Raw genomic sequence first — 72,089 nt, 5'->3', positions numbered from 1 at the left:
AGGAAACAGTATTCATTTACATTGTAAAGTAATCATTTTTAAACAGAGAGAAAGAGGTATATTCACCCACCTTTTGGGTGGGGGAATCATGTGTTTTTCACAGCAACAATGCACTTTCTACCAGTAGTTCTAGAATTTCCATTAGACAGAAAAACAAGTAACAAGGTTACCAACCACAGAGATGCAAGAAGAAGCCAATGAAGAGAAACAGATTTTTACAAATAGTACAGAGATAACAAAACACCAAGACTCATTGACAGCATTGTCAAAGCCTAAAATTATATGTAGTGGTACAGTAGCTGCTGTCTGATGTTTTAAAACACCACAGCACATGGATTTCTCACTGTATTTGTGGTTTCCTATTTCTCTAGAGAGCAACAGACTTAAACTGATCCTGCTGCTAGGTGATAAGAGGCAGTGTAAAACAATTATTGTCCCAAGCTATAGCATAAATTGGACCAGACGCTCCTCTATGCTCTTTGTTATCAGCCTGCTGGGAGCAAATATAGCAGTGTGGTATCAAGAGACATTAGTTCAAGTCGGGGCTTGGGTGACTGAGCAGGTGGGAGTTGTTTTACATGTCAGATGGAGGAAGCTTAATGCAATATTGAGTAGCAGTTACATAAACTCTGCTAGGGTGTTACTGCTCCTTTACACAGGGGCAAGCTGTAGAGGTTAGCAAGTTTGAAGTGGGGTTAGGAAAGTCAGGTAGTACACAGCCAGAAATTGCTTAATTGCATAAATTGCTCCTTAACTGCTGTTGGACTCAGGTTTTATCATCAAATTGTTGATAAAGAAGTAGCATCATAAGCACTGAAGTGCTTATGTTTGGTTTAAAGTGGAATTTAGGTGCCTATCTGTAGCCATGCAACCTTCAAAACACCCAGCCTGCTTCTTTACCTGTCTCTCCTTCCAGAGGAACACTGAGAACTGATTTGCACCAGGGTAGCAAGTTTCTCTCTTCTTCACTGTAAGAAGGCACTGAAGTATGAATGAGACACGGGATTTCCCATCCACAAAATTCCCAAGGTGATTTTGTTGTGAATCTCAGCTAGTAGCACACACTTCTCTATATATGATCCACAGAGATCTGGCATGGACACCCAGTCCATGGTGTATGGACACCTTGAGAGGTGGTATGGACACCACCACCTCTCAGCAAAATGCACTTACAACCTGGGGACTACACCTCAGGTGTCACCTCTGCTCAAAACCCTGACACTGGACTCTAGAAACAAGTTCTTTCTTCTTCCTTCCACACTTGACCCCTAGGAAGTTTTATTTACTTGAACTGTGCAGTAACTCAGGCTACCAGATGGGATGCCGAGGCCCTAAGTTAGAACTACCTGTGGTGGGGTGAGTGAGCAGACCATGCTTGGAGGAATGACTTGGATGAGGAGGTCGAGGAGGATGCCAAACCCCAGCTGCCTCCTTTCTGCTGAGTGCTGTGGGCTACCATGCACAATGTAGCTGGTGAGAATATTGATGGGTGTCCTCTGGTTTTAAAAAGGGACAATAACCAAGTATCTGAGGAAAGACAGAGTATGGGAAAAAACTAAAAAATAAACTGAAACTGTAGGTAAAAAAATGTTATTGCCTCTCAGTTACTGTTACACGGTTTCAGAAGGGAGTTTAACAGTGATATGGAAATGGGCACACCTGAGATGTTGAAAAAGCTTGAAGGACCCAAATGTGCTAATTTGAAGAGTGGGACAGATTATGCATTAAAGTAATTAGTATCTTGGAAGAACTAGCATGTGAAATGGAATCCAGAAGTAAAGATTTTGAACAAATTTTAAAGACTCACTATGTCAGATAGTGAGGAAAGGACATAAATAGAAAATACTGTGCCTATGATTAGGATGGAGCAATGCTACAACATTGCAGTTGGATCCACTGATCCTATCTCAGATCTATGCAAGGCTGGCATTTCTATTCAAGGAAATAGAATTGAAGATATTGAGAAATATTAAAAACAAGATCAAACACATCATATACTTTAGGAGGAGATTATGCCATACTTATGAGGTCCAAGTCTTTACCAACTGACTGTCTTGCTGACAAGGAAAGCACTGGATCCAACCCATATGGATGTCAAAGGAACACATCAGGGAAAATAAAAGCTAATGTAGCAAAGATGAAAATTAGTAGGAGAAAAGGAAAGGTGTCTAAGGAGCCAGCAGAAGAAGAGACACCAAAAAATTAACAAAAAACCAAGAGGGGATAGGATTGCTGTCACTGGGGGACAGAAAGCAGATATTTAACATAAAAAGTAGTGCTGGCACAAGAGCAAAGTAGTATAAACTGTCCTAACTAAATTCACATTGAAAACTTAATTTTTGAAACCTCAGAGAGAGGTCTTGAAACAGCCACCCAGTCAGTGTTATGGTAGATTTAAGCGTTTTAAGAGAGAACGTTGCAAATTAATTCAAGCTTGATAAACTATAGGCTGCAGGGCTGATTCTTATAAGAAGGACCTGGGCTCAAAGATCCAGAAGATCCTTTCCAATACCTGTAAATAAATTGGAATACAGGAGCTAGAAAACTCATGGACCACTGTTTTTACTGATTTTGCATGAGGTACTAATTTGTCATACCAAATAGCACTAAAGAACAAAGTGGCTTGTTCCTTTATCACCTGGTAGTCTGGAAGATGAGGTAAAGAAGAGAAGATGTCTGTGAGATTCACAGATGTCTGTGATACATAAGACTTTGCAAAAATGCCAAACCTTTTTCTGTTTGCATTGCTAATTTTTTGTGTGTATCTAACATGGTGTTTTATGTTGTTAAAGGAGTTGATCACAATAGTAAAAAATTGTGATAATCTAACAAAAATTGTTGCATCCTAATTACAAATTTTTACTGTATAACCAGAATCATGTATCATAGAAATAAGTCTGGGGATGGACTTAAAGAAGTAATTTAATCCATCCCCTGTGGGATGAACTATACCCTACAGCATTCCTAACAGATGTTTATACATTAACCTGTTTGTAGAAATCACCATAGATGGAACTGTGTGATCTCCCCTAGCTACAGCAATACTTCTCTTGCACTCACTGTTTAGAAAGGTTCAGCTAAGGTCTAGCCACAAACTTTGCAGTAATTAAAACTTTCTTTTGTTTAAAGTAACCATTTTGCTATTTTATCTGCCTTCAGCCTTTTCTTCTCTTGATCAAACAGCACCAGTTCTCTCAATTTTTTCCTCATAGGCTGGGTTTTTCTGACTTCTAATCCTTCCTTGTTGCTTTTCTCCATTTTAAATAAAAATGATCGAAAGCCATACTGAACTCTGAAAGCCAGTGCTGAGTAGGGCAAGACTACTTTCTGTATCTTGCTGACTTTTGTTTATAAGGCCTAATATGACATTGTTTACTCAGAAGTTCTTCCTGTTTTGAAAAAGGATCATTTCAAGAAGGTGAGAACACGTGTCTGCCAGGCACTTTTGGAAAAAAAAGAACAGAAACAAACTGATGTGAATGATCAAGAACTGGCTCTTAGTAGAAATGTTTTTAATAAGATGTGAATAAGGAAAAAAACCCACACACAATTAAAAGACGAGACTTTGAGTCTTAAAAGGAAACAGAAACAAAGCACAAACAAAAAGGACAGTTGCTTGCTAGAAGGTTTAAATCTAAGAATTTTAGAATTTTGCCAAGGGAGATTACATTGGTAGAAATGAACAAGTAAACATCAGTAGAAGTTTTAATTTCTTTCATTCTAAGTATGTTAGAAACTGGAGGAATCCTAGTAATAGTTAGAAGCTTATCTAATGCAAGGCAGAAATGTTATGTTGTGAGTATCATGGAAGATGATGGAACTGACTGGTATTTTGAAATATCTATGTGGTGCGTTTGATCTATTTCCTAGCTTTTTTGAGAGAGAGAGAGGTTTTTCTACATGTAGATTTGTTTGTCAGAAATACGTTTGTTGCTGTGCTGTCCTACATGTTTGCCTTTTAATAAGATATTTGTTATCTCTCCAGAATAAGGTGGATGGTACACTTTAGTTTATTTTTTAACTTATTTTATTTTAAAATTTATTTTTCTTATGCCCACAAAAGGACATAAATATTTTACAGGTCAGCCCCTTCTACAGATTTAGAGTGCTGGGAGTTGTGCTCAACAAATGTGTTTTAAAAGTGTTTCAGTCACTACTCCTGGCAGAAACCTCTTATTCACTTGTTATTCTCTATTTTTACCATAAAAATAAGATGACAGCACTATGTCTTCCTTCCCCCACTTCGCCAGGGTAGCGATCTAAAGAGTTCTTGCCTAAGAGCACATGCCAACAACTTAGTCTGCATTATGCAATCTGATTCAAAGGCACATCCTACTGCTTGCAGTATCTGTTCATTACAGACTCTTAAGCAGGATGTCTTTAAGGCAGGTGTTGCCACCACGGTCCAGGTACTGAGTGGGAGAGCATGAAAGGACTCTGCTCATAGAATTATCCCAGTTAATAAGGGTCAAGATGGGCTGCTTCCTGCAACCTGGTGTTCCTCCCTCCACTGCTATATAGGTTGTTATAAGGCAGATGGGAGAGTTTTCTGCTTTCCCAGACAGCAGATTTGTGTTGTGTGATTTGACACAACAAGCATTGCTGCTGCTGCTGCTGATGCTTAATACTCTCTGGAGGTGTGCCACAAACACAGGACCTCACTGTCACCTACACTTGTCAGCTCCACAAGGTCCACGAGCCTTCAGCTTTACGTTTGAAATGCTCTCTCAGGTAGGACTAAGCCAGGAATTAATGCTCACAGCACCACAGACTTTCTGGAGTTTAAAATGTTTATTGTGTGTACCAAAGCCACGGTAATGAGGCCTCATGAAATCCATAACTGATTTGTTAACCAAGTTTTGGGTTGTTTTTTTTTTTTTTTAAGTACTGATTTTTCCCTAAAGTACAAAGATTAAAAAGCTATATTAACAGCTAATTAGCAGGTAACAAGAAAAAAATTTCCCCCAAGCTACATTACAGTTACACTGGAGCTGTGCTCAGCCTGATTTAAGCATATAATTTAAGCATACATTTGAACACTCTGATTATCCAATCTGCATTTTTAAAGGCACCAGGTTATCTGAAGAAGATGGTAAACTGATCTGTGTACTGCAACTCTCCTACATTTGAATAGCTATTTTCAGACTAATTTCAGTGCCTACAAGTGGTACCACCACAACACTGCAAAAAGCGCTTCCCAAAGTAATATACACATTTTTCTTAAAAGTTGTCTCAAGTTATTTCTGTTGCCGAATTATGTGATTTTTATTGTTTCTCTTTTAAAGATGGTTAGAGCAATTTCTAGGAACTGGTACAAATCAACACAATAGAAGGGAACGTTTGCCCCGAGATATCCACGACAAAGTTCTTCATTTTAGTGAGGCTGCGATATGAAATACCTTACAAGAAATGTAGGTGTACTATTTGGAAGCCACCTCCTTTATTGCAATGTGTTGTGTTTGATGTTGTACAATATTTTATTGCATCAACAGTGTGTCCTCTTTTTTCAGCAGAAAATTACATGCTATACTACAACTTTTTTCCCCTCCCTTTTCTGACATTTCTATCTGATTCCATTCTGAAATTATACCAGGTTCTGGTTTTATATCACTACGATGCTTCAGAGTGACTGTATATATATATATAATTTTCCTTTACAACTCATCATGGTTCTAAAAGAAACAGAAAGCACTTGTAGTTATATTGCCCTGTTACATGGCCATATGTTTTATGTCATTCCTTTTTTTGAAGTTGCATTGTCAAAGCCACAAAGTACAAATTTACTTCTGCTTCAGCTATGGGAAATAAAGGCTCTGGATGGGAAATAAAGGCGGAACCGCAACATAAAATAAAAGGCTTATATGTTCTTAAACTGATAGTTGGATAGAATACATTAATTATTTATCAGAAATGAACAACCAAAAGGAAACCTGTTATTTAGGGTATCTTGACTCACTTTTAAAAAACTGTTTCTTACCTCCTCTTGTGCACCATGCTGTTATATTGTCCTTTATACAGGTACCTTATGTCTCAGATGTAGCAGCTTAACATGGTGTCTTGATTTCCATGTCTGGTTTTCTTCCATTGTGATTTCCCTTTTTTCAGAGCTATAAAAGCACAGATAGCTGTAACAGAAATAATGACCTAAATTTATTTCCTGGTTCTTTTGTTGTGTGTTATTTTAGGGGGGTTTATCTCCTATATATACTGAAGGATAGAAGCTAATTTAGATTTTAAAGTAATGATTTGCAACACCAAACTTAAGAGAACTAATCTTACTTGAAATACTCTACTTGAATATTTATTGTCTTTGGAATGTATAGGTGCTTTTGTAAGCTAATATATGCATTGCCTTTTTAGACGATCGTTATTTGGAACAAAAATGTGTTCATACTACTGTGGCAAGATTTCTGGATAGAAATATTACTCCAAAAAAGAAACTGAAAACTCTTTAAATCAAACCAAAGACTGTTTATGCTGCTGGGCACCAGGTATTTATGAGCAAGCTGATAAGTTGCTTAGTATAAAAAATACAATTTTTTATAATGGATGGATTAAATCTTCTCATATTCTGAGAGTGATGGTCTCATTAAAATTATTTTACTTAATAACAGTTCAATGCATGTACAAATTTCAGATGACTAACAACTGCATTTCAGTGGATAGGAAGTTGAAGTGGATGAGATCTCTATGATCCATTGAACATGAGGATTATTCACTATTCCATTGTGAAACTGCTATTTTTGTTGGGATGCTTCTTCAGAATGTAATTTCTGTGATCAGAACCTTGGTTTTGATTTTTACTTTAACTGCATCCTATTACCCAGTACCAGGACTGATTCTGATAAAGGCTAACTGAAACAAATAGGAGTTTTATGTGGAGAATTGCTGATGATAAAGCTTTAAACATATTTATGTAGTACATGAGGAAAAACCTCTCAAACTGGAGACCTCAATCTGATGGGAGTTTTTATGGTTCTATTTAAAAACTCTTTAAAAGCTATTTAAAACCCTGTCACTGAGTAAACTGCTGGTGAATCTGAACTGCCATTCTCATACCTTAGCCTGCTATATGGGGCTAATTTCTGCACACGTGTTACCACATCTTGGCCTAGATGGGCAGCTTGACTTAGCCCCAACCTTTCTGCTGCTGCCAACAACCCATACTTTTTCCCACACTTCTGGTCAACATGCAGCTGAGCGCAGAGCTTTCTTTGCAGCACTTCTGAGACATGAAACCTGTATATATGCAGCACAATATAATTTGAATTAGTGTTCAAGTCTCCTGCCCATCAGTAGAAGATGGCAGAGATACAATGGAAGTGAGACTTGATTGGTATGCACTATGGATTGCACAGTGCTTACTCCTGGCTGAGCATGTATCAAGGTATTACAGCAGTTTACTAGAAGTGTGCAATTTTAAAAACAAATGAAAGTTTTAATCTTATTAATAGTATCTGTATACATTACTGCAGAAATCAAAATGGACCCTCAGAAGTGTTGGTAAAGGAGTGAATTTTGAAGAAAAGGAAACCTCTGATATGAGAGGTAGGAAGAAGAGTGGATTTATTTTTTGTTTTTTTTTTTTACAAAACCTGCTAATTACAGTCCTTCAGCTGTCCATATGGATAGCAAGAGAAAACATTCTCTTGGAGACATTTTCCTTCTCATCTGTGGTCTTGTCAAATTACTGTTTAATGTTTGTACTGTAGGGCATTAGGACCTTGAGCTGATCTTCACTGAACACTGGCCTGTGAAAATAAGGTATCAAAAAAAGGGCTCAGGATCCTGAGGTTTAAATCCCAGTGAAATCAGGAATTTGGTAACAGTGGAGCAATGAAATCTGCGTTTTTTTCTATAGACCTGTGCCTTAAGTCTGGTGTTCCCAGTGGATTCTCTCATGTGCAATAAGGGTGAGGGAAACCTCATCTGTATTATCCCCTTTCATAAGGACACTACTGTCTTTATTTGCACCCCAAACATTTATTTTTCTGAAAAACTTGAGATTACAAATGTGTCTGCCTGAAACTTTCCAATTGGCTTAGAGGCCTGTGGCTGGCAACAAAGGCTGAAAAACACTTGCAGGCTATATACTCAACAACTCACCTCCTTCAGAAAAACTGCCATGAGGAGAGGACTACTAAAGATGGGAGATAAAGGCAACTTAGAAGCAAATTATTATGTCTTGTCTTTTGAATGAAGGCTTTTCCTTGTGAAAATGCAGGAAATACAATGCACGTGCATTGTCTGGTGCTTCAGGTGTGAAGTAGTGCTCCAGGCATAAATGCAGCTTTTAGTGTAAGTAGTTTACCACATTTTTTGTTAAGAGACTGGTGAAAGGATTGCCTATTGCTACCACCCCACTACTACAGGGAAGTGCCAAAGTGCAGTTGCAGAGTAACCTCCTGAGACTGCTCCCATCTCAACATACAAGATGGGTCACTACTGAATGGCACTGCACTTAAAATGCCAAAGGAGCTATACCCACCCTAGAATTCAAATATTGCTGCAATGTTGTTACCAACAGAAAGATTTTGCTGGAAAAAAAAATATATTAACATAGACACATAGTATAGTTGTATCCATTCTAGTTGTGCAAATGATCTAAATTCTCTTTAAAGACTAGACATACAATACCAAATATTTAGAGAGGTTCCTGGCTCAAAAATAAATACACATCAGTGCACAATGCATACAAGAGAATCAGTTAGCTGCCATTTATTGTGATTATGCAATTATATGATTTATTTCTTGTGCAAATCATTTGATTGAGCAAATTCAGGTGCATGCATGTAATGAAGCTTTGTGTTTAAAAAATTTGGCCTCCCGTCTATGCCCTTCTCCAGGGAATGCAATGGTATCTTTGGAACAGCCAGGCTGTTACTAAACAGTGGCAAAAATTTCTTCTGAAGCCTGTGCTTCCAAAACATTTTTTTTCCTTTGTGTGTAGTTTAATTTGCTTACAGGGATGCAAGGACAGAAAAAATGTTTATCATAAAATTAAGAAAAATGAAGGTGCTTCTGTAGCAGACTAATTAGATAGCTATCTAAAATAAATGTTTTGCTTAACGCCTGGTTTCTTCTTTAAATATATAAATACCAGCTAGTGTTTAAAAGTTTCTGTAGCCGTGAATGGCACTGCTGTCCCTCACTGCAAGCTACGTTTTTATTACTTCTTCCCAAGAAATTTATTTTGCTGACATGGGCCCTAATCCAGTGAAGTGTTAAAACATATGCTTAATTTTAAGCATGCGAGTAAAGCCAACAGAACTTTTCCTATGCCTAAATTTAAGCACAAATTCGCACTTGGTTTAGCTGGGGTTATAGTTTCTGGGTTATGTTCCTGAGGACTGTGTGTATTTTGCTGAAAGGGACACACTCTTGACAAAAGAACAGCCTTTCATGAGTTTTTAAAGTATTTTGTCATTTGTTAAAAGACCTTTAGAAGAAGAATGTACCAACAAGTAGACGCTAAACATTTTTTACATTAATGCATTCTTTTAACATTATGCAAATCCTAGCAAACTTCCCACAACTTCTTCTTCCACCTCTATGTGACATTGTGGTAGCTGAAAGCAGCTGAGGTATTAGCTGATGGCTTTTGTGAATGACCATCATGTTTTCTGTGTTAGTTTTCCTAGTTGTATTGAGCATTTTAACTTGACAACAGAATGACCTTTCTTAATTCTAGTGAGCTGATGAGTTAGAGGTTCAGTATTTTGTAACATTTTGCTCTATGATACCGAAACATTTTTTGACTATGGGTCCATACAAGTGACCTTTTCCCACAGAAAAGTAAAAGCTTGAGATGTGATGACAGAAACATAGCTCAGCTTGGAACTTGAAAGTCACACAGGTAGAACTTGGTGATTTTGACACAGTAGCTAGAGGGTAGCTGTTTACATAGTGAAATGTATTCCTGTAATTTTCATTCCTGCTGGCAGTCTCTGACAGACCCAGGACAGAGTGGACCTGGAATCTGAGCTGCCTTCTCCTTACAAGGGCTTGCATGGGATCCAGGAGGAAACAAACCATTACAGCATGTATATAAGCTTACATCACTGATTCACCTTCATTACACTGGTGAGTTTTCTACAGAAATGGAGATTCTGGTACTGCTCTTCACAAAAACCAACTGTTTCAAAAATATATCAGTATTAGAAAGCTCTGAGTTACTTTTTTTTTTTTTTCCTAATGTGGGGTGGCTTAAAGGCCTTGCATGTTTCATTAATACCATGCAAGCTGTCAAGCACTGCAGCAGAAGAGAAGAAAGAATGCAGAGAATCTGCACTGAGTGTTAATTTTACCTAGTAGCAGGCACAGAATATGTTCAGGGAGTTTTATTATTGGGTTAGGAGGTAAGGCAACAACAGCAATGGGGCAGAAGGCCAAAAGATGATGGAGAAATCTAATACCAGGAATCATTTAGGCTTAGAGAGCATTTTGGGTTATTTTAAAAAATATAGTAGTTACCTACCCCCAACCTTCTCCAAATTTAGGGGAATTTAAACACAATATAATTATTACACCTTGTGTGTTAAGTATATTGCAGTTTGCCCTTGCTCTCGTATTTACCAAGTGTGTAAAGGGATTTGGCTGAAGTCAGAGAGACAGTAGAGGTTAAAATCAATAGCTGGAAAATGAAAGAGCTGTAATGCATTCTGCAAGGGGTTTTATGATGAAAACATTCATGGCTGGTTTGAATCTGGAACAGGGAGGTCACTTGCTTGGACTTCAAGGTAGGTTTCCTGTCTCAAATCAGCAAGCTTTACGTGTCCAGAAAAACACTTAAGCCCATTCTTTGCCTCAGGTTTCAAAATGGTGTGAAGTCTAAGCAAGTATTTGAAGTTATCCTGAATAAAGATGGGCTTTAGCAAGAGGCTAAGTGTTTTGCTCAACCAACAACCTAAGGACATCCATTGACTATGTACCAGTATTACATAAATCTTAATAAAAGCCAAAATGTATTTTTATCATTACGTTCTACTGAGTTTCCTGCAAAGCAGAGGAAATAGATTTGGGAAGAAACATAACCAGAATTTTTTCTGAACAATATTGGAGCCTTAAATGGTCTTGGCTTTCTATAATTTCTGTCACTGGGTTATTAAAAATATTTTCATAAAAGAGGCAGTAGCACCAAATAATACTACTTGTCTCCCTAGTAGTTCTTGACTCAACCACATGTCATGTGAACATCTATGAGCTTTTATTCATACATTGTAAATTCTCTTCTTCAGAGCACTGAAAGATCTGTAAATTGTTGTTGCTATCAGTGATGCAATTTTTCTGACTTAGTCACAAGTTTTTTTCAGTATGGTGCTCTTTCCCACTTTTCAAACAGTTATTCAAAAAAACTTCAGAACTGCTTTTTCTAAGCTAAAATATGTACCTTTCTAAAATATGTAAACTTTCTTCTCGGGTGCTCATCATTAATATAAATTTATACTTTTTTTCAGCTATTGAAAAAAAAAATAGTCAAGTCTCAAAAAACAAGTAATTTCAGTTTGTCAGATTAACACAGAACCTACAATAATGCTCCACGTCTCACTATGCTTTTAAAATTGAAATGCCAGAGTAGGCTGTCTCACTCAATGGATTTCTCTTACTCAAAGGCCTTATCCAAATCTTGTAAGGCTGCTAGAACTCATGAACCACTAAGGCACTTCTTAATCATACCCTTATCTCAAATGTCATGTTTGCTCTCTACTCCTAAATAGACGAGCTGTTAGGAAGTAAAAAAGCTGGTGCTATCTTGAAGAAAGGAAGGGAGCAACCTGGAAAACCAGGGGAGTCTCAACAGTGATAGCAGAGCTGCTCGTGTGTTGTGGGTTGAAAAGAAAAACAGCAGAGCAGAACAGCTTCTCCTAACTGCACACATGTGCAGTCTAAGCAACCAGAGCTCACTGCAGTCTTTGAATAATTTGACTTGAAACCTGTTTCTTTACCAAAATATTTTCTTCTACTTGAATGACTATACTTGTTTGTTATTTTAGGGTTGTTCATAAATTCTCGGTTCCCAGAGCTGATGTTTCTGATTAAAGAAGAGTGGTTTGAGTTGAGTTTGTTTTTTAAATGAGACTTAGAATTATGCTGGTATTTAAAACAGACCAAAAAGATAGTAAACTAGAATACTGACACTACAGTTTCCAACACACTCCTCCAAATAAACATAAATAGCTGAACTACTCCCACTCAGGACACTAAAAGGGATTTTTTTAAGCTGTTACAGAGTATGAGCACTCATAGCAGGGTAGCAGAGACAAGAGCTAAGAACCTTCACTTTAACAAAGCTGTGCTGCATCATAGCTTTTGGCTCTGTGGTTGAACTTACTTCCAAATAAAGCAGTACCCACTTCTCTACACCAAGATGGTCAAATTATTGTATTATGGCACACAACTGATATGTTTTAGATAGAACAGGAAAAGTACAATGCACAAATCTTGTGAAATAAGGTGAATGTTTGTATTTCCTTGTCACCCGATTGATATAAATTCTAAATAATTGTTTTTATAGGAGAGGCTGTGGATGTGACCTCAGACTGAGAGCTTCCAAGAAATGATCTTTGACCAGTGAATGCTATCTCTGTTTTTGTCAACCTGAAGACCGACAGACCTTCTGTCTAGAAGAACGAAATTTCCAAGTGACTATTCAAGGGAAAACTGGTGGGTTTAGAACTGCCAACGTCACTTATTTCCACTGCAGAAAACTAATTTTAAATTCAATTTCAGAAATAATTATATCAGTTGTTGTGGATTGGTTTTAACTGGACTTGTTCTCTTTTCTAAAAAGCATTCTCAGGAAATTTCAGCATCAAAAGTATCAGTACCAAGCTGAGAAAATTAACTGTACTTTGCAGAAATGGTTTTCCTATACAATATGTTTAGAATAAATTCCCATTCCCATTTATAATTTCACTTTCTAGCAGCAGCAGGATATAAATGGTCTGATGAGGTTTTAAAAACATGAACTCTTGCCTTGTATGGCCAAAAAAATGGGTAATATTTAAAATCTGCAGAGAAAGAAGCAATGCTCTGGATCAAGGGGACTGCTGGGCAGGCAGCTCTTGTGCCTCACTGGTGACTGAAGCCCAGATTCCCACTGCAGTCAGGGTTACACCCAGATTTCAACATGTGGTATCTCCTCCTAGTTCTTGTTACAGACTAATAGGGAAAGAGTTCTCTTCTGAATCTCAGTACTTAGGAGCTATTTTCCTAAATACGCTGTTCTTCGATTGAGAAAGGTGTTAAAAATTATTGAAAAGTAGCCACTGTAGAGAACAGCAGTTTTAGCAAGGGGCTCAGACACAGATGCAATGTGGAGAGTCTGGGGGAGAGAGGAGAGGACTGTGCAGCTCACTGACGTGGTCGCAGTGCTTAAGCATTGCAGTAAGTACTGCTGATGGAGCAGTGAGAGATGGTCTCTCACTTTCCCGTGGCAAATCCCTGTTTTAGCAACTGTAGGCAAAAGGGTCAAATATTTAACTTGGGGTTTAACTTAGCAAAATAAACTCTGTTTCTAGTGCACAAAAAAGTAGTTATGTGACTACACCGTCCTATCTGAAAGGTCAGGTACAGCTTGGCAAAGTTTGGAAGAGTTGAACAGCAGTTCAGTACTTGAGCAAATGACTGGGCAGATCATGCATGGGTTGCAAGAGGAAAAGGTTTGATTAATGTACCTGAACATTACACTGGAATACCTCTGGTACAGCTCTCCGTGTGATCTGATCTTTCCATTGCATCTTCTTTCTAGATGCTCCGTTGCCCATTTTTGTAAAGGACTATATTCTTTTCTGGGTGGGTTTGAGGAAATACTGTTTTGCTTACAACAAAGAAAAAAAATTCAGCAGATTCTCAGCCATCTACAACCTGGACAGGCTGAGTAATAAACTTTGGACACGTGTTTCATGCACCATGCTGCTGCTGATGCACCAAAAACCAGCAGACTTCTCTGTTATAGCTTATGAAGACATCTGATTCCTACTAGAATACATCTACATACCTGTATTTCCACATTGCATGAGGGGGAAAAGCTTGGCTTCCTTTTTCTTTTTCTATTTTTTTTCATTTACTCCAATCATTACAACTAGACTTGCTGGTGTTGTGTTCCTTCTCTCCCTGCTTGCTGCAAGCAAAGTTAGTCCGTGCAGTTGCTTACCCTGGGATTCTCTCTGACAATTTTAACTAAGTGAAGCTGAAAGGTTTTTTGTTTGGGTGTTTTTTTTTTCACTTTTGAGTACTTCCATTTGGAAAACATATGAAGCTGAAAGGCTGTTTGTTTGGGTGGTTATTTTCACTTGTGAGTACTTCCATTTGGAAAACATATTTTCAATAATTTCTGAAAATATCCAATGTGGCAGTGGCAAAGTCACTTTTACTTTTTGTAACAGAGCACTTTGTGCAAATTGTCACAAATAATTTAATTCCTGCCTATCCAATATTAGGTTTTTATTAATTTTACTTTTTTCTTGCATTTTATTTCACAGTTGTCAGCTGGTCAGGCTGGCAGCTGATGTCTAGTGAAGCAATAATGGATCCCTCTCATCACACACACCACAAAGTCACTGCAGCTTTCAAAGTCTGAGATAATGATGGACTGGCAGCTCTTTAGCTCCTTTCATAGGCTGGAGCATGCTGGAAAGCACAGGTGCCTCTGGGAATTGAGGTGGAAGGAAAAAAAAATATCTCTACTGATTTCTGCCCAGTGCCACTGCTGTATGAGGAAATATGAAAGCTCTACAAAATCCTTTTCTCCAGCAACCTCCATTCTGTGTAGCAGGATTTCAGTCAGTTTTACTTCTGCTAGAGGGGATAAAGATTACTTTTTAACAATTTTGGTTTCTGACTGTGTTCTGCAGAGTGGGGTTACCCCAGAACAGATGCATAGGCAGTCCACTGTAAAACAGCACAGGAAGCACCTGCTCACTGCAGGGAGGAAGGAGGATCCAAGAAATGCAAGAAGAAAGGAAATACAGGAGAGTGAGAAAGAGCAGTGTATCACACTCCCAAACCCCAACTGATTTACTGGGTGATTTTACAAACTCATCTGTAAGATGTCTTTTCATTTAAGATGAAACTTCCTGATTTGCGGAAACATAAAGACCTACTAGTACATCCCACTAGAATCAGGGATGACTATCCTGTAGTTTGATCCCTATTTTCAAGTCAGCACTCCTGGGTCCTCCTGCCCCCAAGGCTGGCAAGGCTCCTCTCTTACGGATCATGGCCCCGCTGGCCCTGCAGCCTGGGTTGGGGATTTCTTCTGGGGGTGGCTGCCCAGCTGAGTGGTAAAGAGGGTTTCAGCAGCCAGCATACAGGTCCCTGCTCACCTGATGGCATGTTGGAAAAGAGAATGGGGCCGAGCCGCATCTGAGATGGATGGTGGAAATCACGTACTCCCAATAAAGCGTGAAGAAATTTATAGAAACAGTATTTCTGGCAGAAACTGCCCGGCAATCCCCTCTCAGAACAACTGTTTCCGATAGAGGGGTGTGTTGGTTTTGTTTTTTTTTTCGTTAATCGTGTTTCTCCCAGTTTCTGTTTCCCCAGCAGATGCTCCCGGGCCTGGCGGCTTCCCTTCCTCCCTCAGCTCTCTTAAACCCTGACTCGTTTCCCGCCGGCTTCCCCGTTCCCAGCCGGGCTGCCCACCTACCCACACTCCCTGACACCGCCTCCTTCCCCTGGCGCCGATGGAGCGGTGCTCGCAGCCGGCGGGGCACGGAGGGGCGAGTGGGGAGAAGCTCCGGGCGGTGGAGGGGAAGGGGCAGAAGGAGGGGGGGAAGGAGAGTCCCCAGGATGCGGCCATTACTCTACACGCTCCGTGCGGCGAGAAGGGGCGGGGGCAGGAGGGAGGGTGGGGGGGCGGATGCGGGACACGCGTCCCCACGCAGCGCCTAGACCACTGCCGGTACCCGCCCGAACCGAACCCCTGCCCGGCCCGGCCCCACCCCAGGGGCGGGGTCACCATGGATACCGCCCCTACCCCTCCCCTCCCCACCCCTCCCCTCCCAGCCCCTTGCTGTCCCCTGGCGCCCATTGGCGCGCGCCGCATCCCGTTAGCACTCGGGGCCCCGGTCTCGCGATGCTGGGCCGCCGCCGCCGCCGCCATATTGTGACACTATTTTGATTCGGAGCGTAGCGAGCGGGGGGAGGGGGGGGCCGGGGCCGGGCCGGGAGCGACGCGCAGCCGGAGCGGTTCCAGCTGAGGACGGGAGCGGCGCCGCAGGCACCCACCCAACCACCTACTTAGCCCCCTACCTAGTTACCTACCCACCTACCCAGCTCCGGCCTCCGCCGCTTCTCCCGCCCGCGGCGGCAGCACGGACCCCCCCCCTTCCCTTCCTCCTCCTCATCCTCCTCCTCCTCCTCTTCCCCCCCCCGGAGCGGAACGGCGGCGGCGGCGGGAGGCTGCGGAGCGGGCTGGGTCGGCGGGGTCCCCCCTGCCGGGCGGAGGCGGCGGCGGCGCTGGTGGTGGCGGTGGTAGTGGTGGCGGCTGCTGCCGTGGTGGGGCAGGCTGAGGAGGAGCCGGAGGAGGAGGAGGAGGAGGAGAAGAAGAAGAAGCAGCAGCAGGAGCAGCAGCAGCAGCAGGGTAAGGCTGACCCCGTCGAGGCGGGCCTGGTGGCACCTCCCCGGGCTGGTTTCCTGGCGGGGCTGGTCCCATCCCCGGGGGGCTGCAGGGAGAAGCGCTGGGGGCTGGCCCGGCCGGTAGGCCTGAGAGGGGCAGGGGCCCGCAGCGCTTCCGCAGCCCCTCTTCTCGCCCGGGGCTCTGCCAGGACTCGGGCAGGGGGAGGCCTGTGCGCCGGGGGAGAGCAGCCCCCGGCACCCCCCGTTCATCTCGGCGAGGTGGGAGTGGGAGTCAAAATCTCCCCGGTGGGGTGGAGAAGGGAGGGCAGGGACGGGACGGGAAGCCGCGGCGCAGCGGGGCGTCTGAAGAGAGAGATGGAAACTTTATTTTCCTTTGCGAGCCGCCGAAACTTTCCCCGCTCGGGGAGGGATCCGGCGGGCCCGCGTCTGGGGGGCGCGGGGCAGCGTGCGTGGCGGCGGCCCCGGCTCCGGCCTGCCCCGCGGCGGGGGGCTGCGCGGCCGGGGAGGGGCGGGAGCAGCCTGCCAGCGGGCTCGCCTTGCTGGCGGAGGGAGAGGGGGAGGGAAGGGGAGGCGGGGGGCTGGCCGGGCGCCCAGCAGGTGACAGGTGTGAGTGCGCCGGGCGAGACTCCGCCATTTGAAGATGAGTAACAGAATGTCAGAGGTGCGATTTTGTGGTGCCTAGTGTCTTTGTGGGGGCTGTCTGGGCTCTATTCCATATATAGTCTATTTGGGACGTTAGTTTCCATTATTCAAGTCGGTTTAATTGTCCAGTAGAAATTCTTGAAATGGTTCTGATAAGAGGGATTTTGAAGAGAGGAGATACGTACAGTTTCTTTTTCTCTTCTCTTTTTCTGCGTTGTCCCTCCGAGAGACCTGCCAGCTCTATGCGGAGGAGTATAGTACTTGGTCTCATTCATTGAAAGGCTTGTGTTAAGTCTGAATGCTCAGTCCTGTTAGATGTTAGGAAGGCCTTCAGGGCAGGGACCTTGTGCTGTTAGTGCTTTACCTAGTAGTTCAGCAGAGCCTGGTTTGTGCTGAAGACTTGTGGGTGTTATTAGTGATAGCAAGTATGCGCTTTAAGAAGGGAATTCAGCATAACTTCTTAATAAGGATTGTGTTTCAGTTGTGGCTTTTGATATAAACTGATACTTGATATAAACAGCTCTTTGATATAAACTGAAGAAAGCCACTTTTGAAGTTTAACTGTAGAATGCTCAAAATGGTGTTGCATATAATTTTCAGTACCCTGACTTCGGTAGATGTTCAAAAGATGTTAAATACAGAGTAATTTTCTTGGACTGTTCATCTTAACTAATGATTTTCCAGATAACCAGGAATTTGTATTTTACGTATACATTTCAGTTATGTGGGGGTTTTATCTGTATTTTTGCAATTGGATTTTGTCAAATATCAGAATTTTCTGAAATGTGCATTTCGCAAAAGGGAAGTTCCACTGACAAATCAGGAGACCAGTTTCATCAGCTTCAGTAAGTTCTGACCTTCAACTTAAACGCACATTTCAGTCACTTGTAGCTGTTACCTATATATTAAACTTTTGGATGTATATCTGTAGGTAGCACTTTGGCTTGTGCTGAAGCAGAATGGATGCTGAGCTTACATGATTTCTTTTGACAACTGAGAAAACCAGGGTGGTTCTTCTGATGTCGCTTCACAGTAAAGGGGAAGAGGAGGGGAAGGTTTTTGAGGAGGATATATTCAATTTCGGTCATCCTAATTTAATTTCTGATATGTTTGAAGTGTCATCCCATCATTACATGTAGGGGCAGTGCCATCTTGCTATGCAATGATGTCCTTGCTTACACCAGCTTTCAAAGACTTCATGTGGCCAGCAGGAGTACAGAACTGATTTTCCCCTTGTACTCAGCAGTGAGACCACACCTTGATTACTGTGTTCAGTTTTGGCCCACTCACTACAAGAAGGAGACTGAGGTGCTGAAGCACGTCCAGAGGGGCAGTGAGGCTGGTGGGGTAACTAAAGGACAAATTTTATGAGAAGTGGTTGTTTAGTTTGGGGAAGAAGAGGCTGAGGGGAGACATCATCAGTCTCTACAGATACCTGAAAAGTGTGTAGCAAGGTGCAGGTTGGTCTCTGCTCCCTAGTCACAAGTAATAGAACAAGAGGTAATGGCCTCGAGTTGTGTCAGAGGAGGTTTAGATTGGATATTAGGAAAAATTCCCTTACCAAATGGGCTGCCCAGCACTGGAATGGGCTGCCCTGAGAAGTGGTAGAATCACCATCCACGTGCATATTTAAAAGATGTCCAGGTGTGGTGCTTGCAGGCATGGTTCAGAGGTAGACTTGGAAGTGTGACCAGATGATCTGAAAGGCCTTTTCCAATCAAAATGTATCTATGACTCTGTAACTGTGAGATGTAAACCGTTTTCCTACTCAACATGAAGAGAAGTCAAAGGGTTCTTCCCTCTTCCTTTAAATTTGCTGGTATAAAAACGGAATTATTGAAAACTGTCATTCTTATTACAGTGTCCTGGTAGAATCTTCACTTTTCCAGCAGTGGCAGAATGGAAAAAGATAGTGGATTTTGTCACCATGGCATTGCTTTTAAGACTTGAGGTCCTGTGTTGTTCTTTAGTGGTCTTTGGCTGACTAGATAACTGGTATGGTTTTCAAGCCTTGTAGAATTCAACGTTATCTGTCAAAGAGATTATTCTCAGCAAGCCTTTTTAATTGCTAGGGAGATTAAAGAGCTTTTGGTAAACTATTTCTATGTCAGAATGTACTTTGATAGATTCTCTTCATCCTGTTGTAACCATTGCCTCCCTGCCATGTCCTCCATGGTTGCAAGCACTGGAAGAAATAAATTGGACAGATACATCCTCAAGTTTATGAAATTACTGTAAATTTAGGACTGAGGGACCAGGCTGATATTTTCTAACTGCTGCAAGTGGAATGCTGAATGATGTTGCTGTTGGTGCTTTTACAGGAAATAGAACAAAAATTCCAGTGATTCAGAACTGGATTTTTTAAAGCTATAGTCAAAACTCAAATATTTAAATGATTGAAATGGAAGTTCACTTTTTTCCCCACTAATGTATACAGTGATAAAAGTTGGGGTTTGTTTTTGTTTATTGGGTTTTTTTAAATCTTCATCTGCATAGTAGGTAATCTCAACTGGAAAGATATGCATCTTCTATTTCAAACATGAGAAATACTGGTGACTGTTTTAAATCATCCTGAACTCTGCTTAGCAAACTGATCTTGATTGGATTCTATGTCTTTAAATGCAACTATGAGAGCAAGAAAGTCAAATTCACAATTGGATAACATTTTTTATACATTTTAATTGTAATCAAAGGTTTCAGTGTAATAGTTGTCTCAGTTTCACCCTGTCACTGTTAATATTTTCCCAACAAAAGTTTTTGTAGACCTTTTTATCATAATTGGAGTAAAATTAGGAACTTATTTTTATTAAACTGATCAGCAAGCTCAGCACTCAGGTAAGAAGGCATTCCAAAAGGGATACATGTGTTTACCAAGTTCTTTGTAGTGTTGTGTTATGCTGCCTTTGGGTATTGATGTTTCTTATTTGGTAGCAATTGGATTCTAGTGAAACAATGTGATATAGCTTGATTTAAGTAAAGTTGAAAGATCTGTTCAATTTGTATATGGTACCCCGATATTCTGGGAACATCTATGTCTGTTGTTGAACCAGTGGTATCACTCAGGATGGTTTTTTCCATAGGTGCAGTTAAGGTGTAGTTAAATAGTTAATATTCTTAGAATGAGTTAGATTTTTTATTTTTAATGACAAGAAGTTACACTTAACTTGTGGTAATGTGCAAAATAAACTTTGTTAAATTTAGTATCTGGACATGTAATTTTACAGAAGAAAGATTTTTTTGTTTAAAATATTCATTATATTACAAAAATGCTGTGTATCATCAATTTTTGTGAGAATATGGAACATGTATAACTTTCTATTCTGGGCACAGAGAAAGATCAAATTTCACTGTCTTTAATGATGAATTTTTAAAAAACTTATTCAGATACTGGCTGTACTATGAGCAGAATTTACTTTTTCCATTATTTAAAAACCTATGTCTTGAAATGGATGTAAAATTTATGCTCCCTTTAGTGATTAGAAAAGCATTAATTTACAGAGCACAAATTTTACATCCATTCTGAAACTTTTTTTTTTAGAACAGACAGTGGTAGAATCAAACCATATATTTCTGCAGGTTGCATATATATGTTTTATAAAAATAAAAACCAGTCAAAACTGTGCACTTACTAGTCATGGTATTATTAGGCTTTCTAGAATTTACCAGAAATAGGACAAAGCCACAATATATGCTCGCTACGTTGAGGATTTTCTTAAGTTAGCCAAACATCCAAATATTAAGTGTCTAAAGCTTCTTCCAGATTAATTCAAAACTGGTGCTGTGTGCATGCTGGCTGGTTGGTCTGCTGGGGCTGCCAGTGGAGAAAGCAGAGTTCCACCTGCTTTCCCTGCATTGAAGGCATGAATTTGAGTTTCTTTTTTTCTACAAACTGTTAGATTTCTCAAAATTTGTGGAAGCTGTTTTATCTGCGTTCCGAGACTTCTACATCTTCTTTAAAATGCCCTTGAAAATGGTTGGAGGATGCAGATGCTTAGTAAAAGGACCAATGGAACATGTAAATGCAGTTTAAGACACCTTAGTTAATCAGACATACTAGGAAAGAAATTGTTTTCCCATTTGGGAGTTCAGAAATTACTGTTCTCACACAAGGTGTTAAGATGCATCTATTGTCTCTGTCTTTTCAAAAAAAAGAAATGCAGTTGCTGTTTCTTACATGTTTTTTAGTGTATAAACAATCTTGAATTTGCCTTTCTAAAGAGACAAATCTTAAGCACTTATGTTTTCTTTAACCCTGTATCACAACACGTTTGAGCTCATGAGCTGATTTCAGCAGAGAGATTAGCCAAGGGGCAAAGACATGGTATTCGTGTTTTAATAATATTTAACAAGCTTTGTTAATATTGATGGCTTCATTGAGCAAGATCATCTCTTTAGGAGGAATTTTTTTATGAATTTATCCGTTACCTGTATTGAGTAAAAGTGTGTGAAGTAAGTATTCTCTTCTCCAGTTAGTCGTTAGAGGACATGAGAGGTTAAGTATATTGTGGCTAGTGCTTGGCAGAGGTAAGATAATAGACATCTGGGATAGAGGTGGTATGTGACTGCTTGGAACACGGGCATGGCTGAGACAGAATGCAAACCCATGGGAAACTGGGTTTAGCTGGTTCTGCTGTTACTTATGGGACAGTGCCATTAAGAGGAAGATTAGCAGCAGCTGCCAGCTTTGGTTCACTGAACGGAAATAAAATTTCAATAGGTTTTTAGGATGATGGAACACTGCAAAAAAGAAGAAAAAAAGAAAGGGTAAGGGGCAAGATATGTTAGGTAGCTGAGCAGGCTGCTGGGACTGTGTTGTAACAGTGGCATACTTGACTGCAGTGATAGAAACCCTTAGGGTGAGATGTCTGTTAGATGTTTGATTATATTGTTGCTTCTTTGCATACAGAACCTCTTCTGTATATGTTTGATTTGATACAATTGCACTAATACCTAAACTAACACACTGCATGTAGCAGCATGGGATAAGAATGTGCACAGCTGAGGGAGGAGTTACTTAAGGTGCATTAAGGATTGTATTGTTCATAAAATACATTATGAAAAGCATTATTTTATTGTTACATCATATGTAGTTGGTTTCTTTAGATAACGTGACTCAAATATTTCTTTCATGCTAATAACGTGATTCAGTTATGCCTCTGTGGGCTGTCACATGAAGTGGTATTTTTAATGTACTCCCAGGTCTAATAAATTTATTGATGACAATAAGCCATGGTGCTATCAAGTATTTTTAATAAGCCTGAAATTATTTGCTTTTGATTACAGACTAGAGATTTTATGAAGTTCATTGAGTCTTAAAATAAGTGTTAATTTTTTTTTTTTTATTATGATAGTAGAAATGGTCAGGAATCACTGTCAGACATTAAATACTTTATAACAGCGAACTTATTTTTTGCTGCAGCAGATCTTTTCTACACGAGGAGTTGCTTTGCTTTTATCAGGTCTTAGGTGACTTGTGGAAAGATCAGACATAAATATGTTTAGAGAGTAATTCTTAGAGTGTCAAAGCTAGGACTTTAGAATGCATTGTTTGTGTGTAAAAAATAATAAAAGAAAAGCCAAAACCTCATTTGCTGATCATTCTGTTTTATCAGTATGTTCTTTGGATGACTTACTTTTCAGCAGGGTAAACTAACTGGAAAAAAAAAAGTAATTTTCAGAATCTTAACACCCCATGAGACATTAGTACTTGGTACTGATGTGGTGCCTTAGAAGCTCTGACTAATATGTGCATCCAGATAAATCATGCTTCCTTGAGGCTGTTTGGAACAGGGGGGAAGAGGATCAATTTCTGAATGCTGGAAATGCAGAAAAGTATTTTCCCATAAAAGTCCTAAGCCTGATTTCCCCAGGTGGAAAAAAATAATTAATTCTTTCACCTACATGAGGAGGCAGGTGAGGGACAAGGGGAACAATACACTTCAAAACAGTGAAGTTGTTGCTTTTAAACCCTTAAGAAAAGTCTCTACCTCCTAATTCCTCCCACGTGGAATTTATCTCCTCCAACCACAGTTTTACTGGCATCCTATCATATTTACAGGTGAGCTAGAAAAGAGGAGGTATTTTCATTGGTATCCTTCCTTCCCTCTCCCATTCCCACTTTTCCCTTGCCTAGGCAATATATGGTCTGTACTTTACAGCTGAAACTTTAGTCCCCTCTTGTTTTACTTGTCTGGCTTTTTTTTTTTTTTTTGTTCTGATCTTTCTTCCTGGAAACTTTGCTTCCTTCTTAATGATCAGATCACCACTTGTAATTTCTCACGCTGTTTGCTCTTCAGTGTATCAGGTGCTAAGTTTGCCCCTGCTCCATTTAGCCTTTCTTGAGAGAATGAGAGAAAAAGTAAGTGTCATGAGTTGTGTACTTGGATTTTGTTCAGTTCATTTGACTGGTTCAGACTGCTGCTTTCCATTTATTGGACAAACATTTGTTTTTTGAAAGGGAATGGCAGGCTAACAGTCTTGTAGAGCCTTCTAACCTAACAGGTTTAAGCCTGGAAAAAGGGAACCTCCAGAGGCTCAGCAAAAGTATGCTTAAAAGCATTTTAAGTTGATAAGGACAAAGCAGTATATTTCATGTTGGCTTATGAAGCTGCTTCAGTTAAAAATTTTGGTGTCTTGTTCCCATTTTAAAAAATACTGATCTTGTCTTTGTGTGTGTCTGGGTCAAACTGTATTTTAAACTGCCTCGCTGGAATAATTGCCAATGCTAGATTATTGTATTTTATTTATGTTTTGGTATTGGCTAGAGAGTTTGACTTGGATTAGGCCCGTTTGTGTAAGGCACTGTATAAATATTTATTAAGTCAGTCAGTTCTAGAGGAGTTCACAGTCCCATGAATAATAAAGTTTGTTTACCAAGATGCCTATATTGGATTAGACAAAGACATCTAGCAAAGTATTTGGGTTATCCTTTTCTTTATGCTTGTTAGTACTTCAGTCATTTTAAACTGTGCCAATCTCAAAAAAAAATGTAATTAAAGCTCTCTTTAATCACTGTATTTCATTTAGCTGTTTTGACACGTGGCTTTAAAGATTTCTCCGAATATTTCATGTAAGAACTGTGAAATTACTTAAGTTAGCCACTCACCAGTTTGCATTCATGGGTGGTTGCTTAGGCTGGAGGTAGATGTATCAGAGCTAGGAATTCTTTTGAAGCTTGTGATACTGGATCATATCTATGATGCTTACATTCAGAATTTCAATTTGAATGAGAACATTCTTTTATAAAGTAAGTTGAATACAAGGAGAAATTTGGCAAATTTTTAGGTGTGTGTTTCCAAGATAGGACTTAGCATGAATGTATGCGTAAAAGAGGTTGCTAAAGAATTAGTTTCTGCTCTTCTACAAGAAGCCCGTTTTGATATTTCTTTCACATGCCTAAAGGGCAATGCTTCTGGGATTCCTCTTCCACAGTATCTGGTGAAGGGAAATAAATAAATTGTAAGCAGCAGGAGACAACTGTCAGAGTGTGGAAATTTCTGTTCTCTCCAGCTTCTTGTTCCTAGCAGGTGATACGATAAGCAGTAAGGTTCACATAAAGTACCCATCATTTTTTCCCTCCTGCATGGGGTTGAAAACCCCTGTGGTTTCCAGACTTTAAGGAAAAAATCACTTCTCCTAGTAGTGCTTTCATACACAATCTGCAGAGGAAAAAAAATGAGTATGATAATCTCTCATCTTCAGTGTTCTAGTAGTGTAGGTCTTGTCAAAGCTGTGAATAGTACCAATGTGACTGGATCATTTTGGATGCAGGGAAGAGTCATCTTTCTGTAATGTAACTGTATGCATGGAGAGGTTGCTGGTGTAGTTGCAGTTATACATGCAAAATGGTTTCTAGAAGAGCTTCAGCCTTGACTTGGTTTAATAGTTTTGGTTTAGTAATACAAAATAGGCCTTTGCTGCCACAAAAGGAATGCTTTAACTCTTGTCAGTATTTCTATGTAAATGAAATACTTTTGGAGTAATATAAGAAAATGGTTCTGAGATAGCAGATTTAAAGAAAAAACATGGAAGAATGCAAGCATCTGTGAGTATCAGGAGCCAGTCTGATAGTGCACTGTGGCTGAACAGGGAAGGTTTTTTTCACTGACACAAGCAGCTGGTATCTGATACTTGTCCCATCTGTCCTGTGAGCCAGGTTAGTCAATATACGGGGGGTGAGAAAACTCAGCAGAAAAAGTTGCTTGCTTTGTAACTGTCTTAGGTGATCTCTTGGAGTGAAACTAACCCCTTGGTACTGAGGAGATGTTAGATCAGTACAGTAGTTTCCTATAACTTCACTCTGAGGGGGGTGTTTTGTACTTCAGCAGCGACAGTATGTGGATTTGCCATCCTTTCCCCTTAGTTCACTGATGTGGTTTGTAGTATAATCCCATAAATGGGTTTTTCTGCAAAACTGAGGTTTTAGAAAAAGTGGAAGAGAGAAGAGTTTATTTAAGCAGGTATCGTTGCTGAAGGAAGCCTCTCATGAAACTGTAGACCAAAGAGTCTATGATAGATTAGTAGGAATACAAGTTCAAGAATTCATCTCTGCCCACTGTGGCATTGCAGCTGTTTACAGGGTCGCTGAAGTGAAGCAAATTAAAAGCCAGCCCTTTAAAAAGTAGGACAGGAACTAGTTGAACAGACTTCACCACAGAACTCACATATGTGGATTCTGCCACTGTGTGGAACCTTCACCAGTGGAATATTTGAGTGAAAGATGGTAACAGTTATCTTTCTCCTGTTCCCTGGAGCTAATCAAGCAGTGTAAAAAGCTTTCATTTGGCATGTTTTAATTAGTGAGCTTTAAGTGATGGTGCCTGTAAGAATCCTGGCAATCTTCTCTTTGTCAGTAGGAGTGGCTAGTATTTTCTAAGGTGTTTAATCTTTAAATGTTACAGTCCAGTTTTACAGTGGCATAGGAAATTCAGGCCCTATTTAAACTGGTGGAAGTGCAGCTATTAGAGATAAGCATAACTGCAGTGAGGTATGTAAGGTACGGTAAGAGAGAAAGATGGAATAATTTTGAAAAGGGGTATAGCACTTGTTGATGCTTGAGGAAAGATGTGATTAAAATAGGGCAGCAAAACAGAAGTTTTGTAATGGTGTTGCTTCACCTGTATACTGCAGTGGAATATTATTTGGCTTGGCCTAGAGTTGGAGCCTTTTGTAAACTTTTTTGGTTATGAGAGAAAAGCGTTTGAAAAAGTGGTAAATCTATTCAGCCATGTTAATGAATATAAAGCTTCATTGAAAGATGAGTAAATTAAAATTATAGCATAGGTGTTTTCTTTCTCTAAATTGCAGATTTTTGATGGACTTTGGAACATCACAGTTGTTGCCTATCTGGCCTGCATGTTCAGATTCTAGGCTGGCAAATCCTAACAACTTTTTCAAGGTAAAGTCTAAGGTAAATGCCCATCTGTGTAAAAAATGTACAAACCACAAATGTTTAAGCCTTATCTAGGCACTCTGTTTGGTGCTTGTCAGACCACACCTGGAGTATTGTGTTCAGATTTAGTCCCCGCTCTACAAAAAGGATGTGGACAGGCTGGAGAGGATCCAGAGAAGAGCCATGAGGATGATCAGAGGACTACATCACTTGTCATGTGAGGAGAGGCAGAGAAAACTGGGTTTGTTCAGTCTTGAGAAGAAAAGGCTTGGGGGAAACCTTATTACAATCTTCAGTGCTTAAAGGAGGGCTACAAAGAAGATGGAGACTCCCTGTTTATAGAAGTCACATGGAGAAGACAGAGCAATGGGCACAAGTTGTTCCTGAGGGCATTCTGATTGAACACTATGAAAATTTTTCACTGAGGACAGTCAGACATTGGAATGGTCTCCCAGGGGAAGTGGTGGATTCTCCTGTTGGGAAGTTTTAAGTCTTGGCTCAACAGAGTGCTGAGACATCTCATATAAACAATAATATTAGAAGGGTTGGGCCAGGTGATCCTTGAGATCCCTTCACACCTGACATTCTATTATTCTATGATACCTGAAGTTTCATATTACTTCTTTCTTGTTTCCTGATTATTTTTATTATATTGGTGTTGCTGATTTTTTTTCTTGCAGATTTTAGTTTCAAGTAAATTCCCTGCAACAGAGAGACTCTTGAAGTCAAAGTAGCACCTAATGGTGTTTGAGCAGAGGCAGTGGAGCTCCAGGCTTCCTTCCTGTTGAAAATGGCCAAAGGAACAGGCCAAACTGTAGCTGGTTTTTTCAGTGTAGAGCCAATGGCAACTTCTCCTGTATGTTTTTTAATCTCCCCATCAATGAGTGAGTAAATTCTTGCCTGTGCAAATGAGATCTTGCAACCTGGCTCAATACAACATATTTCATACCGAAAAAAATACTTCAGCTTGAAAAATATCTAGAGCTATCCTAGCATGGGATCTTGTTAATCAAAAAACGGTTTTCACCCAGTTGGAAGTTTTTAGAAGTCTTGGAGCAAAACAGTATTTCAGCTTTGTCCGGTGACTTCAGGCTGCTGCCTGTTTGTGATAAGGGCAAGTCATCACCTTAGACTGTCACATTAACGAATGTTGCAGAATGCCTACAATGACTCCTCAGACTGTCAAAATTCACTGATTTCAGAAGCCGTTTCTAATTTCACATTTTACTGTTGCCATACAGGTTCATTGGCTTTTGTAACTTTATTTTCCCATTGTACATGTATGGACTAGGAATTTAGATTTAATTTAGGAGAAGTGTAGTAATGCCTGGTGTTTGTCTCTTGATCTTAAAAATTTATTGTCACTGCTTTTTCAGTCTTGCTGAAACTATAATGAGAATGGAACTAAGTAATTAGCAGGAATAATACTGACTTTCCTGTTCATTTATGGGGGGAAAGTGTGTTTTATCACAAAATTAAGGTACAAACGTTTTTTTCTTACCCTTGTTCCTGCCAGTTCCAGTGAAAAGTCCACATCAACATTTTTAAATTATGCCTGCCTGTAACCTGTCACTTAGGTTGCAGGACAAACATTAGAAAGTTGGAATGGGTGAAAAATTGAATCCTTCTGAAATAGGAAGCTAAGCATAAGAATTTCAAATGCTTTTGCCACTTTATCTGCATGATAATGTTCATATTATCTTTCAAAAGTTGGTCTACTTCTATTAACAGGCCTCTTATCTTTGTGCAAATGCAAGAAATGTATTGGTATGTCTGAGTTGTGAAGAGTTATCCAGACTAGCAAAGTTACTTTTCCTCCATGGAGTTGTTTAATATTTGCTTTTATAAAATAGAGTGTCAGCTCTGTCCTTAGTTTACTGAAAATAAATGTTATCAGGCTGTATGTGTGACTGGAAGATGAAAACTAAGGCTTGACAATTCTTACTTGTATGTGTTTTTTATATTTTCAGGATTTAATTACAAATGTAAAGACACAACGATTTTCTTAGTTTAAAGCCTACAGGGTGATACAATATCCAGAGGATGCAGAGGCAGGTCAAAATCTCACTGGGAATAATAAGTGTTTAATAAAGGTAGTAGGAAATTATCTCATTTTTAGAATGATTGGCAATTTAATAGAATTTGACAATTCAGCAATTGAGAACTTATTTTTTACTTTTGGCATTAATATACCAAATATTGGTAGTTTTAGAATTTAAGAGTTTTGCTAGTTCTCAAATACATGTATGCCAGTTTAGGAGAGAACACTTTTCTGTTTTTGCTGCTATATGATAGCATAATCTTAATTTCTAGATTTTTAAACAAGCTTATTTCTGCACTTCGCCTCTGCTCCTCTGTCCCTCAAGAGAGGGTCTTGAAATAGGGTGAAACAGATGGAATCTTAGTTGCAAATATTCTAATTTCTTTTCATGAGGATTTTAGCCTTCTGTCAATGTTGCTGCTGTCTCAGGAGTCTCTTTTATTCCCCCTTGGTGTCTCAAAGTGGAGGACTTTACAAGGTTGAAAGCTTTCTGCTTGCTTTGAGATCTGAGGCATCTCTTCTGTTCTTTCTCATCTTCCTTCTGTTACTTTCCTCACCTTTTTCAGAGCAGGTTATTTTTAATTTTTTCTTTCTAAGTATCTAGTTGTTTTGTTAGTCTGGTGGCAGGACTTTTGTAAGGAAATACATGTTTTATAATCAGTTCCTAGATAGGAAATTCTAGAAGATAAATATTGAAAATTAATTGGGAGATAGAGGAACAGCTGTTTAGACATGTCTCCTTGTGTATAAAATATGCTTCTTGAAGGAGAGCAACAGGAAGAGTAAGTTATGTTGGCACCATCGTGAGTATTTCTGTTTGACTCTTGCCTATCAGTGTCTGTTACTTCATCTTGGTGTATTAATGAAATTTTTCTTTATTTTTGCCTTGTTACTATCGAGTTCACAGAAAATATGTGGTAATTAGTGGCTTTCTCCCAAATATTGCAGTGGTGGTCTTGGTTTTGTCCTTATGTAGTTTTTAACTGAGAAGAAAAGGAAAACTTCTGGTTTCCATCACCACACTTCTTCCATTCTTTCTGCCTTTTCCCTGGCAGCTCAGCTCTTCTGTCAGTTGTTCTCTGTTAACCTAGGACCTTGTGCCAGTGTAGTTTCACAGGTAAAGATAACTGTGCTTAGATTTGAAGTCAACCTCTGTTAGCCTAAAACTGTGGCAGCGTAGCAGCAAGCCTTTTACTAATATTGACATCTAAGGGCCTCAATTCCCCATCTGGAGAAGAGGGTAAGCAGAAAAGGGGACTTATGTGGCCATTCTTTTCTTTGTGTCACTGTTGAATAGCTGAAGGTCTTTCATCCCTACCTCTTGGTAGGGATGGTGGTAGCTTCCCTCTTGGGTGGTGTCCTGTCAGTCATTCTGAAGCTTCTCTACCTGCTTTTACTTCAGGTGCTGTCTTTTGACACAGGTGTTTCCAAATAGCTGCTAACAACTCAAGGAAGTGGTTTGCTGTTATTAATCCTCTTTGTGTTGCTTCTGTAGAACTTGTATGTGTCTTCCTTCCTCTTGCCCTGCGGGCGTATATTGTTTTTTTGTAACAGCTGCCAGACAGGCTTGTGTGATTGGGCTAGATGTTTAACTTCCTGAACATTTATTCAAGTTTAATGTAAAAGGTGTTGTAAAATCAGAATAGTCTTTTCAGGTTGGGACAACCTTTCTTGTTTTTTTCCCCTTCCCTCCAAGATTGTCCTCAGGAAAAATTAAGGGTGTGATTTGTAAATCAGTGTAACTTGGCTGTGCTCCTCTGTTCACTCTGGTGCTCATCTGAATTAAAGCTAAACTAGCAAAAAATTACCACTTCTTCCCTCTCCCATATGAATTAAATAAATTGAGTTCTGTGAAGAGGGAGGAAATTGAAAAGGAAGTACTTGACTGGTCCAGAAGTAAAAATGTGTGTGCTGCAATCCCTGATGCTCCTTGACCAAGATAGAGTATCATGATGGTTGCTAGGAAATAAAATCTCAAAAGTTCATTAAATAAACAACTGTGGCTCTCAAGGCTAATCACCCAGGCTAAGTGAGAAGGGAGAAGTTACTGTGTAATTGCTCTGTTTATGATGACAGAGCAAGAGAGAATTTGGAACTCATGCTACTTACCTGCTGCTCAGTTAGCTGTCTGCATGCCCACTGGTCCAGTTGGTTCAGACCTTTCATTCTTTTCCCATCTATGTCTGTGTGAAATAGGATGTGGGACTTTCTCATCAATATCTAAGCCCTTGATAGCCGTCATGTGTTACTCTTTTTTACTAATCACTAGTGATAGGTAATACTGTCATACTTACTGCATAAGAGGGAAGTGTTTTGAAAATTATCAGTGTACTTTCAAGGAGTGGATGAATTTTTTCTCTTTTCTCATGAGCCTCCTTCTACCTGCCTGCCTCTAAGCTGATCAAATTGCTATGGAATAGGAGTCATCCATAAGAGATGTCAATGAGAGAGTTGGCTTGGAGAGGAAAGTACCCCAGCAAAGCTGGTCAGTGTTCAAGGATTATCTCCTCCAAGCCCAAGAGCAATGTGTCCCAACAAAGAGGTAGGTAGACAATAATGCCAGGAGGCCTGTAGGGATGAACAAGGAGCTTCTGGACACACTAAGATGTAAAAATAAAGTCTACAGAGGGTGGAAGCAAGGACAAATTTTGTAGGAGGAGTACAAAGATGTTGTCCAACCAGCCAGGAATCAGGTTAGGAAAGCGAAAGTTCAGATAAAATTAAGTCTGTCTGGGGACATCAAGGATAGCAAGAAAAGCTTCTACAGATGCATCAGTGATAAAAGGAAGACTAGGGAAAATGTGGGCCCTCTCCAGAAAGAAACAGGAGACCTGGTCATGTGGGATATGCAGAAGGCTGAGGTACTTACGGGTATTCTTTGCCTCAGTCCTTACCAGCCAGGGCTCTGGTCACACCACCTAAATTGCAGAAGGCAAAGGTAGGGATTGGGAGAAGGAAGATTATCCGCTGTAGGAAAAGAGTAACTTCAAGACTATCTAAAGAACCTGAAAGTGTTCAAGTCCAAGGGACCTGACAAGGTCCATCTGTGGCAACTGAGGGAACTTGTGGATGAAGTTGCAAAGCCACTGTTCATCCCATTTGAAAAGTCATGGCAGTCTGGTGAAGTTCCTACTGAGTGGAACAGGGGAGACATAACCCCCATTTTTAAAAAGTAAAAAAAAGGAAACCTGGGAACTACAGGCCATTCAGGTCACTACTTTGCCCTGCAACATCATGGAGCACATCCTCCAGAATGCTCTACTAAGACACATGGAAAATGAGGAGGTGTTTTGTGACAACCAGCATGGCTTCACCAAGGGCTGGTAAATTTGGTGACTTTTTACAATGGGGGTCTCAGCATTGTTCCAGAGAAGAGCAACTGATGTCATCTACCTGGACTTGGGCAAAGCATTTGACACTCTTGCGTGACATCCTGGTTTCTAAATTGCAAAGATACGGATTTGATGGATGGACCACTCAGTGGAATTGGCTGGCTGATTGCACTCAGAGTAGTGGTCAAAAGCTCCCTTTCCAAATGGAGACCAGTGGCAAGTGATATTCCTCAGGGTCGGTATTGGCACTGGTGTTGTTTAACATCTTTGTCAGCTATGTGGACAGTAGATTTGAATGGACTCTCAACGGGTTTCTGAAGACACCAAGCTGTGTGGTGTGACGTGCTGGAGGGGAGGCCATCCAGAAGGACCTTGACAGATTTGAGAGGTGGACCCATACCAACCTCATGAAGTTCAGTAAGGCTAAGTGCAAGGTCCAGCATCTAGGTAAGGGCAGTCCCAAGCACAAATACAGGTGAGGAGGAGAATGGATTGATAACAGCTCTGAGGAGAAAGACTTGGGGGTGATGGCTGATGAAAAGCTTAACATGAGCCAGCAATGTGCAGTTCAGAAAGCCAACTGCATCCTGGGCTGCAACAAGAGCAGTATAGCCAGCAGGTCAAGGGAGTTGATTTTCCCCCCTCTACAGCATTCTCATGAGCCCCCACCTAGAGTACTGTGTCCAGTTCTGGAGCCTCTGACACAGGAAGGACATGGAGCTACTGGAGTGAATCCAGAGGAGGGCCACAAAGATAATCAGAGGTCTGGAGCGCCTCTCCTGTGAAGACAGGCTGAGAGAGTTGGGATTGTTCAGCCTGGAGAAGAGAAGGCTCTGGAGAGACCTTAACAGCATCCTTCCAGTACCTGAAGGGGTCTACAGGAGAGCTGGGAAGGAACTTTTTACAAGGGCATGTAGTGAGAGGGCAAGGAGTTAACATGTAACTGAAAAAGGATAGATTTAGATTAGATGTTGGGAAAAAAATTCTTTACCATGTGGATTGTGAGATACCGGCACAGGTTGCCCAGGAAGGTTGTGGATGAACCCCACCTGAAAGTGTTCAAGGCCAGGTTGGATGGGTCTTTGAGAAACCTGGTCTAGTGGGAGGTGTCCCTGTCCATGGCAGGCGGTTGGAATTAGATGATTTTTAGTGTCCCTTCCATCCCAAACCATTCTATGATAATTCCTTAAGGCCTGTCCCACTAGAATAGATCCAGGTGTAATTAAAAAAACTTGTAAGTGTGGCAAAATAAATTAAGAAAAAAGTTTTCTTTGATTGTAAACCTAGCAAGGGAAGTTGTAATTTTTCTTTAATATTTGTAGTAATTTTCTCAGGATGGTATGGATAAAATGAAATACAGTAAGATACAAAACTGGAAATGTGTTCTGTTTGGTCTTCAGGCATATCTTTTAATCATATGTCTGGTTATTAGACTGTATCTTTAAGCTACTGCTCTCAAAAGATGACCTCTTTGAGTAAACACTTGCATGAAAATTTTCCCCAAATCCTTAACATGACAAAAAATATTTGCCCCCATTAGAATAAATCTGCTTCACTGAAGTAAGAAAAACTAATGATTGATAGCTTTAGGCAGTAATTTTCTACCTCAGAAACACTATATTTCAAAAAGAAATAATTTTCTCAGACTTCACTTTTTCAGTTTGATAAAGATTTAGACTGTGACATGTAATTTTGCATGATATAATTTCAGTGGTGTGTGAAATGTTTTAATATACTATTTTCTGGATTGAAGATGAGCATGAGCATTTTGGAGAGGTATTGTCTGTAATCAAACTGAAGCTTTTGAGCAAAAAGAAATACTGTATGTAAAGGTGTAAAGAGGAAGATGGGGACTACTTTAAAAAGCTGGAGAATGTAATTTTGGGCTGGAAAATTTTGAACAAACTGGGTTTTGATTAGGCTTAAATGATTCATTTAGTCTCTTTCATGGTTAGATTATCGACAGAGCAAAACAGTATAATGACTTCCTTCCAAGTTCTTCACTCAGATAAAATTGTGTGAATTTGTAGAAAAGCATGACTGCCAAATGTCTGTGTTGAGCTGACAACTGACTCCTTCTAGACTGGTTCTACCCTTCTGCCTTCAGGCAGACTCTGTGGACCTAGTGCCTTGTTTGCCTTAAAATTTTCTAAAACTTAATTAAGCCTCCAACGTTTAATTTGCTCTGCTAATGGGTATAACTGCTGCTTGTTTTGAATGAAACAAAGTGAAAGAAAAAGAAATTACACTGATAAGGGTTCCTTTCTTGCCTGAAGCCTTTCAGAAAAGCAAAGCTCATTTTTATGTAGTAGTGGCAAGTGGCTTTTTTTTTTAATGACTGTTTCTTCCTTTTAAAACTAGAGTTGCAAATACGTCTAGTCACCTTTGCACTAATGATGACTGTAATAGATGTAAAAATACATTTGTGACAGTTGTAAAATTTTCAAATACAAAATTTGGTATTCTGAAGCGTTTTCACAACTGAGTGATAAAATACAGATCTGCGCAGAAGTGCCACCATTTCATGTCTGATGCCAAGCTCAGAACTGTTACTTCTGTGAATAACAGCTACCTGTACAACTCAGTTACTTGATAGAATTTCTTCTTGCCTCATGATAGGGACAAGTTTCTTTTTTTTTTCATGTTGGGGTAGAACTGTTCTGTGGATGCGTTCATGGAATATCTAACAGGCTGTCTTGGTTTTAGTCTCTTTGCCTTAGTACACTTGCAGCTTCAATGGGTGTAGTTCAAATTTTAAGATTAGTGGAAAGGTGAATTGATGTTTTGGAGATTACTTCCCGTTCTCTTACCAAATTGATGGGTACTAGCCCTGTTGCTAAGGAAGGAGGGTTTTTTAAGTCTTTGGAGATGCATTGAAAACTTGTAATAAAACATTTATGGTATTTACTTCATATTAATTCAGTATGTGAGACTGTATGTGAATCACAAACTAGTGCAAGATCAAGAATTATAGAAAGTATCTTAAGTCAGATCAGGATTTATTTTTAAGGAATCAAGTGTCTTTAATTATGTGAAATGTTGGGATTGAGAAAACAACTTCTTATTATTTCTGTAAGCAATTTTGATGTGATTAGATGTGTGTTGATGGCAGAAGTATTCACTTTATTTATAACTAGCAGTATGCTATTTGGCTGTTAGTTTTAGGGTTCATCAGTTATTCTGCTTATTCCTATTATTGGAAATAACGGAGCACCAATCTCACAGTCCCTTCCTGTGAGCAAGGGAAATACATCCCTGGTCTGTACTCTGTCCCTACGTGTGGGCTTGTGTAGGCACTTCTTAGATTGCTCTTCTAGCCAGATTACTTTGCTGGAGGTTAATTCAGGCTCCCCCTCACCCACCAAAAAAGTACCTGCAGATAAAATAGCCTCTTTGAAGTGTCTGGTGAGCAGAGGAGTCGGGAGAAGTTACCGAGGCGGAGGGAGGAAGACGTCTTCCGGTAGATGGCAGCAGGAACCTGTGGAACTGGCTCGAACTGGGGGTGTGAGGGGACAGAGGAATGAGGATGGGTGTATGATAAACAGATGAAAGTTCACTTAAGATAACTTGCTAGCTTTTAATAAACGATGCAAAAGCATTCATGAGACATTCTAGTACTATCAGCTTGGAGAGTAAGGGAGTAAATGCATTTCCCACCCATTAACTTCTGATGTTTATCATCAGCTTTAAGGGACCTCAGGAGATCATTTAGCCCAGCCCCCCCTGCCAGAGCGGGGTTACCTACAGCAGGTCACACAGGAATGAATACAGGTGGGCTTTGAAAAGGTTAAGGGCAACAGGAGGGGCTTTTTCAAATACATAGATAAAACTAACACTGGAGGCATCATAGTCCCACTGCTGAATGAGGTGGGTGTCCTGGTGACAGAGGATACAAAGAAGGTGGAGTTGCTGAACACTGCCTCTGTGTATACATCTGCAGGATGTCCTCAGGAGCCCCAGACCCCTAAGGCCTGTGAGGAGATCAGGGTAAAGGATGAGTTTGCCTTGGATGATGAGGGCTGGGTTAAAGATCAGTTAAAGAGGCTGGACATCCATAAATCCATGGGTCCTGATGGAGTGCACCCATAGGTGCTGAGGGAACTGGTGGATGTCATTGCTAGGCTGCTCTCCATCATCTTTCATAAGTATTTGGTCTTGTTACTTTGCAGCACTGAAAATGTGCTTTATGTATAAAGTTACTGTGAACCAACATTGCTTTCATAGCTTACATTTTATTTCCCCTTCCTTTTCTGTTGTCCAGAATTTTTTTAGAGAACATATTCAAGAGTCTTGCCCCCATTTGCATGAAGGTCAGAAATCTTATACCAGGTTTTCAGCATGAACTAGTGAAAAAAACCAGTAAACTTCAGAATACGCTTGTTCCACACAAATAAGGAATGATGGGGGGAAAGTAGTGGGACAGTTTGCAACTTCCATTTTAAAAATAATTTCTAAGATAATTTCTTGTAGCCCTTGAGTAGTGTTTCCTGAAAAGTGGATGGAAGCTTCCTATGCTGTTTTGTTGTGGTTTTTTTAACACATTTGTGCAGTACCATTCTTTGAATGTGCACTACTTGAATAATGTATTTAATGAGTGAATGCCAAAACATTTAAAGTGCAGTTTCGAGTGCATTTCTCTCCATGTCAACACTAGCTCGTCTGTGCAGCCCTGACCTTAGCTTCTCATTCCTGCCTTGCTCCTCAGTTGCGCTAGTATAGCTACTTAGTCTTCCAGGTGGCTATGCAGCAAAGCAGGTTGTGGAATTTACCATCAGAAAAATATTATTTTTAACCTGGATCGATTCCCTGACCAGTCTCATTGCTCAGCTGCACAAACAATTGTGCCAGCAAAGCTGGGGGATGAGGACTGCTTAAGCTGGTACTGCAGTGGAAAAAAGTGTTGCGAAACTATAACCTATAGCTTAATCTGTGTGTTCTAGATGTTTTGCTGGTATACTTGCACTGTGCTGGCAAAATATTGCACACATAGATACAGCTTCCGTAACTACAGTTCATTTTGGTTGTGAAATGGAGAAAAGGATAGTTCTGGGTTTGGCTCCAGTACTTCTCTGTTGTCAAAATATAGAGTACATACAATATACAAGATATGTATATAAGTTATTTATATTGAAAGTTAATTTGAACTACTATGGGTCATTAGAAAATGGCATCGTAAAATGAAGACATTCTCTTGTTTATTTGTGCTGCCTACATGGAATACATATAATGCTGAGATAGTTGCTTCTATCTTTAACTATGTTAGTATTCCAGCAGATGATGAAGGACCATTAGCAGTCTTTATTTTTTGAAGGTGAGGGCAACAGGAAGTGTTAAATGAAATTCCCAGTTCTTGAGTAGATAGAAAAAGAAGCTAAAAGTTCTTAAGAGGAAGCTTGCGATTTCAGGGGATAAGATGGGATTTAAGAATTTTGTTTTGTTTTGTTTTGTTTTGCAGTTTGGGAAAGAAAACATCACAAATGTATTGGGTTTTTGTCTAGAAACTTGGGCTCTCCTATTACTTGTAAAATTTCCTGCATGCAGGCTATTAGAGTCTTTCAATTTCTTTCTGATCTGGTGGTTCTGTCATTTTACATATCAGTTCAGTGTTCTTGGTGTCGTGCTATAAATGGGGGGCAAAAGACAAGTATTTTCCCTTACAACGGTTAAAAAGTTTGTAATTTTTAGGCTTTGATTTTAAGTTTTTTAATTCTGACTATTGCTGCATGCAGTATAATTTTAAATGGTTGTTACATTTATTTGTATTCAGATACCATTCAGCTGCAGTGAACTTCTTCGAATCATATTTGACTAATAGTGTCTTTATAGGATTTTTTTAAAGAAATCTAGAGTATTTCATGTTTTCACTCTCTGAGTTGACAAATACCTAAGCTCACATGTGGCTATAAAACAGTTTCATTGATATCATTTGGTAATTAGTGTTTGGAATGCATTGTGCCCAATTCAACTTCCAAATAGCAGTCTGAAACAGGCTTTGAGAATAGGAACAATGAGAAGTCTTTGGTTGTGAACAAACCAGTATTCTAAATGCTTTTACCAAATGATGCTTACAATCATGTAATGTTAGTACCCAACAATTAGAAATTGTTTGAGAAATGTAAGGTAGTCTTACAGTATAAGTTGGTACTTTGCCTATTCCTTTAAGATTTTGCTATCCCTATGGCAACAACTGGAAAGAGCTTTTTCTAATTATGCAAAGTTTAAGATTTCATTAAAATGCCGGGGGGGTAGCAGAGGGGATGGGAAGCAGCTCCCAGACTGCTGCATTTTGTGGCTTGGAAAGGAAACACAAATCTGTTCTTTGTAGGCAGTTTTTTGCTGACTCTTGGTAGCTTTCCTAAGCACTGAAGAGACATTTTAATACGGGGGTATGCTTACTGGTGTGTGCAAGAGTGAAATCGCTAAAATGACTGATACTTGAAAAAATTATGCAGTGGATCAGAAGCTATAAAGAACAGCAATACAGAACTTCTAAAATTGGAAAAAGGCATATTTTCACCACAGTCATGGTTTCCCTTGCTTCTGAGTCTGTAAGAAATGTGTTTCTTACTTCCAGAGTTGTTTATAATAGAGATTCCTTGGTAGGACTTTTAAGTTTTAAGAACTGTCTTTTGTCTCTTTTATTATACAAATTGAGATTAAAACAGATTTTTTTAAGGCAAGTTACATCTATTGTAGATTGTAGAGTTGAAGGAATTTATTGTTGCATTAGTTTTTCTATGAAATAATGCAGGGGCTAGAATGTAAGTTAATGTGCTGTACACATAATTTAACTGTTAACCCAGGCTTAGGAGCATTTCACAATCTTCATTCTAAATCTGTATACCTGAAATGGCAGTGTTAATGGTAGATGTTGTTGCTCTGGATTATGCTGTGTTGATTTTTTTGTGGAGGATACAGGCCTGTTGTTGATGGTATTGGTATTGGCATTTAGTTTTGATTTGGTTGGAGCAATTAATCCTGTTAGGACTCACTGCTGGTAAAAAGGGATTGAGTTTACTGTACCTGAAATAAGCAAGCATGAATATTTCAGAATATGTTTTAACACTGCCTGTTTTAATAGGCTTTATTAGTTTGAAATTTTTTATGATAACCTGTGTTGCATTATAACAAATCTAGTGGATTCTGTGGAAGACTTGCTTTGTGTTTTGCTTGTTTTCTTGGATGCTGTCTGTGGCTAGCATCACTAAGCCTCTCATATAGGGACTGAAATTGATCATGCATTTTAAACCTATATAGCTCTCAATTATGTAAAAGGGCACAATATAGTCAAAATTTATGCTGCAGTGTTTTTAAAATTTGTCCACATGTGATCTAGTTACTGTTGCACACCAATCAACCAAGCTGCTGTGGCTCCCAATGAAATGGTTAAAATATCTTGTTCAGTGTCATTAATACTGTTTCATAATAATAGGAGATGACAGGCCTTACCATCTATCTGTAGGCTGGGCCAGATTCCAGGAATACCTGGATTTTATGATGTTTGATTCCCTCTGGCTCTGTCACCAGAACTGCTCCTTTTTAAAAAATGTGTGTATGTGTACCCTGACAGTGTCAGAATGAGAATGTGATATTGCCAGTGGCAAGTTACTGTGTTCTTTACAGCTTTAACATAAGTTTAAGGGTAAGGTCGAAAGACTTCTAAGCTCAAAGAAGGTGTAGTGTTTCAGTATTATCTAGGCTGCTGTCTTTGCTTTTGTTTGGAGGACTTCTCATAGAGTGACCAAAAGCAATTGTGTATCTGTATAGAGACTTGGCAGGCTTTCTGGAAGATGTGTAGGATTAAGAGGAAGCCACAGCATTTCAAAATACTTTTAATCGGTGTTTTTTCCACATAAGGAATTAACTATACCACTCATTTAAAATAACTAACCTTTCATTTGCAGCATGGTGGTAGCTTTTATTTCATGGAAAGTGTAGCAGTTTCCATTCCTTATTGGAAAGAAGTTGCTTTGTAGGGCAGTGGGGGGGAAATAAGTTTAAAAGTCTATCTGAAACCATTGGGTTTTGGTTTGGATTCGTAAGGTTTTCTTTATTTAGTTTCATAATGACTAATGCCAGTAACAACTCATACAAGCCCTTGTTGATATCTATATGCACTTTCAATTACAAGGTTTACTGTTCTCTTAGTCAGTAGATCCTGCATTTATCCACAAAGGCAGAGCAAGATCTGCCAGTTCTTATGACATGGGAAGATTGAGGCTTGAGAATTTTTTTCTGAACTTTAATACATGATATTGAAAAACATTTTCCACCATCTATACTGGCATCTAAAACTTTCCCTACTGTGAAAATATTGTTAGCAGTGGTTTTGAATTTTGGCATTAAGAAGTTTGACATTTCAAAATTTGAATTTCAAATATTTAAATGGGTTCTCTGTGATGTCTAGAGAGGAAATTTGTCTCAGCTAGAAAGAAATAAGCCTTACTCAAATGAAACTGAATTCCAATGAAAAGTAAATGTCTAGTTAGTGAAGGGGATGTGAAGGTCTCTGGAAAAAAGTGTGGGCTCATAAGCTACTTATTTTAAGGATCTGCATAGAGCCTAAAAGTAGCAGATAACTACTTGGCACAGAGGTTTGAATTTAATTCATACTCAGCATTGCAAAATGTTTTGAGGCTTATAATTTTTCCTAAGACTCCTCTTCATACCATATTCAGTCGTGTAACTTTAATTTTTTTCTGTGTTTTTCCCTACTTTAGTTTCTTAAGTAGGAAGCTGTCAATGCTTTCCTCCAATTGGGTGTTTTCATAAAATAATCAGAAGTACATGAAAATACTGAAAGCATTCCACACATATAAGTGAGAATAAATATTTTTGTTTAATATCTTGATCCCTGTGTCCAGATCACTGATGAAGTGCACTGCCACAAAATTTTGTAGGTGATACCAAACTGGGAGGCAGCATTGATCTGCCTGAGAAAAGGAAGGTTGTACAGGGGGACCTGGACAGGGTGGATTGATGGGCCAAGGCCAGTTGTATGAGGTTCAAAAAGGCCAAGGGATGGGTCATGCAACTCCATGCAATGCCACAGGCTAGGGGAAGAGTGGCTGGAAAGCTGCCCAGAGGAAAAGGACCTGGGGTGTTGATCAACAGCCAGCTGAATATGAGCCAGCAGCGTGTCCAGGTGGCCAAGAAGGCCAACAACATCTTGGCTTGTATCAGGAGTAGTGTGGCCAGCAAGAAGAGGAAAATGATTGTGTCCTTGTACTCGGCACTGGTGAGGCTGCACCTCAAATACTTGGTTCAGTTTTGTGCCCCTCACTACGAGAAGGACGTTGAGGTGCTGGAGCACGTATAAAGAAGATCAGTGAAGCTGGTGCACAAGTTGTACAAGGAGCAGCTGAGAGAACTGGGGTTGTTCAGTCTGGAAAAAAGGAGAATGAGGGGTGACTTTACTCCTCTCTGCAGCTGCCTTGAAGGAGGTTGTATTGAGGTAGATGATGATCTCCCAAGCTACAAGTAACAGAAGAAGAGGAAACAGCCTCAAGCTGTGCCACGTGGGGTTTAAATTGGATGTTAGGAAAAAAGGGTTGTCAGGCACTGGAACAGACTGCCCAGGAAAGTGATGGAGTCACCGTCCCTGGAGATTATTAGAAGATGTGTAGATGTGGTACTTAATGGACATTATTTAATGGTACGCTTGGCAGTGCTAGGTTGATGGTTGGGCTTGATGATCTTACAGGTCTTTTCCAACCATGATTGTGATTCTTTAATAATTATATTTCTTTTGATACCTATTTTTACTTCAGTTTAGAATACAACTGCTGATACGAAAACACTGAAAAATCTTCCAAGTTAATTAACCTTGCTTTTCAAAAAAGTGTATTCCAGACAGCAGCTATGAATGTTAATGGGCTTCAGAGCACTTGCCAATATATCACTATTATCAAAATACAGACAAAAGGGCTTTTGTGACTGAGGATAAGATAGAGTATTACTAGCATGTTGTAGGATGTGATTATTCTTTCTTTTCACCACTTGTGAGGATGCATTTAACTGACTGTCTTGAGCCTGCCATTGCAAGAAATGCTGACAAAATTGAGTGAGTTCGGCAGGAAACAACTTAAGATCGTGAGTGGTATATGTAGAGGGCCTGAGGAGACTCCCTTCCTTAATGTGGGGAGCAAAGCTACAAGAAATAAGTCATAGGCTGCACAAAGGGAAATCTCAAGCAGGCCTATGGAGGAAGTTGTTCTTGATGGGGTTAACAGGTGCTGGAGGAGGTTTTCCAGAAACCTAGTGGAATCTGCCTTTGAGGATTTTCAGATTTTGACTGGTAAAGAAAGGCCCTGTGCACCTGGTTTAAACCTGAAGTTAGTCCTGCTTTGAAATAGGTGTTTGGATCTGTTGACCTCTCCGGATGTCCCAACATACGTTTCTCAGTGATTCCATGAAAATGTAGCTGATGTAATTGCAAACTATTCCAGAGTTGTAGGTCCAAGTTTAGAAAACATTCCAGATCAATATTATTTTGTCAGGGATGCTGTTCAAGGTGGTTTGAGACACAGCAGTCTTAGGTTATATAATTTTGATCTGTTTGAGGCTGCTTAAAGTGAGAGTAGATCTTCTTTGAACATTATTCCTACATGTTTCTTAGAAATATTTTTGTGGGGTTTTTTGTGGTTCTTTTTTTTTTTAGGCAGTTGCTGCTCTGTACCAGTTGTAGAATTGCTTTCATATGCAATTCTAAGGGGGAATACTAGGAGTAGGATATACAGATGATGCATTCATACCAATGATTGAATTCTGACTGCAAAACTAATATAATACATGGCCCATAATTCACTGCTCAAATTCAGCTTTTTGGTCTAGCCAAACACTTAAAGGGATTGTAATCCAGATTCTTAATTACAGTTCTTGGAAAGCAGGTGTAATTTATGTCAGCCTCTCACTCTCAGTTTAGCAGTGAAATCTTTGAGTTTAGGATCATGCCATTCCAGACTTGTTCCTAGTATTTCCAGTGTGCCCTAGTATCTGCAGGGTGTGATAGAGATGAATGTAGCTTAAACTGGTTAAGCCTATGTAGTAGCTCATTGCTGCTGAAAAATAAAGAATAAAGAATAAAAAAAAAAAAAAAAATACCTAAAAGGTTAATCACTTGAATTTGACCCAGAGAAGAGGTCAGCAAATACCATGGCCACAGCAAAAATGATGTCAGAACTGCAATGTCTGGGAGCATGGTGGAGGGAAAAGGAAAGATACCTTGTCTTACTGTAGCTTTCGGTCTTCTCAGCCTTCACATTGTATTTTCATCCTAAATCTCTAAGCACTTCCCTGGTAAAGCAAGCAGCATGCAAGGTTGACTGTTAGTGCCTGACAAGTACCTTACAGTGTAGATCTCACTTCTCATAGGGGAAGATTAATTTAATCTTATCCTCACAGTGAGCAAAAATAGTGACAGTGGGCTTGTTGAGTGTTACTCATAAGCAGTATGGAAACTGAAGCTAAAAAAAAAAACCAGATCAGCTAACATGGTTCTTTACTTTCCTGGCTAAGGTAGCTCCTCTGGTTGTGTGCTTCAAGAGGCAGCTGACAGATGTAATAATGCAAATGCTGGAGCTTCATTTTTATCTGCAACAATGAATGGCCTTTGTTCTTTCTTTTAAAAGGTTAGGAGAGGTTTTGAGCATCTGTATTCAGAGAATTTTTTTCTACTTCTTCTCCAGAAGTGAAGTAGGTTACATTGTTAATTCTGAAATTACTTTGGAGAGCTGAAAATTAGTTGGCTGGCTAGCCACTTTTGATTTTTATTGAAGCCAGTAGATTTTAGCTACAGTATTTTGAAACAGTGTTTACTTGGAGATTAAGGAGGGAAGTATTAATGAAAGGCCTTAAATTATGAGTTCTAGTCAAACTTTAGACAACTGTTTTGCAATACTACATACAAATAAATGTTTTTTAAATCAACAGAGAACTGAGAAGTTATGAATCTTCAAGAAGAGCATGATTAATATTACATGTGGAGTCCCCAGTCTGAATGAGCACAATTCTTTTATCAAAACCTATTTTTTCCCATGCATACTGTTTTTGTCTGAAGTAATTCTTAGTTGGCAGTCTGAAGTATAAGAAGAGTTCTGCGTTTGAGATGTTATGATCCGTATCGTTACCATCCTGGACCAATTATTTAAGTTCATTGATTATTTTTAGATTATTTTAATTGATCTGATTGAAATATTTGATCTTGAATTATGCAAAAAGTGACCCATTTTGTATATTCATACAGAGCAGAGAAGTGAGAGCATTGTCTGAAAGGAATATGTGGAAGGTAAAGGGAATACTTGGATTCTTTGTGGTTCTTTGTAACAAGTTCATTCACTACTGGGTGAATGCAAAAGAAAGTGTAATTTGATCACTGAGACATGTTTTGTAGATCGGAGTTTTGGGGGGGAGAGCCTGTTCTGTCCATAGGGGAAAAGCTTAATGCCAAAATCTAAAAGCTTTCTTTTATATTGTATTTTCTATATATTCTCTATATTGTATTCTCTATTATATTCTCTATATATTCTCTATAATTATTTTGCTCTAGACTACTGAAATACAGTATGATTCTATAGGACACAGTCTTAAGTTGTGCCAGGGGAGGTTTAGGTTAGATATTAGAAAGAATTTCTTCACGGAGAGGGTGATCAGGCTATGGAATGGACTGCCCGGTGAGGTGGTAGATTCTCCGTCCCTGGAGACATTTAAAAAAAGACTGGATGTGGCACTCAGTGCCATGGTCTAGCAACTGCTCCGGTGGGTCAAGGGTTGGACTAGATGATCTCTGAGGTCCCTTCCAACCCGGCTAATTCTATGATTCTATAGATATATATCACATGTGACACTAAAAGTGTCTGTGTTTGATTTAGTTGTTGTAGTGTTTGATCAGTAAGTTTTCAGACTATACTTTTGTTGAAATTTGTCTAAATAGTTATTTTGAGAATATTTTTATAATGATTTTGCAAAACTCTTAACATATCATTAGTGAAACATTAAAATCTGATGTGATGCCTGTAACCTTTTCAACTGTTTGAATATTTTCTCAAGTCTGGTATATATGAAAAAGAGTTTTTTGTATTTCATTGTTTGATTCTTTCAGAGAAAGTCCAAAACTACTTCTAGTATCTCTGTGAATGGTATATTTTTCAAATTATTAGCTAGTCTTCCACACCTAGTTTATACTGCAGGTAAGATAGAAATCACTTGCTTGAAAGATCTTTAAGTGTTAAATTTGTGTTCCTTCCATTTAATTTGAGAATAAAGTACCAGTTTTTCTAGACATACTTTTTAAAAAACATTCCAAAAGCTTCTTTCCTTGGTACTAAGTAGTATTATTTTCCTCTATGGAAGAAGGCAAGCATTACCATTCTGTGAAATAGTTTTTTGTCTTCAGATCACAGCTCTGAGGATGATTTTATCTGGCATAGCTTCTACCAGCCTCAATTGCTCCAGTTGGCACAAGCATTTGATGGGCAGAGCGATGAACAAGGCTGGGAAACTTAATCAAGTTAAATATAGCCTAGGCCATAAAAATGAAATTATTAAATAGACTAAGATGTATTCTGAACAAGTAATCTATTTTTTTCATATAAATGATTGCTGAAGGGAGAGTGGGGAAGTGCCAGTTCAGGAACCTAATGGAAAGGAAAGAAGGATCTTGAGAGAACCTGGACCTCAAGACTGTTGTAGGTGCCTCTTGTCCTAACCATTATACCACTCCTGGTATAAATCTACATAAATTATCCATATGAATATTAGTGTTTCTTTAGGAAACTTGATATACCAGGAGTGATAATTCCACAGTGTAATCTTAATTGACTGGTTAATTAATGATACAAAGTTACAATTACAAGTCAAGCAGTTTAAAACTCATTTTGTAGCTTCATTGAGATGTGAGTGAAAGGATTTGGTCTACCATAATGAAGGCTTAAACTGTATGTGATTTCTGTGGCTTGAAAAAAAAATTTGTAGTGAGGACGATACATGGCCATTAGGAGGGAGCTGTGTGGTGTCATGGCTGTGCATGACAACTTAGGAGGAAGTAAAACAGCTTTTTTCTTCCTCTTCTAGTGGAGTGCATTAACAGTCCAAACACACAGCTATGGGTTGGTGATGATCCATTTTAATGGCCTGAGCAATGGCTTTCAGGTAAATAAGGTCACAAATTCCAGCACCAGAACGTCAAACATACATTTGGATGTGATGTATTATAACATATTTTTACATACAGATAACTCTTTAGACCGCATAGGAAAGAACACTGAAGAACATTAAATATGATGAATTTATTTTACTCTTGAATCATACATTTTGTAACTTGTAATACCTTAAAGACTTGCTCAAAATACTATTGCAGAAGCTAGCCTCGGTATCTGTTTGCTTTTCACTAAGCAGGTAACCTCTCCAGACCCAGTGGTACTGCTCAGGACTTTTTAATTCCAACACTTTTGAGTGGTGTTCTGTATAAGCCAGGCCTTCTCAAAGTGAATCTGTGAAATAGCACTAAAATGCTACATGAATGTGGCTTCAACAAGCTGAATGGTTGTGGGCTTTTTCTGTCCATGCTGTATACCAGTGCTGATTGCCACAGATAGCAGAGCCCTTCATATAAATTTTTGCAAAATGTTAGTATTCTTTGTATTCTTCTCTAAGTGCCTGCTTAGTATGTGGGGAATTGGAGATTTTGACCCCATGAACTGGAAAAATTCTTGTTGTTTCACCAGTTGGAATCTCTGCTATGCTTTAAAATGAGATCAGCAAAGAGACTCAGTTGGTAATACTGTTTGGAAGATAAGTTCAGAGATGTAGTGTTTTGTCTAATGAAATATAATAGAAAGATGATGAATAAGCTGGAGTATGATAAGAGAGAAACCATCTCTTTGGTTGCATTCCAGTGTGTTAAAAATCAGTGTCCAATTATATTCCTGGCATTACTGTGGAGTTATGATGTTAGGCAGGTCTTGAGGGGTGTGTGAGTGAATTGTCATAAGGCTTGGTTGTGATGTTACTAATCTTTTTCACTCTTCATAACTTTCCAGGGCTTGTCTTTTGGTTTGGTTGATTGATTTTTTTGTTTGTTTGGGGTTTTTTAGGGGTTATTTTTGTTTGCATTTTGTTTGTTCGTTTGTTGTTTTTTTCCCAAAAATAGTGCTATTTGATATGTATATGTGTCTAGAGTCTTTGTAGTAAAGTCACCATTAATACAGTCTTCTGTATGGTAGAGGTATCAACTGTTGAAGACAACACACCAATTTAAGAAACAGAATAATAATTAAAGCAAGATATATTTAAAGTAGGTACTATTTCTAGAGTTAACTGTCATTGTATGACTGAACCACCCGTAAATTTATGAGTAATACAGAGTATCACAACTAGATTTAATTTACTTTTGTTATTTTCTTTTTTAAAGTCTTTAGTTCAGTTACTGCATTGGTCTGAGTTTCTGTTAGAATATAATGAGCAGCATGTAACATGCTGTGAGGAAGGAATTCATAGGAGTTTTATTGCTCAGAGTAGCCTTAATTTAGCAGAAAATTATAATTTGAAAGACTTTAATTATTATTTTTACTGTTGCTCTTCTAACATACCTGTTGTTAGAAGGTCATTTAAAAATTTTAGTAATCAGAATTCCTTCAGCTTTAGACTTCTTGCATGCCCTGTGAAATGCTGTTGCATTTTCCATTATTGTATGGTTTGAGGAGATTTTGATACTGTGCCATGACAACTATTCAAAAGTGTCAGTATCAGCGTTGCCCTTGCTGCAGTAGGATCAGCCCTTGGAGCCATAGGATGGAGAGATCTCTGACCAGTTAGCAAACATTACAAAGAAAACAATCTTCTTTTAAGTCTAAGAGCAGAGATGGTAGTTTCCTCTAAATCTGTTTTCCAGACCAAGCTTTTTTTTATTTATTTTTTTCTCCAGCACCTTCTTATGGCAAGAGTTATCCCTCTCTCCTTTTTATTCCCCTTAGTTAGGATTATATTTCATCCTCAGTGAGAGGATTGAGCTTCTTGGCTTTTTTTCTTTGCTGGCTTGCCCTCTGCCCCATGCTGACTATGTCAGCATAGACCAGGTTTTGTTGGAGTAGGACTTAAGGCTGAAAAGCAAAAAATGGAGACTGACTTAATGAAATCACAGAAATTATCAGAAAAACTTCCTTACCAAATCAGGAAGTAGCCAATGCCTTACATGTTCCTAAATGAGAGAGATGCAAACAGATTTTTTATTTCATAGATTGGTGTTTTTCAGTCAAAGCTGCAGGAAAGCTTTGTCTTAATTTTTAAAAATATTGAGGTGAACTTATTTGTTTAAAAAAATCTGTTAATAACACAACGTGTGCTATAACAACATTTTAGGTCAATGTTACCAGCAAGCAGTTTCTTTCCTTTAAGAAGAAATGTAATGCATGGATTCAGAAAAAGAACACAGTATTTTAAAGTTTTCTTTTGTAAGTAAGCTTGGATTATAATGGCTTTAAGAAAAGCTAGTTCTCTGAGTCACCATTGCAGGATTTTATTTCTGCTGACAATTTCTGGAATAGAATTTTCAGTTTACTTCTGTAATGCTGTATTGCCCTTATTTTATGTCTGAGTCTCTTAATGAAGCCAAAATGTTGCTGCCAGCAGTTTTCCTTACCTCCTGTTGGTACCCTTTTCTTCTGCATTATATTACTGGCTGTCTTGGCTGTTCACTCTTGAATTTGTGCCTTTGATTTTCCACTGGTGTATATATAACTTTATTCTGGATGTCCTGCTGCTGGATTCAGAGTTCAGCAGCTGATGACAGTGCTGTTTTCGTTCCTTAGGGTTGCATCTGTCAAAATAACTTGGAACTCCTTTAGGCTTTCCTTTAGCAAAGCACATGCTGAGGCTTTTTCATAGTTCCATTGCAACATCAGGAACTGGGGGAAAAAAAAAACAACTTTTAATCTGTTTGTACTGTTGAGGCCACAGGAGGTCTCCTGTTCTTCCACTTTAGACTCCTTAAGGTTAATTTGAATTTATTAATAATTGTCAAAAATAGATTTGAGTAGTAGTTTTTTCTTTTATAAGTAATGATTGGAGTGAAACCTTAATATTCATATGACAGAAGTGCATTTTTCACATGCTGTAAGGTCAGTGAAGTCGTACCAGTTGCCTGTTGTACTTGAAACTGAAAGGGGAAAAAAGACTTTGAATGTGGTATATAGAATGCCTACAGTGTGTATATATATATTAATCTGTGAATTAAAATATTTTCATTTATTTTCTGCTATACCCACAGTAAATCTAGTCTCATTTGCCATATTGACACGATGCATATGTACAAAAATTTCTGAGTAACTTCAGTAAAGAGATAAAGTAGATGTCAATTCTAGCTCTTCTGCATCAACTACATGAATCTTCTTTTTGGTGCTAGGTCACCAAAAATTTAAACTACAGTAGTAAAGTAAAAATAAGCCATGTCCCAAGAATTGCACGCTACCAACAAATAATTGGAGTTTGCAGACATTCAGTGTCCATAAGTAACCTTTATGTCCCTAAGTAATTTTATGACATGAATATGCACAAAAGCTTCTTTGCAGAGCTTCTTTGAATCTTATAGTAGTAATCAGAATACTTTGCTGTTTCAGAGTAGTAATTGGAAATTGTGGTCATTGTGTGTTTTATCAAGACTATGGACACTGAAAAATGAGCTGAAATACACAATACTTCATTGAAAAGAAGAATTGGGGTGATGATACACAACTTTCTTCTGGTTTTAAGTATTCTAAATGATGTTTTTTTTAATCTTTAGCTGTGTTTGTCATCATAGGAGTGCATGCATGGGTTTTTTTCCCATGCAGTTTTTGCTGTAAGAGGTGTGAAGGTGGTGTTTTGCCAATCCGATTGATTAATTGGGCAAAAGGTGGAAAATTATTAAAAGTAAATACAGACCTTAAGTATGGTACAGGGAATTTGAGAATTTACTGTTTTATTAACATATAGTGTGTTGTGGTATGCGTTACGTTAATGAAGGTTAGAGAAATTGGAAAAAAATTAAGAACTCTTAGGATTATAGGGAGGTTGACTGTTTATTTAGCAATATGTTTATTGGACTATTCAAAATAGGAAGGGTGGAAAAGTGGAATTTGATACTGAGCTAAGACAAACCAGTTTCCTTCTTGTTAATATAATCCAGTTCTATATTTTTCAGGACTTTGTCATCTTACCAGCGTTGAATCTTAATTAGAGAAGCATTGCAGTACAGTTATCATTGATGAACAATGGAATTCCTGAATTGCTGCTTTATTTCCTGGCCTTTTTTCTCTGCTGAATAATGGTTTTCTTAATAGTTGGTAAAAAGAAAATGTAAGATCAGTGTTGTTTTGTCACTGTGCAGATTTGTCTGGTGTTCTGAACCACTGAAGAAATAACAGCTGGGTGTTTTTAGTGAGGCGTGGATTCAGTCATTCATTTCTTACGTTGTGCTGCTCCTGCCACGGAGCTGACTTTCTCAGAGTTAAAGTACGTAAGATTTCAGAGCAGTGCCACCACAGCTTGACAGTTTCTGAAGGCATGTGTTTTGACCAGTTGGGCACGGAATCTCCAGGCACTGTTAATGCAGGAGGAAGGCAGCTGCTAAAGGTGCTTCTAGTGGAAGATGTGAAGCCCCATTGTGTGCTCAAGGGCCTCCTGTCTGGTCTGGCTGTAGCTTGTGTGCTCTGCCTGGATCATCAGCTCGTCTTTTGTGTCTGCCGTAGAGAACAGCCATTTGCTCCAAAACTTTAGGGACTCCTACATTATTCGTTGCTTCCAAACCTTTATGAATTGCTCGCTTTAAACAGGTATAAATACAAACAGGCTATAGCATCATTTTTAACAGCATGTGTACATGCTGAATATGGTGCCAGCCAATGCATGGGAGGGGAAAGGAACTCAATTTAGTACTTGAAATTCTGTTTAAAGACTATTTCATTACTTCCTTTCTTTTAACTTTTTTTTTTTTTTTTTTTGCAATTTTCATCATTTATTTTAATCATTTTAGTGATAACATTTAACATAGCTTTTCTCTGTAATAGAGTAAAGCCTGATAGAAAATAATTTACCTCTTTTTGTTTTAGATGAGGTATTTACTTTGGCCAGGGTGATGTTTCTCAGTTATGTAAGCCGAAATTTACTGCTTCAGATGGCTCTTGAAAACTATGGTTTTTCAGATGCATAATAAAGGTGTTCTAAACAAAATATTTTGATCCTCACCTTGTCAAGTATTGCTGTTTCTGAGGTGTGTCTAAACTTCAGTCTAAAATATGATGGCAGCTTGTGGTCCATGTTCCCGTTGAAGTAGTGATCTTGTATAGTGATAGCAGCAGCCACAGGGTGCCTTATATAGCAGTTGTCTTCAGTATTTCTCTATGCCTTCGAGATGGCACTTTTGGTGTATGCAGGGTTAGTTGAGGTATCTTGTTTTCAACTATCATCATACTGTGACTGTTACTGTTCAAAGTGTGCTCACTACTTTCAACTTCTGTGGGACCCACAGAATCCTGTCTTGCCTGATGTTTTCCCAGATCTTCATACTGGTCACCTCTTTGCATATCAATTGTTGGATCTGAGTGGAACCAGACTTCCTAGCTCCCAAATAGTTGAGGTGCTCTGGCTCTGTTTAATAAAGTGCACAAAGAGAAGGGAAGCTGAACGTGCACAGAATATGCACGTGTATTCTAAACAGAATATGTGTTATAGAGAGAAATACCATGACCTGAGTGTCCAGTTCTAGCAATCTGGGCTGGTACTTGTCGTACATAAGTTTTGAAGTTGGGGTACTGTTTTAAATAGTGGAATAATGTGTTGTGTTGTTATAATGTACACTAACTAAAACCGTGGGTAGGGTTATGACCTGTGTTTTATAGGAACATCTCTGAAAAATTTTGATTCTTGCCTGTATTTTTAATTAAGTATGTATTGTAATTATATTGGAGAAAATGGTATTTATGTGTCCTGGAATATTCTTAGGAGTTCCAGTCTTCACTGTTTTATTAGCTAATAAGTTGTTTTATCCCACGTTTAGTGCATATAGATGGAGTCTTCAGTGTAATGTACACTTTGAGTTGGTTTAGTTCTCTGTCATCTTCTCCTTCTCCGTTGTCTTCTCCTGTTCCCTTTTTTTCGATGGTTGTGATATACTCTTCTTCATAACTTCATACTTTCCTTCAAAGGAGAAAAAGAATTAGCTGGAAAAACCTGAGTTGTTATGACTAGAAGTAATGATTCTGTGATCTCAGAATATTTCTTAAGTATGTTGAGTGAAAAGCAGGTCGACTATTGGTAATAAACCCTGAAACTTAGAAATTTCTGAATTTCTAGCCACAATATTCTGATAGTAAACAGTAACAGTGATGCTAAAGGTAACAGCTGAATGAACACTACCTTTCTATTTTTTATGTAGACTTTCATGTTTTAAATAAGTAAAAATGCAGTTATTGAAACCATTGATTTTAATACCTTTAATGCAAGTATTTTTATATTTTTGTTGTCAATTTAAAAACTAAGAAACTGATGAGATGTGTGTAAATGGACAATTTTGAAGGTTGACAGAGGTCTTGTATGGGAAAAAATAACAAAAAATTTCATAATTGGAAAAGGGGATTGTACTGTTTTCCTTTTAGTTGGTTTTTGTTACATCAGAAGTGTCTGCTTTCAGTGTCTTAAGGTTTTTCTTCCTCTTCCAGAAAATGCTGGGACAGAAGAGATGAGTACTCCCTTTACTAAGGCCTAAAACTGCCTGTTGAAAAACAATCCTGACCAGGCAATATACGAATGGCCCAAGGAAGCCAGCAAATTGATATTCAGGTTTTACATGACCTGCGACAGAAGTTTCCTGAGGTTCCTGAAGGTGTTGTATCCAGATGCATGTTACAGGTCAGTGTTCTGTTAATGACTGTACAATTAAGCACTAATGCTTATTTTAAGATTTATGTGTGGATGTCTCCTTTGAAAAAGGATTGTTTGGTTTTGAGAGAGACAAAAAATAAATGGCCAGTTTCTTAGTTACACAGCAGACTAAGTGTTCAATTGGCCTCTCCTTTTTGGTGCCTGTAAATCAGTGTTTGCATGGAGACTGCCACCTCACCAATCAGTATGCTCTTGCCTTTTGGCCATCTCAAGAGCCAGAACTAACTGTGACAAAAGGAGAAGTGCAAAGCCAACTTGCATCCAGCAGGGACCATTGAAGGCAGTGTGCCACAGATACGCATGTCAGCCCCACTGCTTTCCACCCCCAGCATGTAGAGACAGTGCTGGTGACAATGCACATATCCTGCAGCAAGAAACCTAGGAGTGTAGTGGGAGTACACCCGAGCTCTCTTTCTGAGTCAGTGTGAATCAGGCAGGACCAGGGGGTTGTAGCCTGACATCCACTGTGTTAGACAGGAGTGGGTGTCATGCACTGGTGTGCTTCTGCCTTGAGCTTCCCAGGGTTTTGGCTGCCAGATGAGCTCGATATATTTTAGTGTAGTTTTGGAATCAGTGCTGCTAATCCATGGATTTCTGCTTGGTTTGGAAGTAACAAAGCAGTTTAACTACTATTGTTGTTAAAGCTAAGGCTACAGACTGCCACATCATCCACTTCTGCCTCCAGCTGTTTTCTATAATGCTGCTGTCAGAATATTTATGTGCCCATATTTAGTTTCAACTTCTGACAACTTAATATGCTCATCCAGAGCCTGGCATATGGACACCTGAATGCCTACAGATAACAAATGCTGATAAACTTAGTTAATGGTGTCACTTGAACTTGTTTGTTTTGCATTTTCCAATAAAGCAAAAACATCCATACTGATTGGATTTGTTTCATTGTCTAAAATACTAAACTTTTGAGTACTCTGGATAATAAGAGAGTTGTCTAAATATTCATCCTTATCATTAGTATGATGATACACAGCTTGATTTGAAAAAGATGGGTCACGAGTTCACAAGAAGGTATCTGTCTATAGCCTATGTCTAGTACATCTGTGGTTTTGGTACAATTAGAGTATGAAGAATGCTGATGTCTTGCTTTTTATATGTATCTTTATATGTAAAATTACATATATGTGTATACTTACATATATGTAGTGACATACATGCATCCAGTGTTTATACTGTTGATAGTAAAAGTGGGACTATGCCAATTTAATATTCATATTTTTAAGACTTTGACATGACTTTCACTTCACACTAGAGTAAGAAGCTGTGACAAGTACAGTCCTTTGAGAGAACTGGTTTTGATTTGCAAAAGGGAAAAATTCTGCTTGGGCCTTGTGAGGTTTCAAGCTTTCCCAACCCATTCTCTCCGTTTAACTGAACCAGACTATAAATTGCCTGTATGTGTTCTCAGGATTGTACACCAGCATTTTTATGCTAGTTCTCTGTGGGACTAATCTAATTCTTACACTACAAGTGCAGCTTAGTTCTTCAAACATGAGAACTGCTTATCAAGTAATGTCAATGGAATTTTCAGTGAATGCATCAATAATTATCTTTTCAGTGTTATTTTTAATAAGGTAAAACCTAGTGCTTGTCTCTCAAGACACTCAGCAGTCTGCATAACTTTGGACAAAGTGGACTTTTTTATTGCTTTTTTGTTTTTTTTAACAAAAAGGACCTGTAAACTGAAGAAAAGATTCTGTATATCCCATACTTTGACAGAGATGGGAGGAGAGTGTAGACTTTGAGTGGTTTTGGTCAGTTGATATTTCAAAAGTTATCTATGCTATTTAATGTTCCATTAATTCATTAAACTAGAAAGCTACCTTTTTGTTGTTAACTGAGAGCTTTTAAGACTCACCAACAAAATCCTGTCAGCTTGGCTATACTACTCCTCTAAGATAGGGTGGGTTGTTTTGTTTTGTTTCTTTTTTAATTAAACCTAACATACCTCTTTAAAGCAAAAAAATGTTGTACTTGGACTGTCAGTAAAAGATTGGAAAGCAGAGTTTGAGAGCACTTCTGCATGTTTTTGCTGTACTGCTGGAACAGTGTCTGAATCTTAAGTTCTGCCTTCTTAATAGTTAAGCGTGGCAGATGGAATTTCTGATAAATGCAGTAACTGTGGTTTAGGTCAGAAATAAGTACTTAAGGATGTGATTTGGTTTAAGAAATGCTGCTTTTGCCTTGCTCCCATAGTGATGTGCAAGCATCACGTGTCAGGAGAGATCAGAGAAGTGTAGAATGGTTTGGGATGGAAGAGACACTAAAGATCATTAAATTCCAACACCCTGCCATGGGCAGGGACACCTCCCACTAGACCAGGTTGCTCAAGGCCCCATCCCATCTGGCCTTGAACACTTTCAGGTAGGGGTCATCCACAACCTTCTGGGCAACCTGTGCCGGTGTCTCACTGCTCTCATGGTAAAGAATTTTTTCCCTCTATCTAATCTAAATCTTTCCATTACATATTAACCCCTTGTGCTCTTGCTAAAAGACCCCTTTTAAAAAGTTCCTCCCCAGCTTTCCTGTAGACCCCTTCAGGTACTGGAAGGATGCTGTTAAGGTCTCTCCGGAGCCTTCTCTTCTCCAGGCTGAACAACCCCAGCTCTCTTGGCCTGGCTTCGTAGAAGAGGTGCTTCAAGAAGGGAACTTAAAAGAGTTTAAATAATGATATTGACAAAAGTTACTTCAGGTCACTGTGAATTGTGCAGGAAAACTATACAGATACCTTAGCCCTTTTATTTGATTTTTTTAAAGTCAATTTCAGCTTCTTTTTAAAGACAGGATTATGAAAAAACTTGAAAAAACTAAGGATAAAGATTGTGCATATGTCTTGAGATAAGTAGCCCCCACTGTTGAAATATCTAAACAATATCTAGCATACTGAAAGCAGAGGACCAGCAAAAATCTAGTAGGATGAAACTTAAACCCATGTAATGTAGGAGTAAAAACGTTTTACTGCTTTCTTGGGCTGGCAGCAGTGAATGTTCCTGAGAAGTTTTGCATCTCTCCGTTTTTCCCAACAAGCTTCCTGCATTCAGCTCTTCCTTTCTCCTCACATAAAGGAGTTGCTGCAGTGTCCACAATCTGTGGATGTTGTCCCCCTTTGTTTTGTTTTTATTTTTTTGTCTGGAGCATTCTAATAACCACCTGCTCCTCAAGTCTAAGTCCTCTCCTTGCTTCCTTGTTTCCCTCCAACATTCTTATTCTTTTTTTTTTTCTTTCTCTTTCAGGGTGCCAACATTTTAAACTCAATTGGGACATGGGCAGAGCTAAGATGAGGGGTATTGTTTTGCTGGAATATGCTCAGTTCTGCCATCAACCGGTTCTCTGATCTGTAAAGAGCTAGAAGCGGTTGAAACTCTGCCTCTGCCAGCCAGAAGATGCCAGAGGTTCCATGTGCCCCTGTTTTCCCTTTGAGTTCTCCAATTTGCTCATTGACGTCACTGAAATTTTGGAACTGATTGAATGCAGTCTTAAAAAAAGAAAAAAAAATTGTCTCATGAAATGCATTCAAGCTGAATGTAAGGGCCTTGCAAGCTTGGCCTGTTCATTTTTTGTTTGGTACTTTTGGCATTTTTGTTAATAATTTTATTTCACTCAAGTTCCTGCAAAATCTGCCTTTAAAATCTCTGTAGCTTGTTTTTCTGTGGCATCCTAGCTTTTCCCCTTTTCTGGCTCCCTTTTCGCCTTTGCAACAAATACAAGTCTATTATTCTTTTCTTTCTTACCCACTGTTCTGTCAATGTGTGAATCCTTTCTTCACTACTAACTTGTCCAAACTAGAGCCAATATGCATACCATCAATTTGACCTATTTTCATACCTCTCAAGACTTTTCTGCAACACTCCTTACAAACAACTGTCTAGCTAGTTAGCCTTTAAGGGAATCCTGTTATTTTAAAAGCTTTTGTGGCTGGTTTGGTTTGTCTTTTTGGTGGGATTTTTTTATTTACTGTTGTTTTTGGGGTTTTTTTTTAAGAATTCAGAACTACATCTGGCCTGTATGAACACAAAGTTTTGGTTTTATGGGTGGATTTGCCTTTTCCTCCCACTTTCATGTCTGTTATTTTCTTAATTTTTCTTTTTTTAAACTGTAGGGTAGGGACTGTCTTGCTGTGTCTTCACAACATTCTCTATGACCTCTCATCCTGGTTGAAGGATGAGAGTAACTGACTGCTATTATAACAAAAATAAGTAGGTGCAAAGCATGTAGCATGGACCAATTCATTCATCTCGCTTGTGTTATTTGGTAACTAACTGATAATGTGACTACTTGGCATATGCAATTTTTTTTTTCTCTTGATCATCCACACATTCTTTCCAGTAACTGTTTCTGTGTGCTGGGTGAATTTTACACCTATTTATTTCTAATAACACCTGGGCCTCAACAAGTGCTCTTCTGGCTGCAAGTCTTAACCTCAAGTTATTGCGATGCACAGGTGGGGGAGGCGTGAGAGTTCTTGTAAGAGAAATATGAACAGAGCACAGTATTAAAATTTGATGCTGCTGGTGCATGTTCACTCTGTTCCAAAAATTCTTATGTAGGAAAGTTAATTGGGAAGATCTGAGCACAATATTACTAAACATGTGGAAAAGAGGAGAGGGGCTAGCAGTTTACTCATGAAATGTTCTTAAAATGCCAATTAGCTAGGTTGCAGGTTTTGTTCTAAGTCATCCTTTTACAGATTTTTATAAAGTAACTTTATACTAATGGAAGGGTTTAAAGTTTTGGAAGCAGTGATTTAAAATGAAAATATAAATGTCTCCTGGGTTTTCCAATATTAGTTTCATCTTGCAGAAGTGTAATTGTACTTGTAGAAACCGATTTTTTAAATTTCTTCTGAAGATATGTACAACTCTTGGGTTCAGCGTGTTTCTTCTCTGCGTAAGATTCTCTTTCCATTTTCAGCAGGCAATAATGAATAACTAGTGTTGAAGTGCCTGGGCAAATATTTAAATACACGTGTATTTTGAATTTTGTTTTCAAGTTATTAACCAGTGACATGTAGGTGCCATTAATACATTCCTTCTGTCATTTTCCTCCTCAAGCCAGAGACTTGGTCATTGCTGAAGATCGTTCTGAAATTGAGAAGGAATAGCAAAGTCTTAAGCCACGGTGTATCATACTGCATGGTGTTAGCTTGTCAGGGTCCAAGATCTCCCTGTCATTGCTTCAGCAGCATTGCAGATCCTTACCCTTGATGCCAGTGACTGAGTCACTTGTTCTCAAAATAGTAAGCTTCACATGCAAGCCCCTTGTGAATGTGTTGTAGCTGTCTAGCCAACCAACTAAAGCTTTCTGTTTGATGGTACATTGCTAATTTTTCAATGATGATGAGGTGCATATATATATGTATACATATATATATCTGTCAAAGTATTTTATCATTAATGTCAAATTTTCATCTGTCTTTTCTAGAATAACAATAATTTGGATGCCTGCTGTGCAGTTCTCTCTCAGGAGAGCACAAAATATCTCTACGGTGAAGGAGACCTAAGTTTTTCGGATGATTCTGGGATTCCTGGACTACGAAATCACATGACATCTCTTAATTTGGATTTGCAATCACAGAATGTGTATCACCATGGAAGAGAAGGAAGTAGAATGAATGGAAGTAGGACTCTGACTCACAGCGTTAGTGATGGACACCTTCAAACCAATCAGTCCAACAATGAACTGTTTCATCAGGAGCCACAGACAGCACCTGTGCAGGTTCCACAAGGATTTAATGTCTTTGGGATGGCTAATACAGTTAGTACTTCTAATCCAGGGCCACATCTTGGATTTCACTTAGGCAGCAAAGGAGTATCTAACTTGTCTCAACAAACACCCAGATTCAATCCCATTATGGTAACTTTAGCCCCAAATATTCAGCCTGGTCGCAATACCCCTACGTCTTTGCACATACATGGTGTACCTCCTCCTGTACTTAACAGTCCACAGGGAAATTCTATCTATATTAGGCCTTACATCACAGCTCCTGGTGGTACCACTCGACAGACACAGCAGCAGCCAGGCTGGGCATCTCAGTTTAATAATCCCATGCACCCTCAGCAAGTCTACCAGCCTTCGCAACCAAGTCCCTGGACTACTCTTCCTACATCCAGTACTACGTCACATACCTCATCACAACACTCAACGCAGCCGAATCAGCAAGGCCACCAGACTTCTCATGTCTATATGCCTATCAGTTCTCCTACTACTCCACAAGCACCTATGATTCATTCATCTGGTAGCTCACAATCCTCTACTCATGGCCAATACAACATTCAGAATATATCCACAGGACCTCGCAAAAACCAAATTGAAATCAAACTTGAACCACCACAAAGAAACAGTTCTTCTAAGTTGCGTTCAACTGGCCCTCGCACCTCCACTACTCCCTCTTCCCTCAACAGCCAGACATTAAGTAGAAGTCAGCCTACTGTTTACATATCAGCCAGTCCTCCAAATACTGATGAAGTGATCACACGCAGCCAGCCCAAGGTCTACATTTCAGCAAATGCCACAACAGGAGATGATCAAGTTGTGCGGAACCAACCCACTCTTTTCATATCAACAAATCCTGGAGTATCTACCACCACTAGGAATATGTCTGGTCAAGTAAGCATGGGTCCTGCATTTATTCATCACCATCCACCCAAGAGTCGAGCAGTGGGGAACAGCACCACTGCAACCTCTCCTCGAGTGGTGGTTACGCAGCCTAACACAAAATATACTTTTAAAATTACAGTTTCTCCAAATAAGCCCCCTGCAGTTTCCCCAGGGGTTGTGTCCCCAACCTTTGAACCTACAAACCTTCTAAATCTTCCTGATCACTATGTTGAACCAGAGGGTATCCAGCATCTTACTGACCCTGTTTTAGCTCATGTGGATAGGATCAGTGATTCACGGAAATTGAGTATGGGATCTGATGATGCTGCCTACACACAAGGTAATATTCTCAATATAAATAGTAGAGTTTTTGACCAGGTTGTCAGTTCAGTATGTTGGTTACAGCACAGGAAACAGCTGTTAACCTTTGTGATACACTGTCTTCAACTTTAGCATTCATGAGCATTTCCTAAATAAAAAAGCTTTATAAGCAAATCGTAGGTTTCTTTTTGTGGTTGAGATGTGTAAGTGAATACTTGGGAGATAATTCTTCTCTATGTCTTAAGTAGTTACGTTATCTGTTTAATGAAGTGGAATCATAGCTTCTTCATTTTTATGTTGCTCTGAAAGAAACATCTAAGCTTGTTCAATTTTCCCTAATGACTTAAAGTTGCAAGTCTACTGGCAGATTTTAAAAATCATTTGATATACTGTTTTCATTGGATAATGTTCCCATATTTTTCCTTCTTCTGAGTCTTATTTAAGAAGCAAGAAAAGCAGACTAAAAAAAGTACTTTGTGGGATGAAGTGTTGGCCTCTATTTTTCCTAATATATGTTTGGCAATAAAATGCTTAACATCTTGATACTTAAGTTATAAAATGAGAGAAGGAACACCACACCAAATTAAGCTATTCTAAAGAATCAGTAATAATGGGAAGGGTAAAATTCAACTATGTAATACAGCAACCCAACCTGCTAAGCTTTTTATTTTGTTTTCATGGTTTTGCGTGCTTTTATTACCAACTTGATGATTCATTAAACCTCCTGTGGACTTTTTGTATAAATTATGTTGAGTGAGTCTCAGGGTGTTTAAGCACTATTCAGGAGAGATTGTCATAATAATTTCTCTTTGACCTCCTTGATCTTCTTTGGACTTGGCTAACAGATCAGCATTAAAAAAAAAGTCTTGTTCCATGTCTAGTGTAGTGTTCTTCAGATTAATTTAGCCATTTTTCATGGAAGTATGTACAGTGATAAGACATTGGTAATCCTGCTATGGTGTACTATAGTAATGAAGTAAATAAAAAACTAATTATATTTTGTGTGTTACTTCTGGATGTAATTATATCTTTGAGAGAATAATCCATCCTAACTCAAGTGTCTGAAAGTTAGGTGTCAAACCCAAAAAACTAAAGTGTCTTACAATGGATGAAGAGCTGAAGAACTTCCAAAAATGCTTCATTTGTAGACAGTGAAAACAAATTTCCCTCCAAAGGTAGTAACCCTTTCCTTCCTTCCAAAGGAAGATTTGGCTGGCTGGTTTAGTCCTAGAAGACTTTATATATCCAGAATTTATGCAACCAAAATATTGTCCTTAGGCTCAAAACCCTCTTCTAGATGTGGTGGTGAGGGTTTTTTTGTCCTGTTATGTACTATTAATTATTATTTAATGCTTTCTGTTGTGAGGTCATATTCTAAACTGCTCATAGTTTAGCCAGATGGCAAAAAATCTTCCATGCTAGGTGCTTGTCTTGTTTTAATTTTAGCCAGAACAGATGAGTTGTTTCTCTGCCCATTATTAGAGAAGAATGTATTTTCATGAGCTTTTCCATTTCTGCCCAGAATACTCCTGACCTTTGCATGCAGAACTGAAGCTTGTAGGTGGTAGAAGGAATTTGTAAGTTGGAGTTGCTTTGATGTCAAAGGAGATATACTTCACTTTTTTCCAGTGAAGTACATTCGTAAGTGTGGTCCAACCTAGGAGAACAGAAGGTGTGTTGGACCTGTCTAAGAAAGTTCTGCTGCCTGCCACCTGAGAAGCTTTTCTTCAGTAACAGTGTTTTTGTAGGCATTGCGGTCTCTTTCCATGGTTAGATTTCTGGTTTTACTCCCAAGTAAGTCGCAGTGAGTAGTAGAACACTGCCACGGATCTCTGTCTTGTTTGCTGCCAGAACTGGAGGTTGCATGGTGTGAAAAGGAGTAGGGTACTGCTCTGTTAAAATCCATGTAGTTAAGACATTGATCATTACCCTGGAATACTGAGTTATGTCTCCACCACTGATTCTGGTGTTAAGAAAGTCACTGTTTTCTGGGATTCTAGTCTGAGAGACTGCAGACTTGCTTATGGTAATGCTGAGAGTATTCATCCACTACTGAAGTCACTTGGAATTAATAATGCTCTAAGAAAAGTAATGCTAGGTGCATGCCCAGAAGGACAACCAAAGAGAATGGGTTTTTATGTTAATGTGTTTAGTATCAGTTCCATGTGTGTTCCTGTTACTTAGCGGATATTTCAACTTATAATGTAATTATAACTACTTTTGTTAATGTGAAGTAATTATCTGATATTTCAATTTTTACTTTAGTATATAAAAGTATGGATGAAAAACAGTGAAATGTTGTTAGGAACTGAAAATTCTGTACTCAAAAGTTATTTAGTGATGTACATTCACTGTGCATGCAGTCATGTGGAATAGTGAGGCTAATGCTATTTTAATAGCTGCTTGTTATGGATATAGCTTTCCATCTGTATAATGGGCAGAAATCACTGGTACCAAATAAATTTATATTTGTGGAGGTACGGTTACTTACTAGTACTTGTCACTGTTAATATAAATATATTAATTGAGTTTAGTAACTCAGTGTTATACACAGTTCTTGCTTTGGTTTCTTGGAGCATTTCAAAAATTTGGAAAAGAAAAAAGCTGCAGGAAACAAAATCTTAAAATCCTAACCACTCCTTGCAGATGTTTAAAAAAAAGCAAAACAAAAGAAACAAACAAAAGAAGAGATGCATGCAGCTGTGCCCTGTGCTCCAGGGGGCCTTTAGCACATTAAATCATGTGTTTGAAGAAAAAGTACAGCCTTATATTTGGATTTGCACATTGGCTCTACTCATGAGTGACACTCATTTTAACAAAATGAGATAAAAGTGGTATTGGAAAGAGAGAACAAAAACCATGGTGTGACCTATTGCATATGGAATGACTGCATTTTGTGCTGCTTCAAATACAAATTTTGAAACTGTGCACAAACCTACCTAAGCATGCCCTGAGAATTTTATGGACTTATATCCACAGAGTAATTGTATTGGCAGAATTCTCCTTTCCTCCATATTTGGTAAACTGGAAAATTTCAGAAGTTCATGGGTCTGTAGATTAGGGTGAAATCATTGTATTACTAGAGTAGCATTTTCCTTACAAATGCAATAGCAGAAGAGCCTCTAAAGCAGTAATTGTTCAGGACTCAAGATTCACAGAGGCTTTGAGGAAACAATAACACATACATTTTCAAACATGGAAGTATTCAGCACCTGTTAGAGTAGATCACTGGGAAAGGAAATGTGAACTTTTGTCCTCCAGACTTTCATGCTCTCTGTAATTATTATGATTTACAGCCTTTTTATGGAAAACATGTGCTTTGAATGTCAGAGGAAGCAGCGGCATCTGGCAGAGCATTGAATTGTATTGTATTTGCTGGTCTGTTGAATGTGAATGTGCAGAAGTTGAAAAAATTGAATGTGCATGTTATCCTGTTTGCACATAACTAAAAAGTTGAACATGAAATCTGTTCTGGTTGAGATGCAGTAATAACAAGACTAAGAGGCAGTATTTGGACTTCTTTTGATACTTGATTACAATAAATAGCTTCATTTTAAGGATGTCTGAATAAACAGATGCAAGCCAGTGGCTTTCCAACTTTTACCCCAGGTTAGTCTGTGTGAACTTTTGTGTGTATATTCTGCTTACATAGGTGGAGTCCCCTTACTGAAAATAGCACAGGATTATCAAAAAGACCATTAGATATCTCCTTGTGGACAGCATAATCTAGTAGATGATTTGCGTTAATTTCAGAGGCACTGCAGTTTTTCCTTAATGGCTTCAGTTGCTCTGATTGACACTAGAGGGAGCTGGATACTTAAATTGCTGTTTTCCATTAATAAATAATGCAGTGGGATATGGAGGGGTTTTGTCTTCTCCATCCCATTTTTTACCTATAGCTGTCAACTGTAATTTAAGTAAAGCTACCAAATGCTATGTGAAAACCACCGCTTAAACCAATGTCTTGCCAGTCCCTTATCCAAGTTATTCTTAAAAATAGTAGAAATTTAGCATGGCTATATCAAATTATTCTTCTTTAATCAAAGTAGTAATTTTTTTATGTGTGTTTATAATCTGTTGTGATCTGAAATTGCAAAATAGTGAAGCGGTCACAAAGCTGCTAGGAAACTAATCGGGTCTTGTGTGTCTGGAAAATTATGTGAAAATGAAGAGCATGTAATAGTGCTGTGAGCTTTCCGTGTCTTCTGCTCCTCGTGCATTTCCATAAAGACAGCTTAATTTCTAAACCACAGAAGAAGAACATTGAAATGAGAAGTTTTGGGTTGGTTTTTTTCCTCCCTTTACTTAGAAAGAGAAAAAAGGGTGGGCAGCAGGGCAAAGTCCTCCAAAGCTGTAGCCTTGCTCATAGTCTTACCCTTGAATGCGTGCCATGCCATGCATCCCAGAGGTACTCTGGTAGCACCCTCCCACACCAGTCCAGTTTACTGGTTGCTCACCTGCAGCCTACATCCATAGTTTGACAGGTCTGAAGAGTTCCAAGTCTGGTTGATAGAGCACAGCTGTGTCAAGTGCCAATAATCTGGGCTTTGATGAATTACCTCAGCAGTAATATACCAAGGCAGTGAAAATAGAAGAGACTGTCCAACAGTGGAAATACAGTGTAGAAGGAAAAAGGGCTTGTACTCTTCCTGCAAGACTAAAGCATATTTCCTTTTTTTATAGTTGCAGCTACATTTTTAACTCCTATAGTTCATAAATGGGAAGAAGTTTCCTTCAGCTGTTTCTAAAAGGTTTTTCAAGACAGGAGACTGTCTTTTGATGAGACTTACATGATGATTACAAGTCTTCAACAAAAATCCTTTTCTTGGGATTTCAGTTAATAAAGCTTTGTGTTATATGTGAGCATAGCTGCAACTTTAACTGTAGTGTGAGTAGGGGTTACTCCAGAGAAAGGTGCCTGTTTATGTAACTGCCTCCAAACCAAACCAAACTAAGCAGAAGCTCAAGCAGGTTTGTCATTTCAGTGTCTGTTTGGCATACGACTTAAAAGCCTAGGCTGAATCTCAGGCCTTGCATTTCTGTAACCCTGTACAAAAATAGTTTGGCATAGTTCCTCCTTTTGAAGAACCTCTGGAAGACAAAATATGATGTGTGAATGAACTAGAAGGCCAGAGTTGCAGCAGAGGGCATTTCTGCTTGCCAGAGATGTGGAAAGCTGCATCTCCCTGTGCTGTTTTTTTGTGTGCTACTTACTCAGAGAACCTAACCAGCCATATTTGATTGCTTTTTTAAATCTTTTTGTACTTGAAAGAAATTGTGGTGAATTAATTGTCCCATTTCAGTCCTTTTTCAATACCTTGTTATTGCAGGGGTTTTTTATATATAAAAATATATAAGTGCTATAAGGGTATATCCGTAGTCTGTGAATTTGATTCCAGTTTATATGAATTAATAATTCAATGGATGAATGAATGGCTGTGAAGAAGTTGAGTTTAATGAAATACTCTTTCATTTTCTAGAAGGTAATTATTGCTTTGAGCAGTTTTGTATGCTCATGTGATATTTATAGGTATACCTATCTTTAATTAATCAAACTCCTTGTATGAATTTAATTGCATCTTCTGCTACGTATATTCTTCGCAGCTACAAAAATCTGTGGTTTAAACACCAACTTCATTGTTTCTAAATTACATCTCCTTATATCATTTTCTTTACAAACAGTAAGCAATATTAGAAATTAGAAGTTGTGCTAATGACTGCACCATAGTGTTAGGAATAAAATGCCATAAAATCCAGCCTCAGTGAGAAGTGTAACTGATGTTTCCAAGGAGTATTGCTTGTAGTACTTTTGTTTTAGTTTCATTTGGTGTCTGCTGCTATGACAAGAACACTGGATTATCTTTCAGTCCAAACAGCAATAAAAATAAAAATCTTGGTACTTACCTAGCATATATAGTGCTCTGTGTTGCAGCCGTTTCTCTGAAATCTTTTCCATACTGCCTTTTTTATAATGGCTGGGATGAATACATTGAAAGGAAACATTTGGGGTTTGTTTCTGGTAGTTACTCCTGTAGATAGTGGAGTTCTTGAAAGAAGGGCAACAGAACTACCTTGTATGACTTTATCCTGGTATTTGTTAGTTGTCTGTAATTGATTTGTGCTGGTTAAAAAAAAAAAACAACTGTCTTAAAACAAGTATTTTCTTGTGAGAAGAATGGAAAAGCAATCTGTAGCAATGTGTTTGGTCTGTATGTTCCCAAAAGAATACTTTCATCTTTATTTAATGTTGCCATGTGAAGGATAATAAAGTAGATAAAATGAGACTTTATGTATTACAGCTCTACTGGTACACCAGAAGGCCAGGATGGAGCGGCTTCAACGAGAACTTGAGATTCAAAAGAAAAAGCTGGATAAACTAAAATCAGAGGTCAATGAAATGGAGAATAATCTAACACGAAGGCGCCTGAAAAGATCGAATTCTGTTTCCCAAATTCCATCTGTAAGTTGAAATGTCTGTAGGCTATAAAGCTAAGCCACAAGCATAGTCTGTCACAATAAATTAAAGGAACAGTGGCTCGTATATTGACAATATGCTAGTGAGAGACAATATAGCTAGAATTAAACTGGTAAACAGTGTGGTTTACAGCTTTGTGAATTGTGGCTTTTAAAGGCAGTCACACAGTTCTACCTGGTATTCCTTCCAGATGTTCTTAGAGGCATAATCACCTAATGTTTCAGACCACAACTTAGTGCTTGTAGTGGTTTCTACTCAAAGTATTTCTTTATCTTCTTGCATATACCAGTCTCAAAGAAAATGATGAATGCACCACTTTTCAGAGCCAGAACATCAGCCATTGATCTAGTGGACTATTGGCTGAGTACTTCACAATCTGGAGTTGTTTGGTCAGCTCAAAAGTTTGGCAAGAGAGAGTCATTAAGTGGGTTTGAAAGCTTTATGTAAGATTATGCTTGGATTGAAAGTAGAGTCATCGTAAGGGAAGATTCTTTTATCTTCACTTCTGAAATAACTGAATGCTGTCTACCTATGCAAGAATGATAACTGATGATAAAATGGGAAAGTTTAGTCTAACAGGCAGATTTATTTTTTCAGCTGGAAGAAATGCAACAGTTGAGAAGTTGTAACAGACAGCTGCAGATAGACATAGATTGCCTAACCAAAGAGATTGATCTTTTTCAAGCAAGAGGTACAGTATGTCTTAGTACTTCACCAAATGTAAATGTATTTTTGTTGGGTTTTTTCTTCTTTCACTGTCCACATGTATCAAAAGCAACTGTGTTACAAATGATGAGTATTTGCACTGTTTGTTGTATTAGTTTGAGTGAAACCATGGAAGTAATTGTCCTGGTTTTTTTGTTGGCATTATGATTTTTCTAATCCCATGGTCATTCGTATCTCATACTTGGCTCAGAAGAGAGAAATTTGTGATGCTATTTATTTAATAAATGTTGGAGGGAGGAAATCTGGTTATTTGAGTATCAAAGAAAAAGGAAGAAGAGCTTTTTTAATTATATAGGCATACATATGTGTTCATCCCTCCATCTCATCATCCCTTCTCTTTGTATTGAGCCTCTGAAGTTAGAAAATAAAAAGTACTGTTGCAACTTAGAGTATTCTTTCCTCCTTCCACTTATCTACAGGGATTACACCCTTTGGTCATAAGGGTGGAATTACGAGACAGCTGAGCCAACTCAAAAGCTGCCAATAGGAGGTCCTTCTTTTCCTGCTTCCTTCTCATGCCACTTACTGTGCTCTGCCTCTGCATTAGCTTTTTGAACCCTTTCCAGAACTGATTCTGCTCAGTAGCCAAGCAAAAAATGTTGCATTGCTGGAAAAGTTTTCAACAGCTGATGTGAGGGAGAGGCACAGGAAGGGAGAACTGAGATAGTGAGAGGGAAAGGACTAATGCTGTCCACTTTCAGCAGCAGGGAGCTGTCAGGTCAGTCCAGTTATGAGCTCTGCAAGTTCTCCTTTAGGCATTGTACCTGCAGATAAGGAGAAAGTGAATAGGTGCAATTAAAGTAATACTGCACTAAAAACTTGAACTTAAAATAGAATATTCAAATTGCATGTGTTTATATATCTGTTTTTTACAGTACATTGGAGTTAGGAGTTCCTTTAAGTATTAAATCAAAGCACAAATATTGCATAGTAGTTAACACATCTCTTTCAGTACAAATGCAACTTAGAGAAAGTCTCAGTTCAAATTTACTAATAATATGCTGTGCAATATTTAGGAGTGACAGAAAAAATATTTAAGGAGTTTGGTCTACTGGATTCTGCCTCTGCCTTTATATTGCATATTTTGGGCAATGAGTTTCTCTTAAGTGTATTGTTGACATCGCTAATATCACACTCAGGTCTGTATTGATACCTTGATATAAAAGGTGGTAAATGAATAATAGTATTGTTTCAGAGTTTGTGCCAAGAAACCTTATATGCTTTCCTACCCAAGTTTATTTTTAAAACTGCTGCACTTTTTTTCTTTATTTTTAGGACCACATTTTAATCCCAGCGCTATTCATAATTTTTATGATAATATTGGATTTCTTGGTCCGGTGCCACCAAAACCCAAAGGTACTGTACTGATAAAAGTTGTATTTAATACCAATACCTGGTTTGCATGTAATTTTAAGTCCTATTCTGTGAATTTAGTTTTAACATTGGTTATTAAATAAATCACTTAAGCATACAAACCTTGCATTTTATTTTTATTAGCAGTAAATAGGATTCTGTTTGCGCATTTCCTCTCTGCTCATATATTCATGAAAGTGGGGTGTGTCTAAAGGTGGATAATATGTGGAGAAGTTATTAAAGTAAATTGAACCATAATTTATTTTTTTTTAATAAGCATAAGATACTTGGCTTAGGGATGACAGAAATATTCTTAGATGACTTTATCATTGACCTTGGAGAAGAGTGAATGTATTTTTGTAATAGTAACTTAGTTCAGTTACACTGACTGGACTTACAGGCTACTGTAGAATTTGTATTAACAAATTAAATACCTCTTCTGACTGTTGTTCAGTGTAGTTTTAGATAGTTGAAGAAGAGAAGGACGCTTCCCAATTGGGCAGACAGTATTGCTGACTCTAGTAGTCTCAAACATTTTGCTTGTCACTGAGTTCTGCACATAACTTTTTTTTTAACCTGGTTGAATGCAAGACGCAAAAAATAATTACTTCTTGTGTGTTACACAATGCAGAAAATGACACTTAACTTGTTTGCAACATCATGGTGCTGTGACCTATAGACTGGCTACCAAATCAAACATATAATCCACTAATGTGTCTGTGCAGTCTACCTCTCCCAGAAGTTCTCCCCATATAATACACACACACACACACACACACCTCTGTGTCTGTGTTTGTATATGTGATTTGTTCTTGTACCCTGCAGGAACTGATACAGAGTATCATCTTGCAGATTTCTGACTATTCAATATATTTCTTTTTTTGTTCAGTGTATCTGATTGCTTATCTAGTTTGAGGAGAAGCTCATTCTATGGTCAAAATGTTCCAACATGTCAAAAGGCTACAGAGCACTTATTTCCATAATGAATTTTAGACTGCTCTGTAAACCTCAGACCTCTAAGTTTTGTGGGTATTTCCTGTGCTGATTAATATCTAAGTTTTATCTCCTTTTCATGCAACAGCTTTGATCTGAGACCAAAAGGGAAAGAGGCAGAGTGAAGGGATGGGAAATTTGCTTTTTATAGTTTCACTTTGTGCCATTTGGCTGACTTACAATCAAGCTGTAGGCAAGGGGGTGGTAAAAAGCTGCTTGTGTCACTTGTAATAACTGTGCTGTTCTCAGGGGAGCAAGATAGTTCTCAATTACTGGGAAAGAATAAAATCGTCTCAAATTCTTACCATGCTGTTCTTGGTTAGTAACTGCTTATCTTATCTTATCTTATCTTATCTTATCTTATCTTATCTTATCTTATCTCTTTGTCACAGATCAGAGGTCCATTGTGAAAACACCAAAGACTGTTCCAGATACAGATGAAGATGAGGGAGCTCAGTGGAGTTGTACTGCCTGTACTTTTTTAAATCATCCAGCCTTAAATCGCTGCGAACAGTGTGAAATGCCCAGGCATTTCTGAGCCAAACAGGCCTGTTACCTTTTGTAAAACCATAGCAAATGTACAAGGAAAAATCCAGTCATTGGGGGACAAAAAAAGCATTTATGCGTAGGATTTTGTAAAATTGAAGGTGTGATGAGATGGTATTTTGCTAATGTTAAATGTCAGCCCACAGAGCTAGTAATACCTCAGTGTTGTGTCACGGGCAGTTGAAATTCATCGGCTGAAAGGTAATCTGCTGAAAGACTCAGTTGCCAGCTGCCTAAACCATGTACAGTATTACCAGTGTCCCAGTAACACACGCCATGTTCAGTGCTTGGGTGTTGTCCATCCTCTTCTCTGCCCCAGTGTCACTACTGAATTTTGACAGGGGAAAGGAATAGAGTGCTAGCGTTTTTGTTTTCAGAGCTTTCAGTGAAACACTACATGCACAGAGGACATCAAAAAGGAACAAGGTTTAACTATTTAAACTGTTTGCTGCCACATAGTGCCTTCGATAATGGGAAGAAATTCACAAGTCAGTGGTACTCTTTGCCTTGTCTTCCCTGAAAACATCTCTGTGAAGCCAGAAATCAGTACAATCACATCTAAAGATGAAAAGGAAAAACTGCATGCGTTGTCTGTACAATACACACAGTGAAATACCCCAAAGCTTTTCCTACTGTACATAGCTCTAGAGCCTGCTTTAAGTGATTTCTTTTCTTCACCTTTATTATTTTCTTGTACTTCTGTATGTATAGTGTAATAGTCTTTTTGTTAACTTCCTTTTTTTTTTCCTTTAAGTGATAAAGCACGATCATGTCCCTTTTTTAAGCTTTTATCTGAGAGAAGCAATGCCTTAAAATAAGAGCATTAATAAGAAACTATGCACAAAATAGCTTTTCTCTGCTCATTCTGTACATTGCTCTTGTAAATGCTGATGATCTGTGAAGACCTGCAGATGCAGCGTGGTAAAAATGCAGGAAAAGTTGGAAGAGATATGCATATAGTTCACTCTGTACACTGAGTTTTACGGTGGGTGACACAAGGTAGCATTTTGTCTGGTGTGAGGAAACTTTATACTAAGAAACTTTCAACCCACGAACAGATCAGCATCCAATTTAAGCTTGCTTCATCTGCTGGGTGTCTTGCAGACTTCTGAAGAGAGATTCATTGGGGAAGTACACACAGTGCCAAAATCAACAGCAGCAGCATCGTACAGCTTTGTTCAAGGACTTTAAATGCTTTCCTGTTTTGGCAGACAGTTTCTAAACCTGACTTTGTGGTGAAGTCTCATATTTATAGAAAACAAGGATAGCAATATTTAGGACAACTGAAATAAAGGCTGGAAAAGAGAAATCAAACAAGACTTGAACACTGAAGCAACCTCAAGCATCTCTTTATTTTGATGATCTATTTTTTTAAGGAAAATATTCACATGATCGGGGATGTATATAGCCAAGATCAAGCAAATGGAATTCCAGTACAGTATGCATGAGAGACGGCACGCAAAGAATTATGTAGCAGCACTTAGTGTGAGGCTGGAGGGAGTGCTAACCATGTAGCAAGAGACAAAGTAGACTGTCACCCACTGTAAACATTTGCCAGTGGACACTTTCATTAGGAGTTTTTACAAGTGATCTATGTGAATGCACAGAGGCCTTTGTTTTGAAGGCTTTGCATTTTTTTTTTTATATGGGAAGAAAATGCCAATCCCAGGTAATTAGGCAGTAGACCCAAAGCACTTGCATCCAATGCATTTTGTTTATAAAATGAGGCCTTGTTTTTCAGCTTCATCTGCAGTTCTATGTGAAGATTGACAAATCAGTTTTTACCTGTTTATTAATAAAACCTAATTTGGATATCTTGAGTGGATGGTTTTGTGATTTAGCTGGGTAAACTGTCTTTGTAACAGATAAGTTATTTATAAAAATTAAAAAAAAAAAAATTATATTCTAATGTTTGGGTTTGTGGTTTGTTTACTTTTTCCATGCCATGGAGCAACAGAATGCTCAACTCAAGAATGCTCAACATTAACAGTATTAAAAATAGGCTGGTTTCTTATGACTAGAGATTTTATTTAAGCTTTTGTTTTGATGAATCTTGTGGTTTTTCTCCCATGCATTGTTCTGTGAGTGTAAGGAATGTATTCCATGAAGTTGCACAGACAAGATTGTGTCCTGACCAAAGAATTCCTTTACTCACAAAGTAAA

At 38.7% G+C, this 72,089-nt stretch overlaps 1 protein-coding gene across 1 annotated transcript; it reads left to right on the top strand.

Moving 5' to 3' along the window:
• The first annotated feature begins 26,603 nt into the window (after positions 1 to 26,603).
• TAB2 (TGF-beta activated kinase 1 (MAP3K7) binding protein 2) lies at positions 26,604 to 71,835 on the top strand. Its single transcript, XM_030447820.1, has 7 exons — positions 26,604 to 26,620; positions 52,678 to 52,867; positions 58,337 to 59,852; positions 66,133 to 66,293; positions 66,906 to 66,999; positions 68,310 to 68,390; positions 69,773 to 71,835. The coding sequence occupies exons 2-7, from the start codon at positions 52,766 to 52,768 to the stop codon at positions 69,916 to 69,918; spliced, it is 2,100 nt and encodes a 699-aa protein (XP_030303680.1). The 5' UTR covers positions 26,604 to 26,620; positions 52,678 to 52,765; the 3' UTR covers positions 69,919 to 71,835.
• Positions 71,836 to 72,089: the final 254 nt, after the last annotated feature.

Source organism: Calypte anna, chromosome 3 (genome assembly GCF_003957555.1).
Source record: "Calypte anna isolate BGI_N300 chromosome 3, bCalAnn1_v1.p, whole genome shotgun sequence".
Lineage (NCBI taxonomy): Eukaryota > Metazoa > Chordata > Aves > Apodiformes > Trochilidae > Calypte > Calypte anna.
Note: the sequence above shows the minus strand (reverse complement) of the source record. Positions and strands in the feature narration are given on the sequence as shown.

Excerpts from the sequence above, each read along its gene's own strand:
- TAB2 (XM_030447820.1), top strand. The coding sequence starts at position 52,766 with ATGGCCCAAGGAAGCCAGCAAATTGATATTCAGGTTTTACATGACCTG. Across the intron at positions 52,868-58,336 it reads TATCCAGATGCATGTTACAG|AATAACAATAATTTGGATGC; the intron begins GTCAGTGTTCTG and ends TGTCTTTTCTAG. Across the intron at positions 68,391-69,772 it reads GGTGCCACCAAAACCCAAAG|ATCAGAGGTCCATTGTGAAA; the intron begins GTACTGTACTGA and ends TCTTTGTCACAG.